Source organism: Callospermophilus lateralis, unplaced genomic scaffold (assembly GCF_048772815.1).
Source record: "Callospermophilus lateralis isolate mCalLat2 unplaced genomic scaffold, mCalLat2.hap1 Scaffold_730, whole genome shotgun sequence".
Lineage (NCBI taxonomy): Eukaryota > Metazoa > Chordata > Mammalia > Rodentia > Sciuridae > Callospermophilus > Callospermophilus lateralis.
Genome location: NW_027515347.1, coordinates 449127 through 521215, shown reverse-complemented (window position 1 = coordinate 521215; position 72089 = coordinate 449127). Strand labels below are relative to the sequence as shown.

The 72089-nt window shown below is 40.1% G+C and overlaps 2 pseudogenes; one reads left to right on the top strand and one right to left on the bottom strand.

Annotated features, from left to right (window-relative positions):
• Positions 1 to 32783: 32783 nt before the first annotated feature.
• On the bottom strand, positions 32784 to 33607 carry LOC143387542 (thioredoxin reductase-like selenoprotein T pseudogene; annotated as a pseudogene).
• A 7443-nt stretch (positions 33608 to 41050) lies between these two features.
• On the top strand, positions 41051 to 44100 carry LOC143387545 (single-minded homolog 1-like; annotated as a pseudogene).
• Positions 44101 to 72089: the final 27989 nt, after the last annotated feature.

Genomic DNA, 72089 nt, shown 5'->3' with positions numbered 1-72089 from the left:
ATTTTTGATTTACAGAATTTTAAAGCTGACATTAACAATCATTCCTCCCTTAGAGTATCTTGGATGTAAAAAGGTATTCCCTGGGGTATTCATACTAACCATATTTCTTTATGTTTTTATATTTCCTATCACATGGATAGGAAAAGAAATCCCAGGAAATTATTACTTCCCAGTTTTAGCTACAACCATAGAAGCCAACTTCTTCCAACATGACTACCTCCAACACCACCCTCACTGAGACATAAAAGTGCTAAATAAGAAAAGGTGGCTTTGATGAAAAATGCAAATACAGCAACACCCTGCAATGAACTGCCTCGAATGGCTGTCATTCTTATGCACACCCAAATGGGGGATCTATTTAAAGAGATGTCAGACTTGTCAAAGCACCTCAGTCACTATTTCATCACAGCTTAAGATTTATTCAAGAAAAAAAAAAGATCATGTATAAAATTCCTTCATCATTTGAATCATTTTTAGAATCAATCCGTATCCCTCTCAGAATAGATTTCATCTCATATGCATCATCAGAAGAAATACATACAAAGTCCAACCTTCCACCGAAACTGACCTGTGCAGATGCTTCAGAATAGAAAAGACAATAAGAATCAGCCCTGGATGGTTTACCTGGCCCTGTCCTGCACCATTTCCATCCAGTGAGTCACCACCACCTCTGCCAGGACTGTTCTTGGTTCTCAGGCACAAGTTCACCTTGTCTCCTCACCTGCACACACAGCCTTGTACAGAGGAAGTGCTTGAGAATGATCTGTGCAACGCATACAGATTTAAAATAATGGACTTAAGGAGTAAAACAGACAAACTAACAGGAGAAAATGAACATTTCAATAGAGCTTTCTCAAGCACCCCTCATGCTCATTGTCCCATCTTCTCTTCAAAGGATCAGTTGTGGCTCCAGTGAAGGTAATCAGAACAAAGTGAGGTTACAGAACATCCTTCCTGCCTGCAGTTCATTAGGGAGACAAATGCCTTCCTTTGGCAGGAAAGCTGACATGAAAAAGACCAAAGTACTAACAGAATCTTGGAAATTAGAGGTATTTTTCAGGCAAAGTGTTTTATGGCAAAACTCGGTCCCTGACGTCTAACAGCCACTGCTGGAGAATATTCTCCAGCCTCCACCCCAGACTGCTATTCACTTAACAACATGTTCCCTACTAAGTGTGTATTGTCTAAAGAACTCAATGCTCTCCATAGAATAATTCTGGAAGGCAAACAAAAATTTATGAGCAGTGGCTTCTGAGGAGGGGACTGGAGGAAGAAACTTCATGTTTAATATTTTGCACCATTTGAATTTTTTTGTAACCTCGTGCTCACACAGTAATTTTTCATTGAAAAGAGTTGGTTTCAGGCTGGGGATCCAACTCAGGGGCACAGCACATGCCTATCATGAGGCCCTAGGTTCAATAACCATCAGGACAAAAAAAAATGTCGGTTCAAATGTTGGATCAAAGAATATGTTCAAACATGAGGGGGGAAAAGAAAAGATGGATTCCCTGAAAATAGAGCAGTGATTAGTGGAGTGAAGGAAGGGGATTGAGAAGGAAGGAGGGAGGACTTGAGAAGGGAGGAACTTCGTAATGAAATTAATGAAATCATGCTATGAACACATATGAATAGACCACAGTGAATACCATCTTCATTAATGTCTATAAAGCATGAATTAAAATGATAATAAATAAAAGGAAGCCCAGTAGAGGAGAAGAAGGACAAAAGGAAGAAGGAGGAGGGGAGGGAAGAGAAAGTACTGGAGACTGAAATAGAGCCAATTGTATCCCATGAAGATATGACTCTGTCAAAATAAACCCACTATTATGTATAACCATAATGGACTAATTAAAACATTTTAAAAAAATAAAATGCTCAAAATCATAGCCTGCTTCCAACACACAAAGCCAAAAGATGAATGCAGTGTTTCCTTCACAAGCGGTTCCTGAGCTGTGTATGTGAAGGGAGAGGATTCCATGGGGAGTTGAGGGAAAAGTTCTCATTTCCTGCCAAGGACAACTTAGGGGGAAAGTGATTTTCCATCCATGAAGAGGGTCCATGGGGAGACCCTCCTCCAAGAAGGAACAGGTCCTCCAAAGTGTTTGCAGTCTGGGGAAATCGTCCAACTGCTGCCCAAAGCCCTCAAATCCTCCACAAAACTCTGATCCTGAGGAAGATGGTCACCAGGGATGAGTCTGTAATAGAGAATGATTAAAACAAAGGTAGACCTGCATTCTGCTTTAGGCAGAAAAAAAGTTGTGTTTTTTTGTGGGGGAGGGGGGTGGTTAGTGTGGAGGGGTGTTAAAGAGGTCTTGTCTTGCTTGGTTATGCTTTAAAAAATCTCAGGGTTATTTTCCCCTTTAATGCCTAATATGTTTGAAATTGTGTCTTCTCCCCACTCCTCTCTCAGCAAAAGGATGTTGGAGTATTCACTCTCAGTACCTCAGAATGTAACTGCAATCAGAAATAGTGTTTTTAACAGAAGCAATCAAGTACAAACAGGTCATCAGGGAGGCCCTGATCCCGTGGGATGGGTGTCCTTATAAAAAGGGGGAAGTCTGAACACAGAGACAGACATGTGTGGAGGGATCATGGCCTGAAACACCGGGAGGACACCAAGAGAACAAGGCCGCAGACACTGAAGCCAAAGTCAAGGGCGATGTGAATCAAATGAGACCAGGATCCTTCCTCCCCAAGTTGCTGACTCCTTGAAAGCAGATTTCTAACCTCCAGAACTGTGAGGCCAGAGGGAATTTCCGTGCCTATAAACCATCTAATTAGGAGTTGGTTTTGTTGTTGTTGTTTTGTTTTGTTTTAATGGAAGCCTGAGAAACTGAAGAATCCCTCTCCTTTTACCTTCTGGGCTTCACAGGTCTCAGAGACTCCTGCCAGGCCTTAGTGCCTCCGCTGGAGACCTCCCATTTTGCCTCACTCTCCACTCCCTCATGCTGCCCACACATCCAGGCCCAGCTCTGTTGGAAGGCCTGCGGCCTCTTCTTTCTGTGACCTTTCTCCTCCTCAAATATATTCCAGAGGCACCTGTCTGACTGGCCAGATGTCCACTCCCTGTTCTCCCCAGCACTTCCCCTGGGCACCTGCCCATGATGCTGACAGTGCCTGTGGGTCTTCCTGGGACAGTGGGGGTAACCAACCCAGGGCAGGGTTGCTTCATCTTTTATTCCCAAGGCATGACACTTAAATGCTCAATGAATTGTTCCTCAGTGGAACTGCCCTTTCTACTGTTAACAGAACACAGAATCATGTCATTTTCAAACACCTCCAAATAAAGAGCCATTGCCTGGAATCTAGCAGCCTGTGGTGGGTTTGAAAGGGAAGAGGTCAAGACATGGAGAAACTGGGCATCTGGTCTGCTTCTAGCACTTCTACAATCACTGCTCCTCCCCATTCAAAATATTCATGAAATAAGAGTCCAAAGGCGCAAAGAAGCCCCCCAGAGTGGTGTCAGATCACGGTTATAAACCTGCACTCTCTGGGGCATGTTGACTCCCTATTCTCTCACTTGTCTACATGTGCTTCTGCCTTAATTTCATGTGTTTGTAAGTTTCTCTGGGGCTGCAGCCTCCACTTCAATGTCCTCTGGGAAATACATAAACTATCCCTGATTTGAAACCACAAAGCCATGAAGATTACACACACAGGTAGATATGAAAGAAGGCTCTGGAAGAAGTAGGTGGTCTCCTTCTTCACTCCTTTATTATAAGACTTAAAGAACACATTTAAAGCACTAATTATTTTGGAGGAATAAAAAAAGGAAAGTTAGAAACAAAAGCCCAATTTTTACAATGAAAAACTATTTTCTCTAGATCATCCACAAATTATAAGGCTACATATATTAATATGCGATTTCACTAACAAATTACAGTCCATTTTCTACAGTGAAGGAATAAAGAAAAAGTTCACCAGATGAAAGAGGTTAGATCCTAATTAGGATCAGGCTGCAGAATTTCCCATATGTAACTTTCCACTGCAAATTGTTCTCAGGTTGACCTTGGCTGGCATTAAGGACGGGTTGGAAATCACATCTTTCCTTTGCAGCATGTTCCCATAAAGTACCAGTGCCTTCCTCAGATTATTACCGGGGTTGCCTGTTCCCCCACTCTCCTTCTCCCATATTGTCTCAAACTTTGAGGAATCTTCTTGAAGAGAAAGTAACATTTACCGAGACCCATGGGTGGCAGAACAAACACAGGACTTGGTGCTTGGCCTAGAGGGAAGCCATGTCCCCGCCATTTCCTACATGTGTGTCATAGACCTTTGAATCTTGTTTCCAAGTTATATGATGAAATCATAACACCTCCTTTCACAGGGTTAAACACAGGGTACACAGCACTCACATACAATTCTACATGCAAATAATACATGGTAAGGGCAAGACTTGAAATTTTGACCCCAAAATATCTAATTCAGCTGTAGCATCTACCCTGGTACACTGACCATTGAGATTGGCTAGTCAAACTCAAATATGGAAAACTCACAGGTCTCAGCATTGCAGCACTAAGCACAGTGGCCACCCATGTCTCCCACCCTTTGGGGTTCTGGGAGTTCAGAGCCAGGTAGGGCATATGGAGTCCTTCCTGCCCGGAACCCTATCTTCCCCCACTGTGTGGTCACAATCACCAGGCCCCACTAACTCTATCCCAATGGCTTCTAAAGAGATCATGTAAACAACTTGACCAGTGAATGCTGTTTGTTTCCAAGAAACCACCACTACCTACCCTCCTACTGAAGGCAGATTTAAAATTAGGTAGTCAGTGTAGTTAGGTAAATTGGGTCTAATATTGAGTGAAATCTAAAATGGAGGCCATGCTGACAATGATTCCGGGAAATGCAAGACAACTCATGGAATGTTAATGAAGTCCTGAAAAGGCCCTAGGCCAAAGTCCACCCCAAAGAAATGTTAATGGAACCCAGGAATCAGCCCCCAAAAGATTTGAAGATAGCCCATCCCAGAAAAGTGATAAGCCCATCCCAAAAAGTGATAATTAAGTCCTTCCTGCCCAGACTACTTGTTTGGCCCACCTGTGTCCTAACCATTTTCCCTTACATTCCATAACCAAAACTATAAAAAGGGGAAACAACCGCACCTCCACAGATTCCACCTCTTGGGTCCCTTTCTTCCTCCGGTAGAAGTCTTTTCTGCTGTCCTTTAATAAACTTCTAATTTCTACTCTGACCTTGCCTCGACATGCTTCTTTGGTGTTATTCTTCAACATTGGGGAAGCAAGGACTTCCCCAAGGGTCACCGGTCAACAGCGGTAACAATACCTCTCCAACCTCTGCACTCCAAGTGCCCTGTGAGGCACCAGTATACTGACCTGTGTGTGTGAGACAGAGGCGATAATTTCATAACTCAGCAAGGACCAGAGCTTTATGCAATCCTTTCACCCATGTTGATTGCTTCACCACAAAAATAGGAAACCTGTGGAAAAGTTCTATAAATGCACATCAAGCAATTCAGCTTTCTAAATCAGCCCTTCTGAAAACATTGGAGCTTTGAAAATTTTCCAGTGGTGCCAGAGATGTCAATGTGAGTTTTAGACACAGGACGAAGGTGGCATGTGAAAATAGGAAAATCGGAAAAGACTAACTCAGAGCTGAGGGCAATGATGCTTCCATATTACTAAAATTGATAGATACTGGGAAATTCTATGAGAAAATATCTTGAAAAGTGAATTAGAATCTAGGACTTCAGACATTTCCTGATTTCTTTTAGGGCTTGTTATCTCTATTTACTGTGATAACACCTTCCTGGCTACCTAAGAGCTATCTATCAACAAGAAAATAATTTCAAAATTCAAAATCAGTCAAAATCTCTAAAATTTAGAGACCATATATTTCAATAGGCTGAGGAAGACAGAGTAAAGATAAAATGGAAAATAAGTGCAAGGAAATAATTTTTCTTAGCCAATAATTATAGACATGGAAAATGAAATGAGATATTTTCATAAGAACAAAGAATTTAAAAGGAGACCTTCAGCATGCCAGTGTTTTTTCAAAGGAGAAGCAAAAGATTTTCTCTTTTCTTCTAGTATCTTAAAAGCAATTGCATAAATTTCAACAATAGTCCTTTGATTAAAAATGACTCTCATAAGGTACACTCATACATTTATGGTGGGACTGCAAATTGGAACAACCAATACAGAAAGCAGTATTAAGGTTCCTCAGAAAACTTGAAATTTGAACTACCATTTGACTCAGTTATCTCACTCCATGGGTTATACCTAAAGGACTTAAAATCAGCATACTCAGTGATGCAGCCACATCAATGTTTATAGCAGCTTAATTCACAATAGCTAAACAATGGAAGCAATCTAGGTGCCCATCCACAGAAGAATGAATAACTAAAATATGGTATATATACACAATGGAATATTTCTTAGCCATAAAGAAGAATAAAATTATGGCATTTGCCCATAAGTGGATGGAACTGGAGAATATCATGCTAAGTGAAATAAATCAAAGGCTGAACGTTTTCTCTGATATGCAGATGCTTATTCACAATAAGGGAAGCGGTGGTTAGGGAAGATTGGAAGTACTTTGGATTAAGCAAAGGGGAATGAAGGGAAGGTAGGGGGAATGGGAACAGGAAAGACAGTAAAATGAATCAGACATTACCCCTTCTATGTGCATATATAATTTCAAGATCAATGTTATTCTACATCATGTACCACCAGAAGAATGAGAAGTTATGCTCCAGAAATGTGTAATGTGTCGAAATACATTCTACTATCATGTATAACTTAATTAAAAAAGTATATAAAAAGGACTTTTATGAATTTGATTATATAGATGCTTAGTTTTAAAAGAAATAATTATAAGTCAATTTGACTTTTAGCCAAATTTTTAAATAACATTAAATTAATGTTATTTCCTGCAAAACAATAATTGTCATAGGCTATTCTTAGTTCATCAATGCAACTATTATGCACTTTTTAAAATTTTTTACTTTTTAAAAATTTTTTTAAATTTTTTACTTTTCCAGTACTGGGGATGAAAACCAGGCCTTGCACATGGTAGGCAAGTGCTCTTCCACTGAGCTAAATTCCCAGCTCACCCCTGCCACCTTTTTGTGTGTTTCTTTTTTTCAGACAGGGTCCTACTAAGTTACCTACACTGCCCTCTTCCTGCCTTAGCTTCCTGAGAACATGGAATTATTGGCATGCACCACTATGCCCAGCTTGCCCACTTGCTTCTAAAACTTCTTCACAGAATTCCTTTTCAAACCTAAAGAATGTTTTCCCTCTGTGATGACAAACATTCTTGGAGACACAGTTTAATTTTTGGAAATGGCAAAAAAAAAAAAAAAAACCTGACACAATCAATTTAGGTAAAAACAGATTTGGCCAAAAACAAGATGATACTGAGATTCTGTAGTCATCAATTTGGAAATTAGTGCACAAAGAGAAGTTTGAAAGTCTTTTTCACACAAATGAAGCTTTGCTGGATCACAAATGGATGGTGTTCACTAAACTGTGTAAAAAGTTGTTCTCGTCTCTTTTTCAGCCTGAAACAGCTTAAATCATAGCTTTATTTTGCTAACTGCTTTTCTCAAAGTTTTAATTAGACATTTATGACTTGATGATAATTTTCCCCCTTTCACCTGGGAGCAGTAATTTATTTCTTTTTTAATGTAGAAAATTAGTTCTCTTAGAGCTCACAGAACTAATTATCTAATAGAGGGGGCACTGCGGTTTTTGCTTGATAGACTTATTCTTCAGTTTACATCATTTTCTGGCATTCATAAGCTGTTAAGATTAGTGCTAAATTGTAGCTTTGCCATGCTTCTGATGCTAATAGCATGTGGAGCTTAGCTGGGCCTCCTCTCTTCCTTAATTTAGGAGCTCATTAGGAGACTTTTACTTACTTCAGAAGTGCACAACCATCAAGGTTATCAAGTGCTAATCTCTGTCGTGCCATCAGAAGGGCTGAGGAACAAAATCTTTCTACACTCATGGTGTTTATACATGCTTAGGGCTCAGTTCTTTGGGAAATTTCTTCATATTCTAGGAAAAGAACAAGATTGGTACGTATGGGAAGATAAAGGATAAAGTTGTTTCTAATGATGTCCTTTCTGGACTCATTGGAGGCATCTATGAATGAGATGAGACACAGGTCAAATTTCTCTTCATACTGGCAAAGAAACACACTGTCACTGCCAAAACCACAGAAGTAAAGTCTAAAAACCCTCTCAGACAGCAATGTTTTAGAGCTAAGTCTTTTCATTCATATTTGGACAACCACCTGTTGACTTCTCCTGGCACTTGTCAAGGGCAGATAGATGGCAAGAACCTGGAGCAGAATGAGCCCATTCAAAGGGCTTGGTGTTCCCCTTTGAAGAGGTTGCCATTGTTTTTAATCGAGCCTAGTCAAGGCTCATAAGATCAAGACATGAAAAACAAAAAGGAAAGAGTTTATTTGGGACATGGTCTCACTCTCCTTTTGAGATTATCACAGCATTGTCAGACCATCTTTTAATCCAGGCATCGATGAGAGCTGTTTTACAATGAATTTCCTAGTTTTGAAATATGGGGAGTGAAAGCCAGGGAAGAAGACAAAAGAGAAAATTTGTGTAGCACGTGGCAAACACAAAGGTAGCCACCACCCACTCACCCAGTAGCTCCTGCTGTGCCCACATATTTCCCAGGCAGGTTCTGCTTCTGCCAGAAAGAAAGAGGGTGGGTAGGATGGATGCATATAAAGCCAGAAGAAAAATAACAGAGTGCAAAGTATGCTTCAGTTAAGAAAATCTCATTTAAATCAAATCGCAAATTTGTTATGGTGAAGGTGACTAAGATAGGGTGGCACACTGATGAGATGCAGACAGTCCTGAGCACTGACCAAGTTACCCACTTCTCCAACCTACCTAGATTAAATTGTTCCACCTACTTCTTGATACTTAATATAAGATCCCATATCTCTCCAAACTTCACAACAAGCTGCGCTTCCCCCAGGGCTTAGGTAAAGTAAGAATATGGTGGCCTGGGGCCTGGGAGGAGCCTGGGAGTTGAGGGGGAACAAAGCCTAACCCGGATGTTTCCTCCCTGCCCTCATAGTCCTCACAGCCTTAAGTTGATGTATCTGTGAAGTACTTTGGAAATATGGAGATTAAGTTTTTGTTTGATTCTGCTGGAAGAGAACCAAAGGCTTTTAAGGTCCTTATTATTAAAAACAGCATCAACAACACCTAGACCTGAGACAGGACTAGAGCAGCCGAAACAGGATTAAAGTTTCACTGGAACAATGGGAGCCTATCAGATGTTCCCTTTCTTGGATTTATCTTTCAGTCACCTAAAAATGACATTTGGCATTTGAAATATTCAGTGAACAGTTGTGTCCTCTAGACAATGTAGCTGGGAGCAGAAGTAGGCCTGCTGCACAGCAAAGAGTACATTTTCACCTGCCCTTCTTCTCCACCCTCACTTCACTGCCTGCTGCTTCTAACCCAGGCCCTCACCAGAACTCTCTCCAGATAGATTTCATCCCTTTGAGCCATCTTGTGGGCCACCACCAGATGATCCTTTCCAAAAGGACATTTGTATATTATTCTAGCCCAATTCCAACCCAAACTGATGAGCATATGCACAAGGTTTAACTGAGAAGGGTTTAATGGAGGGCCTATGTGCAGAAATGGGACCGTGTTCCGGGTACCACCAAAGAGTAATTAACACTGGGTACCAGCAACAGTAGGGTCTTGCCCTGGGCATGATGAGGCAAGAAAAGAGAAGGGATTCCCTAAACTGGTGAGTGCTGAAGCCATAGATAGGGGCTGTTCATCAGAGTTGTACCAGAGAAGAATGTGACCATTGTCAAGTTCATGGAATGAAGTGGTCAAATCATGGCTGTAAACAGTAAAAACTCTCTCCTCCATTCTCCATTGGATGCCCCCTGATTAAATCAAACTAGAAGATAGAGGAAGTCCAGTTTTCCTCTTGGGACTCTGTTTATATTCAGCATCTGGGGCACAGAGCTGCAGAGTACACAGGATAGAAAATGGATATGTAGGAGGTCCTTGGGGAAGAGCACTTAGCTACCATGAGATTGTTCAGAAACCTTCGATCTAAAAGACACTTTCTGAATATTGAAAATAAAAATTCCCATAATATCACTGCAAGCTTCTGTTACATGTAGCTCATTTAATTCTGTGGGTAAGAAAGTAAGGTAGGCATTTTGCCCATTTAATAGATGGTGAAAATGTGGCTCAATAAGATTGGCCAAGGCCTCACAACTAATAATGACATTCAGGATCCAAACTCAATTCTGTTCATCCCCAAAGTCTGTGTGCTTTAACCATGGAAGATGCATTTGTGATAGGTTTTGGTGATTTGTGGGGTCTGTGAGAGAAAGAAGAAATGGGGATCTGACAATATCCTTCAGCACTTGATCTTATTGTCTTCCATTATGTTAGGACCATGAACAAATGAGAAACTCACTCAGTACATGCTGAATCTGAGTGTCCTAAAGCAAAGAACCAGTAAGCACATGTGTGTGGCATATTAATACAGGTCTGGGTTATGTGAAGGGCTCTATGCTATAAGGAAAGGTGAACAGCCAATGGGGTGATGGGTAGTCCCTTAAGCATCAAGGAAATTATCTAAGAGCTCAGTGAGAAAAGATAAGTGAAGATCCAAGCAAGGCCACCCAAGACCCCTGCTCAGAGAAGTTTCCCATTCCCAAGGGAATTCTGTACTACCTGGCTTGGCGCACAAGACTTCCATGTTCTTTCTCTCTGATTCCAGAGACACACCCTCCTCTCTGGTTAAACATACCTACTGCACTTCCCCAGCTCTTCACTTTTCTCACATGCCATGCTGTCTCTCCTATGCTCCACTCCTCCTTCACAAGCACTTGCCTGGGAGGGAGCTCCTTTCTTGACCCTCAACAGTTCCCACAGCTCCCTCACCCAGCACATGCTGTCTTGCAGACCCATGTCTTTGGTCTCTTTCTATATAGATTTTTAGGAGCTTGATATATGTGGAATGCAGATAGAACAAAAACAGTAGTTGTGACTCAGTCCAATCCCTAGCATGGCTTTAGAAAGAAAGAAAGAAAGAAAGAAAGAAAGAAAGAAAGAAAGAAAGAAAGAAAGAAAGAAAGAAAGAAAACATCAGTTGGCTAAGATGTTTGCTTACCTTGGCATCATCCAAACACAAATAAAGCCAACTTTCTTGTTTGATTCAAATTAGCTCACTAGGTTGAATACTCTACTAAATATTCTAAACACTACTCCAAGAGTAGTGGTGACAACATTATTGGAATACATAGGTAGACATCCACAGGATCTATATGAAAGGGGACAACACTTAGCAGGATATATATTACAGTGACTCAAGGCTCAATGGCTCAGTAGTCAGATTGTCTTTTCAAATTCTGGCCTAGCATTCATTTCCTTGTAAGTTGGGGAAGACCATATTTCTTTGTTTTCTTACTTGTGATAGTGGCACCTACTTCAGTTTTGTCAAACAGATCAAATAAGATGGTGCTTAGCTCAGGGCCTGGTAGGTATAAAAAGATTAATCAATGTGAGCTATTATAATTTAATTATATTTAGATCATAGAGCCTAGCTTATTAGATCTAGAAAGGACTGCACAGCAGATGAGGAAATGTATATTCAGGAGCGAGGCCATGATGAAGCTCAGAGGTAAAACAAGGCCTGGGTTCTTTCCTCCACTGACTAATATCAGTCGAGCATGTGAATGATGCTGATAACTCACAGGTCCATGTGTCACCTCCTGTACTATAAGAAAGAAGGCAGGGTGATAGGCATGTTCTTTTGTTTTTTAAAGAAATAGATCATTTGAACTAGGCACAATGTCAGGGAAAAGGGGAGGAAAGAAATAGTATTATAAAATCCTAAGAAGAAAAGATAAAACATTTAGATAAATTTTCATATAACCTAAGTTGTATGGATTTGTAATCACAAAAATCATTGCTAGTGACCCTGATTAATATCAATTCTTATGGGATAATGAAAACAGAAATGTGGAGAGTAAGGTCGATGTCAAAGTCATGGAGGAGTTTTGAGCATGACTTTTTTTTGTTTGTTTGTTCATTTGCAGTTAGTTTTTGTTTGCTTCTTTAGTCCACTATCTGGGCCACAGGGAAACTCATGTAATGAAAATGTCCACCTATAGGTGGCAAACTTGGACTGCTGGTATTCTGTCCTTGAGAACTCTTGCAAACAGGTGCCACTGGGGATGGAGATGAAAGTAAAGTTTGAAGAAAGAAAAGACGAAACCTAAATGGATCCAGAAAGACCATTTTCACAAAAACTTAACTTAGAAAAAAAAATCCACAGAATACTTAGATTAGCCTGAAAAAATACCTCCTAGAATTGCAGCAAATGCATTTATTAACATATTTATAGAGGTCCTACAACATAGCACCCCCTGGCTTGGAGTGAGAATGACACTCCTACTTTGACAGCCCTAGCAGCCTGAGACCTCAGCCCCCTCCACCAACACTGCCACTGCAAAGCCGTTCTAGCATCATCTCTCCTGGGACCATGGCTCTTATCCCTTATTTCACTGATGAGGAAACAGATGATTCGGAGCCTCAGGGGAGAGGTAGTCTGGAGTTTAGTTCTTTGCATTCCAAGTCTTACCTCTATCTGCCACAAAATACAGGAAGTGCCAAAGTGGTCCAGGATTCCAGGGTAGGCTCACAAATTCTTTGAGGGTGTATCATTCACAGAAATGTGCCTTCAGTTCCTCCAGAGCATTTCTGAATAGATTGTCTTTGACCATCTGAGACCCCAGCCAATCCACACTCATTTCCTAACCAGGAAAGGGATATACCTCAGAGTGAGGCCAGGACGTCCTTGGACCTCTAAGGAAGGTAGTGAATAATTTAGTTGATTAACAAGAAAAAAAAAAAAAAAACTTCCACTTAAGAAAAATTGGATAGAATAATCTCTTTCAATGTGTTTCATTGAAACAGCATTCAATAAAGGCTTAAACATATTAAGAAAATAAAAATAGATGTCTTCTGTCATCATTCCTTGCTCTATGAAAAGTTTCCTGTGTGTCACTCCAAACCTGGCCCTGGGTGTTTACATATATGTGAAGAAGAAACCGTGTATGTAATTTTTTCACCTGGTTCATATATTACTCCACTATTTGTTTTCTTTTCATTTAACAATGTTCCTTGGAGAGCATTGTGTAGATATATGTCACTTAGATCCATGGGACATGGTGGTTTATAGTTTGGTGGTTTATAGTTTATATAATATAAAAAACTTTCCCCGAATGCTGTATGTTGAGGTTGTTTCTGCTTCTCACTATTACAAACAGCTCTGTAGCAAGTCCTTTTACATATAAATGTGCACATGGGCAAGTATCTCTGAAAGACAGATTTCTTGAAACAATAGTTGAACCAAAGTATATTTTGATTTTAAATTTTAAATAATACTGATAAATCGCCCCCATACAAAGACTACCTGCCTTTTCATTGGCTCCGTTTCTCTGTCTCTTTTCCTCCCTCCCTCCCTTTCCTTCTCATTAACTTTGAATTTTTTATATTGTTTTACCTTTAATCTTGGAGTCTTTCTTCTTCCTCTTTCTTTCACACCAAATCCAGTTCACCAAATCCAGTTCATCAGAAAATACTGATGTATTTACTTTCAAATATGTGCAAAATCCAGCCATTTGTCACCACCTCTACTGCTATCCCCTTGCTAAAGTTTTGTCCTGGATCCCCATAATAGTACCACTGTTTCCCTTCTGGCCCCCTTCGAACACAGCCAGAGCTACTCTATCAAAACCGAGTCCAATATTTTCACCCCTCTGCCCAAGACCTTACCACATGTCCTTATTTGGCTCAAAGTAAAATCCACAGGAAGTGTGACCTCTTCTCTCACATTCCCCCACTTTCCATCTTCACTCTGATCCATGTATTCTGTGAACACTCCAAGCCCACCCTGACCTCAGGGTCTGTGCTCCTGTAGTTCCCTGCATCTTGAAAGTAATTTGACCAACTACTCCTCCTTCAGGTTGGATTAAATGGCCTCTTTTTACTGGAACACTCTTGTTTAATACTGCTAACTTTCTCCACCAACACCATGTACCCCTTACTCTTTCTTTCTACCTGCAGCACTGAGAACCCTCTGACATGCTATGTAGTTTACTTTTTTATTATGTTTTTACTATGTTCCTTTTGGGTTCAGTTGGCTCTTGAGTAGGCTTTCCTGCTTTTCTTACTGAAAAATTGCAAGGGTCCAGAGCAGTAGTACCTACTACATGGGAGATGCTCAATAAATGCCAGTTGAATTGTGATTCCATTTCTTTTCCTATTGCCATCATGGAAACATCCTCATGGGGCTGTGTTTTGATGCTGGTGTATGACCTTTGTGGGTGATGTTTTCCTAAGACTTTTAAAAAGTCAATTTTTTTTAAAGTCAATGAAAAATTCGTTACTATGCAATGTTTTAAACTTTTGCTGCATAAAAAAAAAACAGTGTAAAGGAAATGAAAAGATGAACTACATACAAAGAGAATATATTTGCAAATTCCAAATTTCAAAAAGGACTTGTATGTATATATATAAAAATCTCAAAACTCAACAGTAAAATCAAAAAGACAAATGATCCAATTAGAGCATGCAAAAAAACATGAGTTGACATTTTACCAAAAGGGACATACATGTGGCAAATAAGTAGTTAAGAAGATATTCAATATTACTAGTCATTAGGGAGGTGCAAAGTAATGCCATAATATCAGACCTATCAGAATGGCTAAAATAAAACAGCAGTGGTACCAAATTCTGGTGGAGATGTACAGAAGATGGGTCACTCACACATGTTGGTAGGGTTGAAAAATGGTGATAACAGTTGTTTGGATATTTCTTTTAAAATTCAAAACAAGGGACTTCACATATGATCCAGCAGTTGCTTTCTTGGACATCTGTCCCAAAGAAATGCTCATAGCGGCTTCATGAATTATAAAACTGGAAAACACCCAAATGGCTTCAGTGGGTAAGTGATTAAACAAACTGTGGAACATCCATATCTTTGACTATCCCTCATCAACAAAAAGGAACAACATGGGTGACTCTCTGGGGGTATGCCTAGTGAAAACTTCAGTCTCAAACAGTGACCTAGGATTCCATTTTTCTATATTCCATTTTTTAAATAATAACATTAAAGAAATGAAGAAAGATTTATGGTTACCAGAGATTAGAGATGGGGACAGAGGGAAAGGTACAGGTGTTGCTGTAAAGAGGTAGTATAAGGGAGCCTTGTGCTGATGGTACACCAAGCTGCACATGTCACAAAGACACATAAAACCACACACATATGTACACAAACACACACACACACACGCACACTCACACACACACACACACACACACACACGAGTGCAAATATAACCAGAGAAAACCAATAAGCCCTGTGCATTATACGAATATCAGTTTTCTGTTATTTATATGCAATATAGTTATACAAGATGTTAGCAATTGAGCAGTCTGGGTTAAAGGTGTACTGGACTTCTCTGTGTATTTGTTTGCAACTTTCTGTGAGTCTGTCATTATTTCAAAACTTAAGAAGTTTAAAAAGCTTCAAGAAATCCATGCCAAACGAGGAGAAATGGCACACTTCTTAAATCCCAGCAATTCAGGAGGTTGAGACAGGAGGTTTGCAAGTTTGAGATCAGCCTCAACAACTTAGCAAAACCCTATGTTATATGTTTGGCTGTGAGGGTCTCCCAAAACTCATATGTAAACAATGCAAAAAGGTTTAAAGGAGAAATTATTGGGTTATAGGACTCTTAATTAAACCAATCAGTGAATTAATATGATTAGCTGAGATTAACTGAGTGGTAACTGAAGATGGGTAGGGTGTGGCTGCAGGAGGTGGATCATTGGGGACATGACTTTAGGGTATATATTTGGTATCTGGAAAGTGGAATATTTCTCTCTCTCTCTCTCTCTCTCTCTCTCTCTCTCTCTCTCTCTCTCCTTTCTGATTGTTACATGAGCTGCTTCCCTGCACCATACTCTTCTGCCAGGATGATCAGCCTCACCTCAAAATCCTGAGGAATGGAGCCAGATGTCTGTGGACTGAGACCTCTGAAACCATGAGCCCTCAAATAAACTCTTCCTCCTCTACATGTGTTCTGGTTGGCTCTTTCAGTCATAGCATTGAAAAAGCTGACTAAAATAGAAACAAAAACAAAAAGAAAAAAGAAAAGAAATCTATGCTAACTATTAAGCACCTTTCAGAAAGAGATGTTTCTGCTTCCTTCATTTCTATTGGGATGCTATTCCCTCCCAACCTTGGTTACTCTAATTTCAATGTATCGAATTTATTTTTACTTGGTCTTTTTTTACTTTTCAGAGAATCCTTAAGTGAGTGAAGATTATTCCATTATGGTTCTAAAAAAGGTTCACAGCTCTCTGTTCTTCAGCCTTCCCTTTTGGCAACTTAGGAAGATGTCATATGTTCCTTTATTCACAGGAATGTGGTAGATTACAAACTCACAGAAGCTTTAATTAACTCCTTCCATGCAGAAGTCACAGGAAAACTGGGAACTGCGGTAAGCACTCTCTCCTAATGTGAGCACCTACCACATTCAGCTTGCTTCATAGACACTGAAGAACTCATCTCACTGGTCAGGTTTCAGCTCATTCTAAAAAGTTGGGAAGGTTCTGTATAAACCACAGCATTGCTGACCATTGAAGAATGGATAGCTTATAACATTATTAAATATTATGAGTCTATACTAAGTTCAAACATCTCTTTATATTTTCAGTTAGTCAAAGCAGAGTGATTTTTTAAAGTCATTTTTTAAATGCACAAACTGATTGTTTAATATTTCAAAATAAACATATCCAGCTATTTTAAAGCACTTTCCTCTAAACATGATCAATTGAGTTTTAAACCATTTTGTACATGTTGCTGTGAAGTGCTTCCCACTTCCACTTGTTCATCTCTTTCTCCCTCAAAGAAACATTCCTTTTTAATTCTTCCACTTTCTCCAGAATATGCCCTCACTAAGCAAATTTGCTATATACCTTCTGTTCTTTCAATCCCACGGTGAGGTAAAAATGTTATTTGCTGGTTATCCATCAGCCACCACATAGTTATTTCCAATGCACTATGGTAAATTCTCCTTGGCATTTTTCACACAAACTTCAAAAAATTCTCAAAGGTAGCATCAGCAGGCCTGGTGCTAGATCGTATAGTGTTTTTGTACAAACAGGAAAATGTCACACTCTGTGCATGGGATACGGGACTGATCGAGGGCTGAATTCCAGTCTTTTTCTTTATTCTTGAGGCCCATGCTCCCTAAGTGGACCCAGAAACTATGGAAGGAGCTCAGGAATGCAAAGTCAGCTTAGCCTTACTTTTGTACCATACTCCATCATTGACTTGCAGTGTTTCCAAGAGCAATCACTTGACTCACTAGTGACGATTTGCTTCTGGGTTACAGTGAAGAATTATAAAATAGTTAGATGTGAGGTTTTACAAATCTGTCCTGGTACAAATTTCTTTTGACTTTTGACAGTGATGCCAATATGTCTTGGTAGGCCAGCAGATCATTCTTCTTTAGGAAAAAATCAAAAGGTTTTAGATGAGTTTGTCCTTATTTAGTTTTCATTTTCCAGTTAAGTGGTCTGTGACTAGAAGCCAAACACTCACAACCTGCCATCAAGGGCCTGATCCTTGCATGGTCTGGAGAGGAATGAGAACCTCTGACTCTCCCTGTCAATTTGCAGTGGAACACACCTCCCAGATTTCTACACTATGTGCTTCCAGCTCTGGACATTTCTTATTCAGTGTCCATCTCTATCAGCTAGTCAGAAAATAGGAACCAGAAATACTTGACAAATCACTAGCTACATCTTGCTTACAGGGGGTGACATATCACTGCTGCTGCTGCTTATTCATGAAACTGGAGGTTAAGACTTTGTTTCTGAGATGTAAACTAGGGGAAACCCCACATAAAGCACCAGCGTTGGACAGAATATCAGACAGACAATTTTCCACTGAAATGCTGGTTATTAGAAGTCATGTGGAGTCAGGAGTTGCCATGGAATCCATTGGTTTCTAAGGCAGCTCCTCCTCTGGAATAGTTTCTCATGATCAGGTCTTTCTGATGGGAGGACAGGAGTCGGGAGAAAGAGAAAGAGAGGGATGTTATCTGATATCGAACTGGGTTATAATTCCAAAGCAGCCAGGCTCTTAAATAAATTGGGTATTTAAAAAATTAAGAAGAGTTAATATAAAATTATAAGTGATTTGGAGAACAACACATTGTCATCAACGTTTCTTTTTTGTGACATTTAAATATTCAGAGAGAATACATGATGGCTTATCGTCTGACATTTATCATTGAAAAAAAGTTATTGGGTCTCCAGGAGTGAAAATAAATATCAGAACAGATCTAAACGGCCATTGGCTGCACATTTGAAGTATTCTTGTTTTCCTCTGTTTTCTCCTATGCATCATTTTTATTTAGATCCTTGACCAAAACATTATGGCTTTCTCTCCTGTGAAACTGATGCTAAGCTGAATCGATCCCCTTGTTTCCTCCAAGTTATTTGTTCAAATCATAAAAAGTATTTGGCCAGCATATGTCACTACTTGAGCTGTTGTTGTGGTAATATCCCTGTATGTTTGTAGGTAAAAAATACAGAAAAAGGTTGATCAAATATCAATTTGGGGTGACTGAATTTCAAAGCAATCAGAATACAGAAATTAACCACAATTTTAAAATATAATTTATATACAATTTATTATATTATATTTATTATAACTAGTCAGGAAGTCTGTTGGATGAAGACACGCTGGAACTATATTTGCATATTTTTATTCTGTATTTTGCGTTAGAGAGTGCTAAATATTTTATATGAAAAAAAAAGTGTTGGTAGATGACTTCTGAACTTTGAACCTGTGATCCTAATCCACTTGTCAGGTGGATTAGTGAGCTCTGCTCTCAGGGCTTCAAGAAACCCTCATCTCTTTTTTAAAAACCAGGTTCTACCTCTTCTTCCTATTCAAGGGGTTTTAACCAATTAAGAGCCAGAGAAAGCCCCATCTTCAAATGTTTTTGCATTGACAGTTCACAAGTGAGAAATTCAAATGGCTTTTAGGCTGAACTTCCCTAATAAAAGAAAAACAAATTAAAATAAACTGATGTCTTTCACCCATCAAAAAAGGGGGTGGGGAGTGATAAGATGCTTCTGTACTAGAGCAAAGAGTTGTCCTTTCACATTGCTGGTGGGAGTGTCAATTGGCACAATTCTCATGAAGGACAATTTAGCAATGTATATCAGAAGTATAAATCCATGTAAACTTTGACCTAGCAACTCCACTTTTGAGAACGCTTCTGTGGGTACATTCATATACAGGTTAATGGCATGTATACAGTGTTATTCATTGCAGCATTGCTTGTGATAACAATAACAGAAAACAAACCTGATGTCTTCAGTTGTAAATTGTACCACTATATCCTTAAAATGGAATGCTACATGAATGTTTAGGAAAGAAAGGATAAAGAAGATCCCTGTATATTGTCATGAGAAGTAAAAAATAAAAACAAAAAATAGGTGTAGAAGAGGGTATAAAATATTAATCATAGTGTTTGCTTTAAAGAAATTCTAGAAAGATATTAGGAACTTAAGTCATTGTAGAGCAGCTGAGAAGAGTAGTCCAAATATGCATTTGCTTGGTTAACATCAATTGGACTTCATGAAATAAGTTGGATTTTCAGGTAAAGAAAATGAGTTACACAGGCCAGCTGTTAAGATAAGATGATGCTGGTAACCTAGTTGTCTGGATTTTTCTACCCAGTTTTTGGAAGGACAGACTTTTTAGTAGATGTACTAAGGGGCCAACCAGTTTCATACCAGATATGGAACTTGACTCAGAGATAAATATCCTCATCCCAAACCCCTCTCTAGATTTTCTAGAGAGGCTTAAAAAAAGTCACAGCTGGAAAGAGGAATGAGCAGCTTCCGTACCCTTTCAGGAGCAGTGCTGAATTACCCATTTTGCACATTAGCCACATTTCCTGATCCCATATGATTTTATGGGTTATGAGAATGTTTTAATTCTAATTTCTTTTATAATCAAAATAAAAATAAACATAATAATAAGTATATAATAAGAAATCCAGCCTGAACTGCATCCATCTTTATATCAATAGTTGTAAAATATAATTTAAAACATCTTCTTATAGAGGAAGAAGCGCATAAAAACATGACAGAAATTCCTAATTGTCAACAAAGTTATAATGTTGAGATGTGATCTGAAGAGGAGGGAGCAGGCCCAGACCTCACCAGCCCAATATCAGGGCCTCTTTCTCTATGGACTATTCCTCTGCACCAATACCACACATACCTTGGACCCTTAATCCATACATATTCTTTTAAAATTTGGAAAACAAATTGGGACCAACAGAAGAACCAATGCCTAGTTTTGTCCTGAATTCTCTGGACTTCTTCCTTGCAAGAGCCAAAAACCCTGAACCTTGGAACATTCTAATGGTGGCAAGCACTTTATTTTTTTGAGCCCAAACTCCCCATAGAAGTGTGGTCTTGCTGGAGCCATGGCCTCCTCTCCCTGATCTCAGGAAGGAGCCACCTTCAGAGATCCCATCACTTTTCTAGAGGAGATTTTCACTCCTGGGCCTCAACCCGTCAGCCATATCATCCCATGTCATATGCCCTAGATAATACAAAATCTTTTCCCTCCTTATCAAAGAAAGACTGAGATCATGTACAAGAATGGGATTCTCATTAGAATAAGTTATACTCCGTGTATATATGTCAAGATACACTCTACTGTTATGTATATCTAAAAAGAACAAATAAAAAAATAAAATAAGGTAAATAGACTGAGAAAAAGCAGACTAAAGCAATCGTTCTCTAGGTGTGCAACAGCAGTACCTGAAAAGTTGGTCACTGTGTCCCACTCTAGTTCTCCTGATCTTGAACTCTGTAATGGCACCCAAAAATCTGTATTTTAACCAACACTACAGGATATTTCTGTGCATGCTCAAGTTTCAAATACACCACGCTAAGCACCCAGCATTTCAAGGGCAGAATACGTGTATCCTTGGCCGAGAGATAAAGATGGACCTAGGGATGTGCTACCTAGACTTAAGGCACTTGATCTCGGGCCCAGGGTCCTGGGGCAACACCACAAGAGCAATTGCAGGCAGCAGCTACTTTTGGCTCTGGGCCAGGAGATTCAAAGACCTCAGTCCTGCAGCGTGGTAGTCTGGCTAAACTGCTGTGGATCCCTGCCCACTTGCTGAGCTGCAGGAGATGCACCCATGCCACTGGATCAGTGGACCCTTACTCCTGCTCCCAGCCACGATTGTGGCTGCTTGGTGATCAGATTTGCCTTGCCTCTCATTTTACAGGATGCCAATTTGGGATTTCAATAGAAAAAATTCTGATTGTTAAATCAGATAGGCCCCTCACAGCCCATATTTAAAAGCTGCCTTCCTTTCCCATCTCTGTCCTAGGTAACCCTGAGGATCAGGCAGGTCTGGAAGTAGAGAATCTGTTTATGGTTTAAAAGGATTCACCTCACCAGAATCCCTTACTCACTCTGCCTCAAGAGTGCAGGGCTAGGCATTTGTGACGTAATTTGGGGGTGCACTGCCACCTGCATCCTGAGAAGGGGACTCAGAGGTAGAAATTCTCTAGAAACCTAGTCCAAAAGGTCTCAAAGGTGGTGAAGAGTTTGTGTTACAGACCTGAAGTTACATAGGCACCTGCCCTCTGAATCCAGCCCATTCTCAAGGATCTCAGCCTTTCCCAGGCCAATGATATTACCCAGTCCCTCTTGGCTGTTAGCAGTTTCCCCCCATAGGCAGTTTCACCAAGATGGTAGTTTCCTCTGAAATATAGAAACAATTTAAGAATAAAAGTATATTTCAACCTTAAGTTGTTAGTCCATGTTCATCACCAGATTTGAATATCTCTGTTGTGTTCCTAGGTCCACCATTGCTGACTTATGTGCATGCATCACTCTTAGTTGATTTCTGGAAGGGGGAAAAACTGTGCAAATGGCCCTCTCTGGGTACAGAAGGCATCCCACCTGACTCTCTCTTCAGAATAAACAGATTTAGACTATCCTTTACAGCTACTGCAACTTTTAATAACTTTTTTAAAGCACTCGTTTTTTTCAGTAACCAATTAAAGGTTATGTTTTAGAATATGGTTTGAAAATCTGGATAGATAATATTATCCAGAATATTTAGAGAAACTGTGCAGAATCCTTTCTTGTATTCACCACTCTTATCTTTCAAGTTGCTTTATTTTCTGTGTGTGGTGTGTGTGTGTGTGTGTGTGTGTGTGTGTGTGTGTGTGTGTGGTTTCTCTTTCTTTGGCAGAAAATATACTTTTCAAAACTTCCTGATCAAAGAAGTAATATTTACTGTACTTTTAAGGCATTAAGAATAGCCCCTCCCCCTTTATTTTGTTTCCTCTTCTCCTTTCTTTTCTGGTAGGCTTATCCCTTCGTTCTGCTTCAACATCACAAATTCACAGATTTGTCAACATCTAAATATGGTAATAAAATGGGTCAAGGACAAGATTAACATTAACTTGTTGAGTCCCATCCCCAGTACCACAAAAGCAAACCAAACCAAAGCAAACCAAAAAACCCACCTTGTATACATGGAAGAAAAATGTGAGTATTTATTTCTTAAGACCTTAACGTTTTCTAGATAAAATTTTCTTTTTTCATGTTAAATAGTGAACATTTGGACATAACATACCAAGATGTTTAAATGGACGCCTTTGGATTTTTCATCTTGATTATAAATATATCTCTCATTCTGACCTTGATCATTGAGTAAAATCCATGTCTGTGTTTTTTGTGCATCTGTGCACACGTGATATGAGAAGATGTAACTGTGTGTGTCTTTCTGGCAGTTTTAAAAAGAAAAGCGTCTGAAATCACTCTTATTTTGATGAAAATGTTCAGATAGAACAGAGAAGAATTACAGGAAGACAGGACGGAGGTTTATACTGGAGCAGGATCGGAACCGCAGTGTGCCCAGGTCTGTGCTACAGCGCTAAAATCCAGTTTGGCAGTTTGTTTTGGGATTCCTCTTGGCATTGACCTGTTGTTTTATATTACAAGGTACAGCATCTCTAGTCTTTAGTTGGCCTGACGTAGAAAAGGTTAGGAGGCCCTTGGGGGCCCCCTCTTTCTCTTTCTGAGCACGTGCAGTGAGCGAGACTTTGCAGGCCCGGGCATGATTCTGAATCCGTCATAGCAAGCTCCCAGCGTTCACCCCACCAGAGCCCTAGGCTTATGCATGTCCAGGTGTCTGGGCCACAGCTGCTAGCAGGTTCCATGAAGGCAGCATTCCATGGAGTCCCAAAGGTGGAAGGGGCTCAGGAAATAATGTCATGCCTTTCCTCTGTTTGCCCTTCTTGTTTGGGGGAGATGTCTGTATAGATCAGGATCAATTTCCTCACTTAATCGGGTCTCCTCCAGGGGCAGTGTAGACCGCCTCTGGACCACAGGGCTAAGTTTTAATACAAAGGAGGCAAAGTCTAGATTCTGTAGGATCCCTGTTGGGTGTGGGTGGCTTGCTGTGCCCATCTCTTTGCTTTCCTCTTATATTGGAAAAGAGGTTGGTAGGATTAGCCTTATGGTCTCCAGAAACTTATTTAAAATTTCCCATGCTGGAGGCAACTGCAAACTCACAGAACACGTGGGAGGCACCTGAAGTTCTGGTTCAGGTTCAAGTCCCAGGCTGGCAAGGCGTGCATGCCTGCCGCCTGGTGGGTGGGGTCACCAAGAGGGTGCAAAGTTGGGTCCTTGTGTCAGGTGGGGGAGTGAAAGAGTCCTTGCTCCAATCTGAGTTCAGAGATTAGAAAACAGGTGTTAGGTCGCTGTGCTAATTCACTCTCTGGGTAAACGTGGCTCAGACATTTGTATGTAAAGGATTTAGTGAGGGGACTGTCACCTCAGGGCCCTAGTTCACTTTGTTTATTATACGACATTTACTGGGTTTATCAACAAAAGAGATACCTTGGGGCCTTGGAGTAAGCCGCTAGGCACCCTACAACATCAGCCTTTGGTGGAAAGACTTCAAAACTGATTTTGACCCTTTTGCTTCTGAGGAAAAAATACTACATTTCTTCCGTTTAAAAGCGCCCTGCATGAAAAGGTGGGAACTGCAGACTCTCCACACGCCCCCGCCCAGAGTCCCTACAGAGTACAGGTTTCAGATCCAGAAAAGCACTTCCATGCCTGCACGCTATTTGCAAAAGAGATAGGGTTTAGAGCAGCCACAGACTTCACTGAAATCCTGTCTATCAATAGAAAACTGCTTCTTAACCCTAAAGTGGCGTTGCTTACCTGGTGGCTCCATCTTATCCTGATACCTGTCCACTCTGGTAGAAAGAGGAGAGCTAGGAAAGGTTCTTTCACACCCTCCGAATCCCTCCCACCAGGTTCCCCTCACTACCGCTACTATAGTAGCTAACTTGACCTTATCTGATCTTTCTGGAATTTTGTGTAAAAGCGACCACATCCCATCTCAATCTTCCTAACCATCTCTTGCTACAGTACACCATTGGCTGGTCCGTACTGCCCAGAGTAGGTCTCTAAGGGGCTACACCTACTCGGGAAATGACTCCTGCTTCTAGATTAGAGCCCATTAGCTGGTTCCACTTTTGAAACACCCACAAAATCTGTTTAGTTCTTTCCCCCTTTTCTGTCTATTCAAAACTTTGATCTCCTCTTGTCAGGTGTTGTGGAGATGTGTAAATAACCCCAGAAAGCTGCCATCAACTTAGAGCTTATGCCATTGGGCAGCAAGGAGATAGCAGATGTCTGTATTTTTAAACAAACACTCTTAAAGGTGTTCTGAATATCAGAAGAATGGCACACACCCCTCTTTAGAGTATTTATTTTTTCATCAGCAAATAGCACCAAAAACGGAAGAATAAATGCACCATTATTGGTGTTCTGACTTTTATGACAGAACTGCCTCTAAACACATTTCTAGGAGCAGAAACTGATCACCAACAGCACCAAAACCAAGCCAGGAATCACATCAGAGGGGAGTGATTTGTGAGCGGCGATATTGTCTTGGGTAACTTCTTTCTTGTTGCTATCTGTTGTCTTTTCTCAGATGACAGAAAGAAAGGGCGATCCAAATGAGAGGATCTCTAAACCATAACTTGTCAGCAACAATACTTGGTAGCATTCGTTTTAAAAGCTCCTAGTGGGGAACTGTAGACATTTTAAGTTCAATTTTGCAGAATGTATCCTTTCTGTAAAGAATATTCACGTTGGGCTTTTATTTCTTGAAACAAAACCCAACTAATGAGTCTGCTGATATGTAAGATAATGGATTATTGTGAGACATCTATCAATCACTTCTAACTCTATTTTTACCTGAAATATAACCTCTTTTCTCCTAGTGTCCATTCACTGCTTGCCATAGGAAAAAACTCCACCAACAGAGATTTCCACAGTGAGCAAATCCAGCACAAATCCGATGCATTTCGGAAAAGACGCTATTCTTTGGGAGTAAAGACAAGCCTTGTATTTATTTCCTCCGGTGATAAATTCGGTATCATCTGGTTTCAGAGAAATGTGAGAGAAAATAAAGCCAAACATGGGCCCACGGTCGGGTCAGCGTTTGGGCAGACTGCTCAGTCCGGGTGACTAGGGTCTTGCCTGCCGGCCACCCCAGCCTCCCCGCCCGCCCTCTGCGGCCTGGGGGTTGCAGCACACAACCTCCAAGCCCTCCCAGCACCATGACGCGAGTGCGTCAAGCCAAGTGCTCAGACACCCGACCCCAGGGAGCAGGGATAGCACAGGGCGTGCGCAACACCCAGCAGCCCCCAGAGGCCCGGAACAACCATGGCAGATTGGCAACTCCGACGCCTATGCCCTGGTCTCAGTAGGTTCTCGGTGGTTTCGCTGGTGGTAGGACTCGGAGCCCAGACGGGGGCGCATGGGGGCAGTGCGGGGCGTCCTCTCGTCACTCATCTAGATTGGCCAATGAATGCAGTGCCGCGGGCGCATCTGGCCAATAGGAGGCGGAAAGACTCATGAGTGGCATTGAGAGAGGGTGGAAGAAAGGGAGCCCAGGAGTGAAGTGGAAGCTAAGCCTGGTGAGCTGTAAAGAAGTTACTGGCGGGCGCTTTCGGCTTCCAGTTAGGAATAATACTGGCTCTGTAGCAACTACCCAGGAGAAAGATTCTTAAACCACCTCTTTCGTCCCAAGCCAGCATCCTCCTGCTTCTCTCGCGTACCTCTCCCCCAATTCATGATCAAGGGTCAGGAGCCAGGGAATGCTCTGCACCTCTCTGCTAGTAGGAAGCGGAGAGGCCGGGCAGAGTTGTTCAGTTGGACCTTGGCATGAGCACAATTAAGAGGTGGGCGTCTTGGCACCCTTTGCAGCCCTCAAGGACTGAAGGTAGGTAAAGCAGAAGACACCCTAGGCCCACCCAGTGGCGTCACAGCTCTGCGGCTGGGGAGGCTAGGCTGAGACGCCTCCCTCCGCCCCCCCCCCACCCCGCCCAGGCGCCTGCGAAGGGGCTGTCTTGAGTGTGCCACCTGTTAACCTGGCGCTCCGTACCCCCATGGTTACCGCCCCTGCTGGGCAGAGAGTCCTGGGTCTCTTCTCTTCTGGAGCCCCGAGGGGCTTGATGAGTAAGTGACACTTTTTGAGGAACCCTCAGACTTGAGACCCACGTTAGAGAGGTGACCGAGCTCCAGATCTGCCAAGTTTGGGCCTGGAAGGCGCTTGTCCACAGAGCTGTGGAGAAATTCTGATTTGCCGAAACCTGCTTCCTGGGACGCGTGCCTGGCCTGGGCGCCAGTGTAGAGACCCAAGGCTGAAGATCTTCTGAGGGGCTTCAAAAATATGTCTTTTGTTTTGGGGCAGGTTCCCAGTGGGCTGGAGAACGTGGCTGACAGGGGTGAGGGAAGGCGAGCGTCATTTGCAGGGTGCTTAGTTTCGCTGCTCCTTTCTTTGTATCGTAAAAAAGAAACAAAAATGACTGATGCTGGCTGCGAAAGCCTAGGCGCAATGGTTTTTCGGAATCAGGGCAAAGGTGTGATGGTGGAGCCACAGATTTCTTACGCTCTGATGCTGTTGTCTTGGCAGTGGTCTGAAAGAGTCACCTGGGATTCGTGTTCTGCATAACGGGACTCAGAGTCGCCTCGGATGCGATAGGACTGAAGAGCAAACGTCGGGGATTATTATGACGATTTTCCAAGGAACGGGGTTCGCAGCGCTGAATAGAAGAAAAGGCTAGTTCCTCGGTTGTCCTGACAGCATTTGAGACCTAGAAACCTCAGGATTGCCCAAATTGCCTGGATCAGCAACTTTCCTATCGTACACTTTTTCAAAGAAAATATTTTCTTTTCTCTGTGCTCTCCTTTTACTCCCAGCACTACATTCCCTGGTGCAGACTTCAGCCTCTTCATTTAAATTATGTCTTATGTTTTTGCCAATATGATATCTAATTGAAAATTAATTTTTGGTTTTGGATGAATCTGTGAAGCTCACGTTGTAAGAAGAAAGGGGGAACTAGACACAATGAAAGAGAAGTCCAAAAATGCTGCCTGGACTAGGAGGGAGAAGGAAAACAGTGAGTTTTATGAACTGGCTAAATTACTGCCTTTGCCCTCAGCTATCACCTTGCAGCTGGACAAAGTCCCATAATCAGACTCAAGACCAGCTATCTCAAAATGAGAGAGGTGTTCCCAGAAGGTAAGTGGCTTTACTAGAAGGAATTTCAAAGCAAAGAGGGTAGGAACTTGCCAGACAATGAGCCTACCCCAGTGAGGGAGGTGCACCCAAATTTACTACATTTGTATTCTATGCAAAGGGAATTTTAGCCTAACTACTTGATTCAGGTCCTGGATGAACTCAAGGTTGCTTTTCCTTTTCCTAGCTCCCCCTACTGCCCCATTAATACTTTCTGTTCAGTCCATCAGATGTGTTTGGTTGGGAAGCAGCCCAACAGTGCTTTTGTCAACACGTCAGATACTGGGCTCAATTGAAAGTACTACTAGTCCAAACATGACTTTCTTTTTTATTCCATTTGTTTGAATTGTATCCAGTAGAAAGCAGGAACACTGCTAGATTCTGCATATTTGTTAGATATGGATATATCTACTTACATGTAACTAAATCAGATAATAATTTCTCTATATGACTATGGTTCTGCAAGTGAGGAGGTATATTCATACAAATACAAGAGACTGGATTTATCCTGTCTCTTGGATGCCTATAGTAAATTTATTCTGCATTTTCCAGATATTCTCAGATTAGGAAACTGATTCTGGGACTTGGTGATTTGCAACTCTGACCTTTATATTATCTATAAGATACTAATCTAGTTCCAAAATACATCAGATTGGACTAAGATGGCTACCCAACTTGGAAAATATCTTCTGGCAGGTTGGTCAATGGATCCTGGAAAAATTGTTTGATAAGGCTGGGAAATTAGAATAGTTGAGTCATTGACATGATTTGAAACTTATATTTAGTTTATCAACATTCACTGTGTGAGGCAGAGCAGCCCTCATATAACACTGTGCTGTAAAAAACTGTTTATACTCACTAGGGAAAGGACGCTTCTCTCTTTCATTTGCCCATTTACTCAATCACATTAAATCAGGTTTACAAAATATTTTAAATATGTTTTCACTAGAAGAGGAAGATTTGAAAATGAAAGGAGAGATTACTACTCAAGCAAACAAAAATCTAGCAGAAAAAAAACCCTGTTAATTTACAAACAAAACTTCTTATTTGACCTCTGAAAGTTTATGTTGAATCATTATTTTGAATGCTTGGCATTTGTGGTTTTAAAAAAATACTGGTGGGCAAGGAAATAGTCATTATTGGGCTTGGAGTTTCACTTTGCTTGATCTTGATGCAAAAGCTTGCAAAAATATGCATCAAATTAGTCAGGGACACTACAGGAAAACTTCCAAATTATAGTTCAATTCTACCCTCAAACTACATGGTCCGTTCCTCTTAAAGTGGTTCCTTGAACAGTTCTCCTCATTTGACCCTGGAAACCACAGGAGGAGGGGAATCAAAGCTTTAAGTAACTGTAAAGTTTAAAAAAATATATTTAGAAAGAGAGAGGAACTTTATGCTAAAAACCACATTTCCCATTCACACTGTGCTGAGAATCTCTGATGGGAAACTGATGGTTATACCACACTGTCTTCTGCTTAAAATAGAGTTCTTGTTGTCTTGTATACTGTCAGCGCCTACTTTATAAAAATAAAGCTGTTGCCAACTCAGCTACCGTTGCGCAGTTCCTAACAGGATTACTAGCAGTGATCTGCCAGCCCCTGGGTCTCTGTGGGTTCCCTTTCTGCGTGATTTCTAGCTGGTCTCGGCAATTACCAATGCCAGTGTCGCCCGCTGTTTGATCAGAAGCAGCCTATGGTGCTGCCTGTGAGGCTGGAGTGATCACAGGAGGAGAAGAACAGTGCATGGGCGTTGGGAGGCGGGCGGCATCACCAGGCACTGAGACCTGGGCAGGGGCCAGCTCTGCCAGAAAGAGCTCGGGACTGTTTTGGGTGACTGTTTTTGTTTTGTAAGAGAGCAACTTTCTTGTTTAATTAAGTCCTACCTCCACAAATTATAAATCACGTTATAAGTAAATAGGAGGGACCAAAAGTAAATTTCCATAGGGAACTTCTCATTATTTATTTTATTTTATATTTTTTAAGAGAACAGAGGTGAAGTCTCTTGCCGGAATACCCTTGGTGGCAAGGCCAGTCCCCTCTGACTATTTTAAAGGGCAATTGTGCTTTCTGCAGGCAACCCCCCTCACCTCCTCTAGAGTCCCGCCCGCCCCTCCCACCTATCCCTTCTGTGGGTGAGTGTGAGTTGATGGGGAGGAGGGGACGGATGATGTGTGAACTCTGGGCAACTCATTGATTTCTCCAGCTACTGTGGAGCTCTTAACTCACCCACAGCCTCCACCCAATGAGTTAAGACAGGGTCATAGGAACAGCTGGCTCCTAGGGATGAGGTTGTAATTCTGAGAGCTTCAAAAACTCAAATTCGGCCCTTCAAAACAGTAAAAAAGAAAAACAACAATAAATAACAACAACAACAACAACATATCAGCTTTCCAAAAAAGAAAATAGTGAAAAGCCTTAGAATTTGGCAAAACCTGCAGGGGATGCCCAATTTGGGTCCTTCCTTGTCTCAGAGAAGCTGGAAGGACTAAACTGAGGTCCAAGGCAGTGAAGGAAACCCGAGTCCTTTTCATCTGTGTATGGTTGTAGCTTTTTTTTTTTGTACTGGTGACTGTACACAGTGGTAGCTTTACCACTAACCTACACCCCAGGCCCCATCCTGGAACTTGTAATCCTCCTTCCTCAGCCTCTCAGTCCCCAGGATCACTGACTTGCATCTCAATATCCAGATGGTTACATTCTTCTTTAGTGAGATTAAATGGAATTTGAAGATTAAATTCATCCTTCTTATATCAGTCTTGAAGCCATTCTAGCACATAGTAGACCCTCAATAAATTTTGTTTTAGGGATAGCTATTTTATCATGGTAAATATTCCATTACACATAGATTTTTGTAAGACACTCTTAAATAATTATAAATCTGGTGACATAGCTATAGGCATAATTATATTGTAAAATTTTTTTTTTGTTGTTCGTATCAAATTCATCTATATTACCCTACAATAAAAAAGCTATAAATTAAATGAACAAATAAAATTCCCCCATACTTATTTTTAAAGGAGAAAAATAATTAAAATATAGGTCATTTCCTTTCCAATCTTCCCTGCTATGTGTAGTTTTTCACTCAAGAGTCTATTAGCTTTAATTTGGTGGCATGTTTCATCTTTTAAACTTATTGTACCTGAGTAGAGAATAATAAACTAATGAGGGAGAAATGATAGAGAAAAGAGGATGGGATATGGATATTCCAAATAATTAAGAATAAGCATGATATTCCCATGTTGAATTTGAGATTTAATAGTAAAAAAAGTAAAGTAAAAAAGAAATTCTGATAACATTATTGTGAAATCATTAAAATCACATATCTTCTGACTGATAATAGTCTTTTCTAAATAGTCTAGAAAAGGAAAGATTGAGGCATGTAGAAATATATAAATCTTAGGTGCTATCAAAGCTGGAGAGACAGGATAAAAAAGAGATGTCTTGACCTTGACCTTTGTGTGCTAAATAGGACAAATTCAACTAAAAAGAAATACATATTAATTACCCGTCTATAATGCAATTTTACTGGGCATAGTGGTATGTGGAATGAACTTTGAAGAAATCAGATATGTTTTCAAGTCTATAGCTGTTCAGTCTTGGTAATATCACCCTGCCATTTTGTTGTCAAAACCTCTTTAGAAAATAAAAATAATCACAATTAAAATTACTGAAGTGTTCAGGAAAGAGAGGATGATTAAGCAAACCTCCACACACCCTTTCTATAATATTCATCTCTAGATAGAAATCCCTCTTTGTTTTCTTCAGTTCTCTGCTTCAAAAAATATAATATAAATCGGTGATTTAAGACTGTTTTTCATGCTGCTCAAGGAAATGATTGAGCATTAAGTTTCCATGTTTATTTTCTTACAGAAGTTTTTCTCATTTAAAAGCCTTTAATCACAGTTCATGCTCTAAACTGATTTTCTCCGTTTGATTCTAGTTTTTATGTTGACTTAAAATGTGGAGTGAAGAACTAAATTTTGTGCAGAGCATTTGCAAGGCAGATTTATTTGCTAGAAATTGTAGGTCTAGCCACTGGGGTGGGGGGAACACCTTTTTTCTTAAGGAGACAGATCACTACCAAAAAATAATAACATGAAAAAAATATAAAAAACAGGTATAAAAAGCTATCGTGATGATTTCAAATAAGGTATGATCACGTACTTGAAGATAAAACAATACTAAACTTATAGAGTAAAAAAACCTGATTTCTACAAGAGTTGTTTTTCAGTTCTAGGGAATTCCAGCAGCTTGAAACTTTTCCTGACAAATGGTGACACAGTATACAAAGCCACAGATTCTTGCTGCATTTCTCTATAGGTCCAGGAATTTCTCAAAAAAAAAAAAGAGGTTCAGACTCTTATAATATTAATGATTTTAGTGGATTATTCATTGCCAGTCTTTGATCCATAAAAATTTAAATTTTATGCGAGGAAGAGAAACCCCAATTATTTAGGAATGGTTCTGCAATGGACTTGTCTGTGCTTTGCGGCTCTGCCTCACAGGAGTGGGCCTCTAGGGAAGTGGCATCATCACATCCCACTGCTCTCAAAGGCCCAAAGACTTGGGCACCTCCGCTTGACATTTTTTTTTCATTTAACTGACATCTGCTAGTTTTTTATTAAGTATAAAGGCCAGTTAATCAATTCATTAGATTGGTCAAGGCAAGACACCTGAACTACACAACAGAATTTAAAAAGCAGTTGGTTTTGTAGTAGTTCTCTGGTAATCTCACACGCATGCACACATACAAACAAATTGATAGAGTACTCTGGATATTAGATTCCCCCATAATCTTGTATAATGCACAATCTGCAGTTTTTTGCTAATGATATAAATTGGACACGACCAAATTAGAAATTACTGATAAACTCTTTGGGGAACTTTAGCTGTATTCCTCCAAAGATTGACTTTAAACTAAATATATATATGATTTAACAGACACTTTGAAAAAAATTGAATTGTAACTCAATTTTCTACTTTTTAAATATGACTAAGAAAAAAGTTTTAAGTAGTAATGTCTACATTTTAAAAAAATGACAAACTATTAACTGGGTGAATCTGGGTTGGGGGAAAGCTATACAGTATTATTGCACTCCACGAATGTGCAGAATTCCAGAACGTGCCAGGACAGAAAAACTATTTTGTATTGAGGTTTTTCAAGAGGTACAATGAGCCTGCCAAAAAAGCATCTGGTCTGTACTAACAGCTGGCTGTCTTCAGTACAGGCCTTCATAGTGTCAGTCACGCGGCTCTTGCAAAGATCCCTTAATGTAAAAGAGTTTTCAGTTCTGATAGGTGGGGCTATGATCGATAATGCGGAATTGAATCATGTGCACGCTGAGTTTCATTTCATTGTCAAGAATTTAAACAAGTTTTTGCATGAATGGGAGATGACCAGATTCCAGCTTAGACCATACAGGCACATCATTTAAAGTTATCTCAAATGCACCTGTTGACATACACTGGTTCTCAATCATGTTGCTTAAGAAGAAAACCATCATACATGCATAGACCTTATTCTCCTGGCCCCACTGCCAGATGCTAGGAGCTTGCATGCCAAAGAAAGCAAAATGGTCCTTGCCAAAAATGATCAAGCCTATTAATAGGAGTTTGAAGATTGACAGGAAACAGGCTATGTGTCTATAAATTGGTTGAGGGAGGTAATTCTCTCCTTCTATTCCGATATCTGGGTACCGCTGACTAATAACCCGCATGTACTCCTCAAACATCCGCCTGTAACCTCAGGAAACACAAATCTGAAACTTGAGCAGCGGCCTCGTAGCCTATGCATCTTTAACCTCTTGCTGGGCACGCCAACAAGGTTGGCCGAGGCCTTGTTCGACCAACGCTGCCACCAGGAGAAGCAGCAGAAGCCTCATCTTACTCGAGACTGCCGCTGTTGCTGCCTTCAGACGGAGACTGGGACCGCCTTCGCTTGACATTTTTTAGCCACCATGCGGGACACTCCCCAGATATTTACACCCAGTTTTAGTCTGAATCTTGGCGAACCCTCCCCTCCCTTCTTGTTTTGCAGTTTTTCTTTATTAGTAGGCGGCTCAGACGTGTGGCTGGCAGGCTCAGTCCCCAAAGGAAAGCCTAAACTGGGAGGCAGAATGCAGCATGACAAGGGCACAGAAAGGGTCCGCTCTGTGAACATCCGGCTTCGTCCCACGTTTACAGTAACATTAGTGGCTTCTCAGGCCCCTGAGCGGCAGGCAGAGGAAGGCAGGGCACATGCATTGCAGACAGTGGGGAGTCGCACATTACGGGGTCCCCGGGAACTGGTGCAGGACAAGGCCTGGCAGGGCAGGGTCATTGACGCCCTATGGAGCTCTGCCACACTGGCCGGGTGGCTTAGAAGGGCCCCTGCGCCAGAGGAGGGAGAGGGTGCACGCCCGTTTTCCAGTCGACCTTCTGTCCAAGGACTGATCCTGGAGTTCTGTCTCGATTGGAAGTGTCCATTCTCCCTTTCTGTTCCCCAGAGAGTACAGCCTCAGAGGCGGGGGTGGGGGTGGGGGTGGGAAACCCCAACACCTAGGTGGCTTGGTATCTCCAGCGGAGGAATGCAGGTTTTTGCATTCAGTAATGATGCACAGGCTCTGCAGGATGCATAGGCTTTGGGATTTCCTTCCTGGTCCAACCTTCTCCCCCTCACCCTCCGCTGCGGTTGACCCAGGTAGTTTGGACAAATGACTTGGGACTAAAAATTAGGAGTTGTGCCTTCCAGGGTCTTTCCAGCCCCAGTCTCTAGGTTATGGTCCAATGGAGGGACAGCATCTCTAGTTTATGCATGTATCCCCTCATTGCTAAAAGGCATATCTTGATATATGGAGTAGACAGTGGTCCTGGGAACAACTACAAGGAGGATGCATTTCTGAGGCAGTATTGTATGTACAGAATAAAAGAAACAATAAGCTCTTTCCTTCCACCTCTTCCTGTTAGAGTGAACACGGCAATGATGCAGGGTCTGTAATCTGTATTTTTTCAAGGCTGTGAAGTTCATTCAGAAGGAATACCTTGATCCATTTATTTTTGCTGCTTGCAATAACACTGCTGGATGATGCTTTGGGCTCAGCTAGACTGAGGCTCATCATTCATTCTCCAAGAACTGGCCTAAATGGTGCCTGTGGGATTAGGTCAATTTTAGTGGATCTACTTCGCCTCATTTGGTTACTAATTGGTTTCTTGTTTTATAAATAGAAATCTCATTTTCAGGAAATTACAAAACCCATGCAGTCAGTGCATTGAGGTAATCCTTGGGTCAGGGGGTATTTAAATGGAAATGGCTCAACCACCACCAAGGGTAAAGCAACAGTGAACCTTACCGGGGTTTTCACATGAAATGTGAGTTAGCCCTTTAGAGCCATAATAGATACATCCCTTCTAATGCTACTTATGTAAATATGATAAACTAGACCTGAAGGAAAGAGGGGGGCCTGGGAGAAGCAAAATTGATCTGCTAAGGTTAATGTGGCATATCTTGGAAATCTTCCAAAATAGATCATGTTTTTCTTACTTTTCGGCCACTGTATCTGGGGAAAATTCTTTTGTCTAAAACCCGATTTAGTTATTGCCTCCCTCACAGAGCTCCTTTTCTCCTTTGCAAAACCCTGTTCCCTAGGCCTCACCGAATTACAAGAGAATCTTTAGATCTTTTTCCCACTATAATCCCGCCGCCAAGCCAGCTGGTTTCCACCTCATTTTAAACAGACAATCAAAGGATTTGTGAATTTTCTGCGGTAGGTCAAGTGCAGAAACAAAATCTCAGATTACCCCCTCGCCAACTGAAATTGGGTGCCAGATCTTGTCACTGAAGGCAAGAGGGAGGGGGTCCAGGGAAAGGGGGTCTCTGGCCCACTTGGAGACTTTTGGAAAGGAGGACCCTTGATGCGGGCTTGGGGGAGTGTCCTCTGCACCCCAAAGGGCGAGTTCCTCCTGGTATTATGTCAGGGAAGACCGACAGGTAGAGGAGGGTAGCCAGTTCCTTATAAAACCTAACCCAGACGCAACCGGGTGATGGAGATTTCAACAGGAAACCAAGGGAGAAGGAAATGCTTCCTTAAAGCAAAAGGTTCCTTAAAAAGGTGAAGATGGGAGGAGAGGGGAGGGGGGATAGTAGGGGATAGGAAAGGTAGCAGAATACAACAGTCACTAACATGGCATTATGTAAAAACGTGGATGTGTAACCGATGTGATTCTGCAATCTGTATTTGGGGTAAAAATGGAAGTTCATAACCCACTTGAATCAAATGTATAAAAGATAATATGTCAAGAGCTTTGTAATGTTTTGAACAACCAATAAAAAAAAGGTGGTGGGGGTGGGTGGAGAGTGGATAAGGAGGGGGAGGGAGGCCACTGTGAACCCGCACCCGGATGCTCTGTTTATTGACCTTTGGGAAGTCTTATTTTCCCTGTAGGAGCATAATAATAAGGCCCTAACCCGACACCAGATGCAGTTGAGGCTGGCGCCCTAGACCAGTGTCCCCCACCCCCAACCCCAACAGCCCAGCCCAGAAATCTTCAGATCATTTGGGTAGGGTGGGCGCTCCTGGAGACCAACAAAATCTTACATTGAAGATGTTTGTTGGCCCCACACACAGGTTGCCAACACTTCTGGGGGCTTCCAGCCGGTCTCCCCACACAAGGAAGATGCAGTCCACCCCTAAAGTGCACGAGTGCCTGCCCTCCGCTTGTGCAAGGGGTTTCAGGACTTCTCAGGTGCAAGGGTGCTCACCTGCGTCCCAGGCACTCTCTGAAGGGAACTTTTCCTTTACCCTGTTAGCCTCCGCAGTCAACTCGTTCTGACTCTTCTGGGTAGCAATGTCTGAACAGTGATTTAAAAGAAAAGAAAATGTGGTGATAGATATCAAGGAGTATAGATTGGTTGAATCATGAGGAGCGAAGGGGAAGGAGACAATAGGAAGGGGGGTTTACAGGTGACTGGGACAGGGACCTCCTGGAATGGTCCAGAAGAAAAGAAACCAGGGCGGTGGAGACACTCTGGGGAGGGAAGTCGGGGCAGGCTAAAAAGTCAGGAGGGGTCAATCAGCAGAGGGAAAGAGAGGAGTCTCATAGCAGGCGGGGACATCAGTGTTTACAGAGCAGTGGGGAAATTGGTAAATTTATTTAGATGTGCAAACACCCAGAACGACCATATTTGAGCTTAAGGGGCGTTCAGTGTCACTCGTTGCCAGGATTGTGATCGCTTGCTTAGGAAGCAGCTCCTGGCCAACACCTTGAAAAAAAACCTAACTCCTTGTGTTATTGTGAAAGATTCTTCCCAGCGCCACATTTACAGTGTTTTTGTCATTGTTCGTTTTAAGTAAGTGCCCCTAATGAAGAAGTTCATCTAAAGAAAAAAAAAAAGATGTCATGTTAAACCTTGTACAATGATGTAAAAATGGAAGGACTTCACTCTCTAGATGATGTAATTCCACAAGCAGTCCCATTAGAGATATCATCTATAACACATTGAACATAGATCTGCCCAAGTTTCTTCTGCCTTCTTATTTCTTTCTGTACACAGGTAATATAGTAGACTATTGATTTTTAAAAATCAACAATGAGAGTCTTCAAGGTTTGCTGTTTTAGGCATCACCATAAAAACTGGCAAAGCCTCAAAAGATCTTAACGTGGTAACATGGAGGAGATGAATGGACTGTCTTTGTTAATAGGAGATGGTACCTGACAAGTAGAGAACGGAATTACTTTCTATGTCAAGAATGCAACGAAAATATTGCTAAGAAATTGTTAGCACCTCAAAGTAACTGACTTCAGAAAAGTCCCCTTTTGGAGGCAGAGGGGACAGGACTAGGGTGTGTCAAGTTGGGGCTCCCAGGGAAAAGGAAGATGAAGGATTTGGAAGGGATGCTGGTGAGCGTCAGACTGAAAGTCAACCCCAAGCTCAAAGATTTTTTCAAAGGGGATTAAAGTCAGATCCAGGGGAGGAGAATGTCGAGAAAGTCCCGCAGTCAATCAGAGAGGATGCCAGGGACCAGATGAACCTGGCCAGTTGTTTTGGGCCACTTTGGGGGTAGAGGTTCGCTATGTGGGGGAACATCCTCCACCTCTTGGTAAGGAATATGATGAAAACTTTGGGCGAGAAATGAGTGTCTCTCCTCTCCTTGAACAAACTAGTGAACCTACGTGAAAGTGATCGCTAGTGTGTGATGTCGAGTGCTTCTCCAGTGCAGAGGTCCCTTGAGGTCCAACCAGGAGAGCACTCCAGGAGAGCCTGTCCTCGCTGAGAAGCCCGGTTCCCTCAGAGCCAGAGGTTGGCTTCTGCTCAGAACCCAGGGAGGGGCCAACATTTATACTCAACATTTATACATCACCTCTTCCCAACTGTGCAGGTTGGGTGGGGGTGACTGGGAAATAATATCAGGGGCTTTTTCCTCTTGCGCTAAAGTGTAACAAATCACAAAAAAATTCCAACTAGTCCCCAACTGACACTCGAGCTGGGGTTCTGATACTAAAGTTTGTTTCTAGGTCTTCCCAGGGCTCAGTGAGGTGGTAGAACTAAAGCCCTTAACTGGGTGAGGATGGGCAGATGGCAACTTGCAAGGCTGAGAGGGAGGCAAAGTGGCAACCAAGGCTTTGAGTTTGGAAAACAGTCGGGCAAGGCTCCATCAGGGTGCTGAGACCAAGGCAGGGAATATCTTTTGTCATCTCTCCGTCACTGGCACTGAAAGCCCAGGGCCAAGCCGCCAAGACAGAGCCACAGAACCATCTGGAATAAAGGATTTCTGAAAAAGATAACAGGAATCTGGTAGAAGTGCACATCTGTGCTTTAACCCACATGTTGTGGTTCCAGCTGGGTCTGCAACTAACTTCATCTCTTCCTCGTAGTTCCCAGGCTCCCCCTCGCCCCAGGCCAGCCCAGGCTCTGGGTTCCACACATACACACCCCCAGGTAATGAGTTGAACCACTGTGAGGTGCATATTACATTTTTGTTGGCAGTGCACACTGTTTTAAATTGCCTGCTGCCGGCTTAAGTCGCAGAACAAATATTTTAAATAATAAAACTCCCCATGGTATTTTTAGGTTAGACACTTGTCCCCTACCCCACACCCTCTTTATTATCATTCAAGTCAACTGAGAGTGGTAGCTTAGAACCTAATCCCAAACAATCCCTCACCTATTGTAGCTCTTGCCCAATCTCTCCTCTTGTTTTTTTTTTTTAACCTCAAACTTCTGGTAGGATTGACTTCTATTGCTTATTTCAGTGGCTCACTCCCTTCCCCATTTGCTCCAACATCCCTGCAGTCTGTCAACTCTTCTACCCATTAGGCTCTACAAAGGCCCCACCACATTTTGAAATTAAGAATCCAATGCCCATTTTTTAATCCTCCCTCAACTTGTACATCCAACACAATAGGAGGCTCAGGGCTGGGGCTATAGCTCAGAGGCAGAGTGCTTGACTAGCATGTGTGAGGCAGTGGGTTCTATCTTCAGCACCACCTAAATTAGACAAAATAAAGGCATTCTGTAAATCTACAACTACAAAAAATTAAAAAAAATAGGAGGATCAATTGTATGTCATCAGAAAGTCCTTTCCTCATAGACTTTACATGCTAAGAGGAGCCTTAGAAACCCATCAGGTGTACTGCATAGTGTACCAGGTGACAGGTACTGTGGAGAAAAATGAGAGGCAGGCTCTGTTTTAGGGTCACAGTTTAAAATGGAGATGATTGAAGCAAAGACCTTTAAGGAAGTGACACTGAAGATGTAACATTCTCCTTTTTTTCTACAATGTAGGTAGTAGCTTGATTTCCCAGATTTCTCTCCCTCTCTGAATTCTCCTCTTTGATGTTTCCACCACTGTCTGTTTCACAAGTGACGTAGTTTTCAGAAGGTTCTAGCTGTTTCTTCTCTCAATACTCCACAGCCTCCTGGGTGATTTTAATCAACACCACTGCTCCAACTCTTCCCTCCACATGGCCCTGCCTATCTTATCCAGATCTAGAACCCCTCCTGAATTCTAGACCTTTATTTCCTACTAACAACTAGACACATTTAAGTGAAAATGTTAATGTCCCTGAAGCATCTCTAAGACAAAAATGCATATTGCTCTGGCCCAAACTTCTTTTTTTAAAAAAAATTTATTTATTTTTTTAGTTGGGCACAATACCTTCATTTATTTATTTTTATATGGTGCTGAGGATCTAACCCAGGGCCTCGCACCTGCGAGGCAAGTGCTCAACCACAGGGCCACAATCTCAGCCCTCTGGCCCAAACTTCTGCTTGTACAAAATTCAATGTTGCTCCAAATTTCAGTCTTGGTTAATGTCATCACCCTCTACTAATGTCCTTTCTGAAACCTGAAAGTCAACCTGAGCTCTCTTTCTGCCATCAATTAGCATGAAGTTCACAGCAAGCATCATCTTTAAATTAGATTCTCATCTTTCTTCATCTCTTTTTTGATCACTCAGTTTCAGACTTGACCCATCTCTGCTGCAGCAATCTGCTCTGATCTATTCACCCCCCATTCCTTCCTTCCTTCTGTAGGTCATTTCCAAGATTAAAATAATACATCTAAGTATGTTATTTTCCTTCTTAGGAAACCTCTGTTGGAATCCTAATGCCTATAAGAACAACTTCAGATTCCACAAATTGACATTCCAAATTTCAAAAATTTACTGTGGGTGTACTTTTTCAGCTCCACCTGTAGTACACCAAACACATCACTTCAGAATACATCTGATTCATCCTCCCACAAAGTCCCTGCCTTTGCCACATTATCCCTTCAGCCTAGGATGCTCTTCTTCCCTTCTCTAGCCCAACCTTCCTTTCCAAAGTTCTGCTCAAACATCAGCTCCTGTAAAGCATCTTTGACTCTCCTTCTCTCATCTCCTAAATGCCCCTTTTCTATACACTTTCTAGTGCCATTGGCCAACTTTATTGTCTCTATAGATTTCAGACTGTAGGTTCATCCATGTTGACCAGTGCAGGAGGGATCGGATCTTTCCCAAATCCTGCTATTATTCTTTTCATGATCTAACAATGTCCCTACAGAGCCCTTCAAGCATGACACAGAAAACCTCTGGTTCTTTCAGTAGAACCTAATCTACTTCTGTGATCTATCTCCAGAATTTTTGTGCATGTCTATTACAAACATGTTTTCTTTGTCCCCTTTGGTAAATCCTGAGCCTATGGGGCATGAGCATTGTCCACAACTTCCTCTGGATCTCTTCTCATGTGCTACATGCTTCAGATGCTTACAAAATTGGAATGAGTGAAAAAAAAGAGGGGCTCTTGTGACTGGTTCTGTGTCCTGTTTCCCAACAGCCTCTCTCTTCTATCTCTCTGCATTTCTGTCTGAATGTTTCTAACTTTCGCCTTCCCCGACCCCTGCATTTCAACAGATGGCCCAGAGGCCTCTCTATGCACTCTATTTCTGCCTCCCCAAAACCTGTATGGCTTCATCTTTGTGGTGGCCCCAGATGGGAAGGTCATGTACATATCAGGGACAGTCTCAGTTCACCTGGGACTTTCTCAGGTAGTGAGTGGTCTACACTTCCAGCCTGCAGTATTTACAGCCAGAGTTGGAAGCAGGAGGGGTGGGGCTTCCCCAATCCTTTTATGTCTGCATTTCTGGGCTAGAGACTTCTCAGCTGATGGAGGGATTCATTAAACAGGTCTGGATCTTCTCATTCCTAGACTTCCCTTATCCATTAGCTTCCACCCAAAGCCCAAGCAATTGCTACTTTTTTGAGGCTTTACAATAAGCCAGATACTGTGGGAAGAGATTATATGCTTATCTTTACCAGAGATGCTACTATTACTACCACAACAACAACAACTACTAGTTATTGTTATTATCTCACAGATAAGGAAGCTGAGGTGTACACAGGGGCAGAAATAAAATCAGAACTCAGGGCCAATTGCTGGCTCCTGTTTTCATGGCCCAACAGACCCCCCCACCACCACCATCAAGTTTTCAGCTTCTTCATGGGACATTCTACTACTGCACAGACGATGATACTCTTTACAGGTAGAGCTGAGCGGAAACAGCATTTATTAATATGTCCACCCTGCCGACCACATCGAGATGACTGCAGTGCTCACTGCCCACCAACTCTACCACTCTCATGTTGTACAGGGTAAGGCAGACACATGTCTGCAATGCTTAAGCCCATGGCGCTCAGCTTGTGGTTTTCCCCAAGTTTGTCGTGGCTGGAACCAACCAGTCATATGTCTCATGTCCTGATCTCCCCTCTGCTTCTCTCTCTTTCAGAGCATGAGATCGAGCGCTCCTTCTTCCTGAGGATGAAGTGTGTCTTAGCCAAGCAGAATGCTAGCCTCACCTGCGGGGTTACAAGGTAAGTGGATGAGGTGAAAGATTGACACCCAGCAGCAGTTGCGTGTCTTTGGATGGGGTGGGACACAAGGATTTGCAGTGTCTGAGGGTCATTTCCACATCAGGGACCGCTCCTGCGTGAGCCATAGTTAGTAGTACATTTGTTTCAAAGAGCAGTGGGTCCAGATGATCTATTAGTCCCCGAACTGTATGAACTGCTCGAAATGAAGCTGAAAGACTAGGTCTGACTGGCCTAGTACTCCACAGCCACAGGCCTCTCAGAGATGGGTCTGAAGAATACTGAGAACCTCTGAAGTGGTGAGGAACCCTTGATGGGTTCCTAGGAGTTCAAGCCTAGGGCCAGTTTGGACCTCTAAAGAGGTTAAGAATCAGAGCTTCAGCTCAAAGCTATGGTTCTCAGGTTGAATGCGATGAACGTCCTAAGGCACATTAGGGTTGGTGGAGGTCCAGGCGTCTTCACTTTTACAAGCTCCCATGTGAGTTCAGTCTGACCTGCAGTCACTCTCTTGAGACACTTTAGAGTCCTAAAACTTTGGGCCCCTTCCCAGAAGGGCGTGGCCCAGACAATGTTTCTGGCTGAGTAGTTTAAACAGGTTTCAACCCCCTCCTCATCTTTCTGAAGCTCTTCCTGAGTCTCCTGCCCTCCCACTCTGCCACAGGTCAGTCACTGCCGTGGCTACCTGAAGATCTGCCAATACAGCTTGGGCATGTCCCCCTTGTACAGCTGTTACCAGAATGTGGGCCTGGTGGCCGTGGGTGACTCGCTGCCTCCTAGCGCTGTCACGGAGATCAAGCTGCACAGTAACCTGTTCATGTTTCCAGCCAGCCTGGACATGAAGCTCATCTTTCTGGACTCTAGGTGGGTGGGCACGACCACAAAGGGCTGTTTCTAGTGTAATGAAACCCTTCTTAGCCACAGATAGATTCCCTTTGATCTGAATGAGCCTATTCTGCAGATGAGGCAACTAACCAGGTTCTTCGAACTGAGAGCAGGCACCCAAGTCTGAGACTGTGTTTGGTCGGGAGTTGAAGGCACGGGGCACTCATCTAACCCAAAATCCTCTCCACAGGGTGGTAGAGCTGATGGGGTATGAACCTCAGGACCTGATTGAGAAGACTTTGTACCACCACATTCACGGCTGTGACACTTTCCACCTGCGCTGCACTCACCATCTGTGTAAGGAACACTCTGCTCTGCACCCAAACAACCTTGGACGCTCCCCAGGGTGGTGGGGAGTTGAAACCTAACAACACGCAAACCAACTGAAAGAAACCCTCATCCTGGTAATGGCCCTGGTGGTGTGTGAGGCCCCAGAGAGGGCCAGCTGGCACACTGGGCCTCATCTTGTTTCTCTAAATTACACCCGTCCTAACTCTGGTGAAAGGGGCGCTTCTAGTCAAAAAATCTTCTATTGTTCTGCTTCCCCACCTGCAAACATCACTGAAGTAGTGAACAAAAATCGAGGCTGTTAACTTTCCTAAGCTGACTCTTACAGAAATTTCCTGGTATTTAGGGTTGAACCCAGGACCTTGCGTTCATTATGCAAGCAAGTGCTCTATCACTGAGATAAATTCCCAGTTCACATCTCGGCTTTTCATATAGTTTGTTTGAGCTTAATCTACACAGGCTCTTCCTTCCATAGTTAGGCGAATTCAGGGAAACTCTCAACTTTATCCGTTCCCCCCATTGCTAAAGGTGCAGACATGTGCCCAGAGACGTGTCATGCACTAGCATGCCTATAAAGAGTACCCGGCATCTTGGTACCATGTAACAGGGCCATCTTTTGGGAATTGGCCTTTTGTTTCTCCCTCCTGCCAGGTGCAGTTATTAAGGCCCACAGGGGGTCCGCACTCTCACCACCTGGCATTTGGGATAAGTCTGGGTCAAGCTGGTTCACCACCATTTGCCTCTGTCTCTTCATCAGTGCTGGTGAAGGGGCAGGTGACCACCAAGTACTACAGGTTCCTGGGTATGGGTGCACAACAGCCTGTCGCCCAGGCCACACTGCATTGTCAGCGTTAACTATGTCCTCCTGGGGGTGCAAGCCTGAGACCCCTTCGACCACTCCGCGGGACTCTGGTCTCTGAGAGAAAGCATGTGGTGGGCACAGCCTGGTTAGGAGAGACTGGGATCATCTGGGTATTCTGGTTTGAACCCTAAGTACCGGCTTTGCTGGAAGGAGGCAGGTCGAGCACTTTCATCTTCCTGAAGAGGCTTTCTTGTTCTTTTCTAGAAGAAGATTTAGAGGTTCTTCCATCGCACTCCATATTTGCTTTCTTTTCTTTCTCTTAACCTTTTAAGCAAACTCTGCATTAAATGAAACTTAATGCAGCAGAAAGAAAAAAGAGAGAAAGAGGACAGGATCCAACATTTGGAGCCATTTACAGTTAAAAAACAGGACATCTGTTTCACTTTTTCAGATCTAGGGTTTGAAATTCTTAATTTTAACCAGAGTCTCCAAACAAAGTTAAGAGTTCTGAGAGAGTGTTTCTTTCCCTGAACCACAAAGGGGGCTTAGGTGACCAAAAGGATATGACTTTAACTTCCAGGAAGCCAAGAGAGCCAATCATAAGCTGCAGGTCTTGGTGGGGCACCCCTCCTGGTCCTGACCACTTCACTGGGTGAGGAGCTAAGCTCTGGGTGCCACCTGTGGGTGCAACCCATTGGGCAGCTGCAACAGCCTCTTTTCAAACTATTCTTATTAGAAACCATAATCCTTTCTGGTTGCTGGTGTGGCCCTTCAGTCTGATCACATGGTGGGGTGTGCACCTCTTGAGGAAAGCATGTTATGTTCTTTATAATGTTTGTGAAAGTGGAATTGCTTAGGGTTGAAGCCTTTATAAAGAACCCTTTTGTGTTCGAAGTTGCTGAATATTGTTTTTGTTGTTTGGTTTGGTTTTGGTTCTTGTGATTTTTAGGGGACCTCAGAAGTTCTCTACTTGAGAGTGCTGACACCAGATAGTAAAATTGCTGTTTTGTCTTTGTGGTTGGTTAAGGGGTGCTTTTTGGAATCCAGTGAGTGAGAATTGGATTCATTCCACATTGTTTTAGATTGCCAAATTAAAAATGTAGTAGTTGGAAATATTATGCTTGCATTAAAACTATTTGCTCGGTGCCCGGTTTAATAAGAAAAGTCAATTCAATCGACTTAGAAAATGAATTTGGTGTATATGAGGTTTGAGTATTCAAGAATAATAGCTTGTTATTAAGAAGACTCTTTTAATTTCTCTCATTTTAGTAAATAGTGTTAAATATTATTAGATTTTTGCAATAGCAAGAAAACTGTACTTCAATATAGAGTGGAAAATGTACCACTATTTCGAGTATCAAGAAACAAAACCATTTATTTTATGAATGTAATTTTTCATATTATTAAAATAAACAAGAGAAAATGGCAATGCATAACTCATAACATAAGCCACTCTGAGCAACAGAAGTATTAGAGGGTGAAAAATTATGTCTGCTTATCATGGGAAGGAAATGGACATTCTTTAAGAAGGTGCTTTGTATGTCTGAGACATCACAAGCATTATACAAACACTCAGTCCTCTGGTGGGTGCCTGTGGTTAGTAATCATTCTTTATCAAACAGCAGGGTATATAGTCACACAGACCCCTATAAATGATCTGAATGCAAGTTAGACCTCCCAATGGGTAAACTTAATTTATGTTTGGAGTCATTTTGAAATACTCTGTTTTTTTTTCCAGTGGGTAAGTGTTCTTTTTTCTTCTGTTGACTGTGTCATTCTTTACACATTTTCTCAGAGCTGCAGAATTAGACAACCAACTTTATTTCAGATTAAAAAATATATAATGAGGACAAATAAATGATTTATGGAAGGAAAAATAGTATGGCACACATTGATTTTTTGAACATTCTGTATCTTTGAAAGAAAATAGAAATAAACAACAGAAGCATGTATACACAAGCCTACAAGATGATAGGGTGAAATTGATTACTCTTTGTGAGTCTCAGCCCCAATTCCTTGTATAAAAATTCTTAGAACAATTTTTTATGGCTGCAAATGCAGAAACTGCTTTGGATGAAATGCCATCAAGTGGCTCTGTATGTTGACAGGATTTTCATAATGAACAGGTTGCAATATTTTGGATGTGTATATCACACATCTGGCTGTAAGTTACTAATTTACATTGTCTTAGCAAATTAAATAGATGCCTATTGATTCTCTATGCTACTAGCAAACTACCACATACATTTGTTTTTAGGAATACTGCTCTATGAAGTTAGAGAATGAAAAGTAAATTCTTTCCAAATACACCACCTCAAACAATGTGCTTAAAACTGCCAAATTCTAAATACTGTGACATACAAAATGTTTCCATATTTCAGCATTTTAATACACATATTTTGAAGGAATTTTTCATGACATGAAAGTGGAGGGGATTTTAAATAATCATCATTCAAATGAAGAAGATGTGGTGTTATGGTACAAACTACATTCATAAGAAACCCTCTTTTTAAATAACTTCCTGAGGATAAATTTATTGTTGAAGTCAATATGTGGAAAAAATTAGTCATTATTATTTAACAAAAGCAGTAATGATTAGAAATATTTAGTATCCATGTTTTTTAATAAGCAACTGCATTAGTGCATATAGGAAAATGATGATTTTAGAGGCAAGTGGTGATTGCCCTAGTGCTTTTTAATTCCTCCTCCTCTCCCCTTTTCCCTCCTCCTCCGCCTCCTCCTCCTCTCTCCTCTCCCCTCCTTCTCCCCCTCTTCTTCTGCTTCTTCTTCGTCTTCATCTTCATCTTCTTCTTCATTTTCATGTTCTTCATCTTCATCTTCTTCACCATAATGTATATTAAGAATCTGGAGAGAAGAGAGAAGTCACTATGATGAATTTTCTAAAATTCTATTCGTTTCTGTGAAGCTTCTGTAGTTCTTCATTAATGCCTCTCCCCCACCCCCTGCAATCTAAGCAAAAGACTGACCATTTCATGTTTTCAAAAAGACACACATATTCTGGTAGCTTTATCTTCCACATAGAAAATCTTCTTATAAATTAGGAGTGCCTACAAATTTTGAAGTGTTAAATATGATAGGGCCTTCTCTCATTTTTAAGAGTACAGGTGATAGAGACTGATTAGCAGTTGATGTTGGGGAAAGTCCAGAGAGTGTGGAGAGTAAAAGGAAGGTATAACATGTAAAGATCTGAATGATTTTCTTGAATCCATATTTTCTTGATTTTAATTTGAGTAATAATTGTTCATAAACAGTTCAGATGGAAAATACTAGTACTTAACACGAAGATAATTGAAAATAAACTATAAAAAATAATTTCTAGGGAAATAAGACTATTAGTTTTCTTTATGCTTTTGAAGTTTATATATGTATATAATTTTGATATATTATCTATCTATCTATCTATCTATCTATCTATCTAGTTTATTGTTGGTACTGGGGATTGAACTCAGTGTACTTTGCCTCTGAGCTATACCCCTAGTTCTTCTTATTTTGAAGTGGAGTCTCACTTTGAGATTGGCTTCAAACTTGAAATCTTCCTGCCTCAGCCTCCCAAGTGAATGGGGTTACAGGTGTGTACAGGAGTTTCATGCCTGCCTGGCTGGGACTTCATACATTTTAAAAATAAGAAATATTCTTACATTATTTTTTCAGGATAAACCAAAACTTCTATTTTAAAATAACTTAAAACTTACACATCTTTAAATATAAAAGTTGAAAGTCTAGTACAATGAATATCCATGTACGTATCATCTAGTTTAAACAAATGTTACTGTTGGCTGTATTTGTTTTGTCTCTACCTATATGTAAATCTATTTTATGTTTATTTTTCCCTGCTAAATAATTCTAAAGTAAGCCACAGACATCACGGTACTTTCTGCTTACATAGCATTCTCCTATCTAGTCACTCTATCATTATGATGACATATTTATAGTATTCAAAATTACTGTGTGTAGAAGCTTGCAAAAAATACAGATGAGAGCTAGTTTACTTATGACATTAAAAACATTCTGCCACTAATATTCATCAAGTACTCATTGGTGTATGACCTCAATTAGTTTGATTGATATATAATATTCTGTGAGGAGACTTCTGCAGAAGGTAGTCCTAAATATTAACATATTTTAAACTAGAATTTTAATGAGAATTATAAGTAAGTACAATTTTGATATTGTACTTGGAACGTAAGAGAGTAGATTTAGTGAGTAATTTGTAATTGTGGAATCAGACAGATTTAATATTTTCAACCACTTTTTGTTGGTAAGGAGAGCTTTTCTGCTTATTTAATCAGTTTAGATGAAACACTGCTTTAGTGGAAAATCTCACATAATGTTTTACATTTAAAGTGATTTACAGAGCATGTAGGAGGAAAATGGTTTTCCATATTAAAATTTCTATTACTGTGCTACTAAAAGCAGAACAGATAGAAAAAATACTTATTAGTGTTATATACCATGCTTGCTATTTTCTAAATACCTCCTTTGAATTTGTAGAACAGGGATGGGGATGTGGCTCAAGTGGTAGCATGCTTGCCTGGCATGCGTGCACCCTGGGTTTGATCCTTGCACCACATACAAACAAAGATGTTGTGTATGCCGAAAACTAAAAAACTAAATATTGAAAAAAAATTCTCTCTCTCTAATAGTTAGGGCAAATGCCAGAGAAACATCCTTCCTTCATATCAAAGGGAGTAAGGGCCCACAGGATAATGGCCCCATATTTTTTATTCTTGTTTGAATACTATTACATGTTCTCACATTTAACCATTATGAAAACCATGTGTTTTTCACAATTAGAATTTTTAAATGTTAACATATTCTGTGGTTATAAAACTTTATAAACATCTTTAAAGAAGCAAACATAAAATATGTTCATACTGGTTTGTTCTTCCAAATACATAAATGGTGGTGAATTCATTGGGGTGCTCAAATTCAAATTTGTTACAATGTATTTAAAGGCCAATGATATTGACATTTGTAGTAAATTTTAGGATATGCTTCTTAAGACTTGGCTAATAATTATATATAATTATCAAAATAGATTTTATTTTGCTGTTAGCAAAACCACACTTTTATATTATAAGTGATGTCAGATGAAGCACATTTTTACTTACAAAGTTACAGCAAATAAAAACTAATTTACTTTCATTACTCAGATCTATGAAGAGCTCATTGCATAAGTTTAATAATCTTTTTGGCAATTGAAAATAACATTAATTTCTAGAACTGCAAAAATATTGTACCCTAATGTATAAATTAGATTTGATTCATAATTGTGTTTGATTGTTATTATGATAATGTTGAATAGCAAAGTTCTAGCTGTCCTTTTCAGATGGTCTTTTATGTACCTTAATGATTTCAGAAACAAATTGGAGAATATTATTAATATTAATAGTAATTATAATATATTAATAGTATTAATAGTAATTTTTTAAATACCAAAACTTTTTATTAAAATGAAGAGCTGGGAGATTTAATCCCTTTTGACATCCACAGTACCATTACTCAATTTAATCTTATCCTTCATATAGTCTTTATTATAATTTATTAACAAAATAATGTGTATTTGGTTTTGAATTCATCTTTTATAAGCTTAAAAACCTTGAATATTTTAAAAAGCAATTGCTGACTGCTTATTTCTTTCAAAGTACTATGACCTAATTTGTTTCTTGAACACTCTGCATGATGTTTGGTTTAGAGAGATCACACTTCTTATTTTCTAGGTGAGGAAACTGAGGCTCAGAGATGATGAGTAAGTGATGAAACCAGAACATTCTTAAAATTTTTATAATGAATATAGAATTGTACTGTTGTATTTATGGTTGCAGTGTGTTGCTATAGTACATGTTATGAAATGATTTAATCGGGGTAATTAGCATATCCTTTAGCTCATTCATGATTTCTTTGTGCTAAGACCACTTGAAATCTTGTATTTTTTGTTTTAATTTTTTTTTAGTTGTACATGGACACAATATTTTCATTTTATTTATTTTTTTTATGTGGTTCTGAGGCTCTAACCCAGTGCTTCACACAAGCTAGGCAAGCACTCTACCACTAAACCACAACCCCAGCCCCGAAATCCTCTGTTTTGAAATATGTTTCATTATTCTACCCTATTGTGTAATAGAACATTCAACTCATTTCTTTTACCTAATTATAACTTTATACCCATTGAATCATCTACCTTCAAACCTCTCATCCTCCTACAGCCAGAATTAAAGGCTTTTGTGTCAACTGTGGCATCCTGTCCTTCTCTGTGTATGAGAATGAGAGGTTGTGTGGTTTCGGGAGGAAAAAGTCAGGGAGAGAGGAATGGATTTAAATGAATAAAGCCTGTAGTGTTCAGCTTATCCAGCTTCAAGATAAACTTTGGCCTGAATTCAAGATTTAAAAAGCTACCTCTGTGTTGTTGCTTAGTGTATACATTTCACTAGCTAAGAGGTAGCAGTGGTGTCTTCAACATTATATTCAATTAAGAATATATAATTAAAAAAAAGAATATATAATTTTCAGTTGAGTGGCGTGGTATAAGCTGATAATTTCAGTGACTCAGGAGGCAAGGCAGGAGGATTACATGTTCAAGGTCAGCCTTAAAAATTTGTTAGACTTTCAGCAACTTGTCAAGACCCTGTCTTAAAATTATAAATAAAAAAGAACTAGAAAGGTATCTCAGTGGTAAAGCTCCCTTCAGTTAAATCCCCAGAAGCCAAAGACACACACACACACACACACACAAACACACACACACACACACACACACACACACACACGCGTATGTGGATTAGTAAGAGAAGTCATTCTTTTTTGTCAGATTTGACATGATTTACCTGTTGTGGCAGTGGGGTATTTCCTAGATGGGGTGTTGGGGTGTGTGTGTGTGTGTGTGTGTGTGTGTGTGTGTTTTGACTCTCTTCTGCCTTTTGGGGAAAATGGGGAAGATTTGATGATAGCTGACATTCTCCTTATTCCAGTCTGGGAGAGAGTCAGAGGATATGGGAGAGGGAAGGACTCTGGATTAGAGACAGATTCTCAGCATTTAAGGGGGACAGACAGCAGAAGCTTGGAGATCATAACAATGACTAGGAGCTCTGCAGCCTGGGCTTGGCCACCTGTACCCTTTTCATATTCAAGAGCTGGAATGGAGAAGTCTCCAGCATTCTGTAGGCTGCTGCGCCATCCTCTGGCCCCTTGGCATGGCCGCTTCCTGGCTGCTTCCTTTTCCCCAGGCCATTCTGACCTCCAGTATTTCCTTTGATGTTGCCTTGACCTAATGACTCAAAGAACCATCCTGTTAGTTCCTAGGTGTGTGCTTGGTATGTGCTCAATGACCTGCCTGCCCAGCCTCTTCTGGTTTTCTTTGAGTCTAGCTGTTGGGAGGAAAGTGTTGTCTTCTTTGAGTCACATCATGGGAAGACATGGATCATTGCCTTATTTGAAGGCAGGGACTCATGCATGGTATTGTGAATAAGTGAAGAAATTCAAGGAAGGCTTTACTTGAAGCCCCGAAAAGCATGTCTTTCTTTCCTACTTAGTCTACTCAGTCTACTTAGTCATTGCCGCCCCCCTCGGGGCCCCCGAGGCGAGCCTCCCATCCATCGCGGGGAAAGGTCCCCGCCCCTCCTGCGGGCCACGCCGACTGGAGCCCACTAGCGTTGGCGCCAGAGGCAGCGGTGGAAGGGAGGAAGGGAGGAAAAAAGAAAAAGTTTCCTACTGGCAGCTCCGGTTCAACCCAAACTTCTGGCGGAGGCGGTGGCTGCGCTTGGCTCCAGCCCAGATTGGTGGCGCCTCCTCCTTCTCCTCTTCCTAGTGGGCCGGCCTGCGTAGTCGGCGCAGCCTCCGGGCCTGGTCCCCGCCTCCGGAGCCGCCGAGTGGACTCCGTGGCGCAGCAGAAGGTCCGCAGCATCCTCTCTGCCAGTGCGTGCAGGCTCCTCTGGACGCTTGTTTATGGCTCCAGCCTCTGCCGTTCGGGCTGCGCCCTCCCCATCCTACCTCATCCTCCATACCTCGCCCCCCCCCCCTGCGCGCCCCGGGCCGCTCATTGGTTGCCCCCCCACCCCTCTAGGTTCGGCCGGCCCCCTTCCCCTCCTCCTCCTCCTCCTACCCGGGCAGCCGGGCCCTTCCTCCCTCGCACGCCTCCTCCTCCTCTTTCCCCACCTTCTCCTCTTCCTCCCGGAGCCTGCCCTGCGCCCGCTCTACTGCTCTGACCCTGGCACCGCGGATGCGCTGCGTCTCGGCTTGCACACCCAGAGAACTGGGAGAATCGCCGCGTTCCGAGCGCCCGCCAGCACAGTGGCCACCGCAGCTAGCCAAGGAGCACCCGGCGCCAGAAGGCTACACCAGTGCCAGGCAGTTTAGAGTTCGGAGACCCCAGAATCTCCCGGCCAGGGCGATTGCTTTAATCTCCGCTGGGCACCTGCTGAAGCGAACCCCAGGAAAGGGAAACAAATGCATGGAAGCTCCGCAAACTGGACAAGAATCCATCTTCCGCTTGAGCTGGGAATAGACTCTGTAAAGATTATGTAATGGAGTCTCAGGAAGCTTCAGACGTCTTCAGGACGCTGCTGGTGAATTAATTAAGTGCTTTAAATGGTTTAGGTAAATATTCCGCCAGGGTTGGGAGAACTGTTGGGGATGACTGTAGTTTAAGTTGAATTTTAACTGTCCACTTCATGTTTTGTCGCTCTGCTGTCTGTGCCAAGGTGATGTATTATGGGCGGGGGTGACTGGAAAGTAATGACAGCTGAATCCTTGTCCCTGGAGTAGGACCGAATACTGGATTATTACAAGTCTTGACCTGGGGCAGGACCCATAGTCCCATGCATCATCAATGTCATCTGACATCTGACATTGCCTTTTTTGTTTCCCAACCTTACAGACAAAAGTGATGGGTTCTTTTTCTTTTCTTTTTTAAAAAAATGTACTGTGTGTGTATTAATAAAGAAGATGTGTGGTAGAATGGTCTTGGTGATGAACCAGGTGAAGAAGCTACTGAAATTATGCAAAGTTCATGGTGTGGAAATTGTTTCTCTTCTGCTGCTGGTGGAAAAGGTTCTTGCAGTGATGTGTCTATAATTTATGGGATGAGAACCAATGATGGTTCTGGAAGTTACCCACCATTCACAGGAGGATGTGTACTAGGGTAAATAAAATTAATGGACTGATAGAAAGTGACTTGGATCAGTATGGTGATGGGGGGTCTGATCTTGTGGCAAGTATGAAGTGGGCGTGGATGGTGACCCTCTAATTCAAGATGGTCTGGCAGCAGAAACCTGGCGGACAAGTGGATTCTGAAAATCCTAATGATCCAAAAGTTAATAGAAGTAGTGTAAAGAGAAAGGAAACCAAGATACCTTTGAAATCTTCTGTTTGTGGAACAAATTTATACTTATGATTAATATTTTGGTTTAACCACATTAATCCTCAACCAAAACCCAAAGTGGCCAGTGGAATATTCCCCCATTTCTGCCATCAGAAAACTATAAGCATGTCTTCAATCACATTCCTTTATTCTGAAGAGAGAAAAGGACTCAATAATCTATAGTCTATAGTCTCTTATCACTGATTATTAGGGAGTCATAGGGAATTTGTTCAACATTGAAAAGGGGGAGGAAGTACCCCATCTTCCAGGAGAGTTTAAAGGGCTGTGGAGGAGAATTAATTTCCAGGGATATTGTAGAGACAATTCCTGCAATGGTGTAGGGTTCCAGTTAGATGATCTTCAAAGACCCTCATACCATAGGGTCCCATAATAGGTATTAAATGGTAAAATCATTTAAAGCATGCCAGATTTTCTACTAGCAAAACCAAAAAATAAAGCACACAACTCCGTTAAATATTAAGTTGTTTCTTGTAACCCAACAAGGCACCCACACTTCTCTATGGGATTTGCCAACAAACTGTCATCATTGTAGTGTGTTAAAAGGCTGCTTTCACTCTTGGAGAGGAGGTTATCTGTATTTCTGTCTAAATGCAAGTATAAAGACTGTTAAGGTCTGGTGAGCATTGGAGGAAGAGACCACCAAGAGACTGTCTCATGCAACAGCAGAGGGTTTATTGGGGGTCCAGCATGCTGGGGCTCAGAGCTCACTTGAGAGGAGCTGAGAGCCCTGAAAACAACTTAAGCAGAGCTTATATACATTTAGTGGTTTTTCTGGGAGTTGTTTTGACATTTACATAAATTCCAGGTTTCAGGAAAACAGAACTTAAACTCAACCAAGAAAACAAAACTTCACAGAGCTTTAAACTCAACCAAGAAAACAAAACTTAACAGAGCTTAAACTCAACCAAGAAAACAAAAACTTATCCTTTACATTTTTAACCTTTCAGACATTATTAAAATGTAGCAAAAAAACATGTAGAACTCAACAGGAGAAGCCAAGGTCAGATGATGGAAAAAAAGGCAAATCTGAGAGAGCCACTATCATTTAAAAAAGGGTGGTAATGATTATTGCCAAAGTTTTGCTTTTTTATTGTTTGTGATTTTCCTCTTTTAAAATCAATGTAGTAAGGATTGAGAGAGCTACAGATTGAGCACACGCAAGGGACAACATGGAGGTCGATATCTATCCTTAATGGGCCTTCAGAGACAGAACCACCTGTAAGGTAGATAGACACAATATGAGAAAGGCTGATTTCTCAAAGGAATTCTAGTCAACCTTAGCATGGACTAAAGAGAGTCTTAAGACTAAGATGGATGTATCAGCGGAAAAGAATCAAGTTACACATGATTCTTTTTTTGCCATAGAATTCATTGTTATAGAAGCAATGGAGAAAAGATTTCTTGAAGTTTCCTAATGGCAAATGAGAAATCTGCAAGGGCCTCACAGCTTATTTGAAACAATATGTGAATGAGGAGCTCAGTTAAGCTCTTTTCTTCTCTGGGATTCTGCAGAGACCAGAAGCTGAGGCTCAAACACAAAATGTTTCCCTTATCTTCAGAAGCCCCATTAGGGGTACAGAAAGAAGTTGGGTTAGCCCAATATAACAACAATAGGATGTCATATGAGAAAGTGGACTGGTAAGGATTACATGGACCCTGAATGGCATGTACATCTAACAATTATATGCATAGACAGTGGCTTAATGGCTCTTTCTTTAGGAAGCCTCCTGGAGTTCATTCTCTTCTCTGTTTGACAATATTTTTAAGTACCTCTGCTTATAGCATTTATGATTTTATTTTATCAGTAGTTCTTTAAGTAACCCTGAACCCAGTTAGACTGTCAGCTCATTGGAGGGGGTGGAATTTAGGAATGCATGATGCATGAATGAATTAGTTGAAAGGAAAGAGAGGGAAGAATTAAATAGAAAAAGATGTTTGGATATTTTTGTATGGCCCTTCTCTTTGTTGTAGTAAATACCCCTAAAATTAAGCACTTAAAAGGGATGCTTGGGGCAGCAGGGAGTCTTCCAAACTGGGAAAAAACAGTCTCAAAGGAAAAGGAATTAGAATGTATTTCTGATGGAGGTCTGGAAGAAGAGAGTGTCTGCCCCCTGTTGGCCACTTGGCATGTTGGACAGAGAAGATTAATATACTTGAAACCGCTTGGAAATCAAAGTGGCTAATAGAAATGAGAAAGCACTAGACAGAATGCTGGTATTAGAGCCTTCCTCCCAGATACAATGTCTATTCTAATGTTCTGACTGGACTCACACTCTTTGGGATTGCATACTATTTATATTTTCCTGAAATGAAAAATGTAAAAGCTGTTTTTTGAGTTGGATACAAGTATTATTATAGTGGAGATGCACAAGAGAAAAAGTTTCATCATTTTATAAAAATGTTTCATACATTTTAGAAGAAATCAGGACAATAGGTCTGGCTCCTTCTCTCTCTCTTCCTGCCACATCTCTCTGGTACCCATAGCTGTGATCACTTACATACACTCTCACCTAAACTAGGCCTTGGCCATTTCATGACATAGTGAAACCCTAAATCTATGGGCTCAGCTATCTAATTTGGTATCTGGATCTGGTACTTGGGCTGTACTATCACCACTTAATACTTCATATTTACTAAAGGGATCTTCTCTTATCTACTCTACCAGTGAATGGTAACTGTTCCAGAGATACTAGAAGAGTAACAAGGCCTGGACATAGCACATAGATTCTCTGCAAGGTTTAGCCTAGGGGATGCACACACGCGTGCGCGCGCACGCGCGCGCGCGCGCACACACACACACACACACACACACACACACACTGCCCCCCTTACCCCAAGCAAGTTATTAATGCATTCTGCATTCATTTTCTCCTCTATGAAGTGGACATAAGAATAGCAAAATTACAGGGTGTTGTATAAATCAAAAATTGTTCCCTTTTTTGTTACTTGTTAGAGTTCTTCTGATTGTCCTCTCATTTTTTTTTATGCTTGGGTGGGAATCTCTGATATGTGATATCTTAGCATCCATTCCTCTGAAACATCTGCCTGCCCAGAAACTTGCTGTTTTTCCTTCTTAGGATCTTCTCTTGGTCCTGCTTTGGCAGTCTGTCTAATATAGGGGTTTTGGCCTTTGTGATATTTTCTTGATCTCATTAGAAAGAACAATAATTTATGATGATAAAATAAGTAATACATAACATTTAGAAAAAGCATCTTAATTGCTAGTCAATTCCTTAAGCACTTTATATGGGTTATTTTAATTAATGTACAGAATACCCCTTTAAGTTCAAAGCCTTATATTATCTCCAGTGTCTTATGTTGTCTTCATTTTACAGTTGAAGAATCAGAGGCAAAGAAGGTTGTACATATAGATATAAGGTTTGGAACTCAGTCCTGTTCAGCACCGCATAAAAATAAGTAAATAAAGATATTGTGTCCATTTACAACTAAAAAAAAATTTTTTTTTAAAAAGCCATGGTGCATTTCCATCAAATTTTCACATATTTGTTCAATTATTTTCTTTGATAAATTCATAAAGTGAAATTATTGGTGGGTCAAAAGGTACGTACATTTTGGCGTGCATTGTCAGACTCCCTCCACAAACACACATTCCCTCAAATACTTATGGAAAGTACTCATCTTCCCAGCTTGATGGCCCTTCATGTTAAAAACCTTTTTCGGTTGCTAAAAAAGCATCTTACATTGTAGAGCTTTTTAACTTTTTTGTCAACTTTTAAAAAATAATTTTCCCATTGATTATTCCATTAGATCCTTAAAACTGATCAGCATTAGGAGGTTTTAGTTATGGATTATCGAATGTTTCAACCTTACAAAGTATCAAATCATGTAACCTGGCATATTGTATGCTCTATGGTTTTTTTAAGGGAAAGTGTTATGTATTTAATTAAAATTTTCTCCTAAGAAGGAATGCTTTTATAAAACTGAACTTATAAATTTTTTTGGATTAATTATTGAGATCCTCTCCTAAAGGGAGGCTAATTGAGGTCATATGGACTGAAAGCCTTTTTTTGGTGGGGGGGGATAGCTAGAAAAAGCAAGAGTAAGAAAATTGAGAAGAGAGAGCCCAGCCAGGCATTGCAATGAGGTGGAGGAAGTTCCACTTAAGAACAATTCTACCTACCTCTCTGTCTTCTCTGTTCAACTCCTTTTCTCCTTCATGTCTTCAATAACTGGAAGATTCATAGCTCTAAATTGCAATCATTCTTCCTTCCAATCTATATGGCATCTACGTCAATAAATACAATCAAATTTATTTCAACCATGACAACATTGCTCAAATGTTCTTATAATGTTTGTTTGGGAATGGAATTAGGTAGTCCCTTGAAGAAACAAGCCTTATTGTCTGTCATATATAACCCAACATATTATAACTCAGGCAGATTATCTTCTTCATTCACCAGACATGGCTCTATTCTCTTGTCATCTTTACCAAGTTCATCCTCAAAGGAAGCTTTGCATCTGTTGGAAATATTAAAAAGAACCAAAACATGTTCAAAAGAAAATAGCAAAAGAAGAGTTAGGAAAAAAAAGTAGGCATTGAGAGTATTCATGGGAAAATCATACAGCTTTTCCAACTGCTGACAAGGAGACCTGATCTGAATGTAAATTCTTGTATGATAATATTCTTTAGAATGCTAAGGCTTTGCATTCATTCCTACATATCCTGCAATTACGTTGTCATTGAGATGAGGATTCATTTCCTATTTTCTGGTAGGAAATGGTAGGTCTCACCATTATGTCTGTACCTTCTCTTCAATCTGGACACACATCTTACCAGCATTTACCAGCTTCCTTGCAGTTTTTTTCTGGAGTCATGAAATGTGCAGGGAAACAATGGGGGCTCTTCTATATACCTGATATCAAAAGCCTCTCCACCATTATGTATTCTCTGGTATTCCCTTTCTGCTGACTGACAGGCCTTCCAAAGAGAACTCTAAAGCACTAGAAGATTCTAAATCAACTAGATATATGAATTCTGGATCCCTGAATGACTGCATAAATTGGACTTCCCACATACATACACACATTCAAATACACCTCATTGAATCTCACTGGACTCTAATTTGAGTGAGAAATTAAGCAGTGTAAAATTTTATGAGATTTGGGGCTTCTTTATTACAGTACTGAGTCTATCCTAACATAATATTTTAGCTTACACAAAAATGGACTTTACTGTTTATTCAGAGCCAATATTTTGTTTATGTTCTTAACAAAATGCAATTTTGGTATGTGTTTAAAACCAGCTTACACTTGTTGATTGTGTAATGAATATATAATTCTTAGGCTACAAATCTTGGCATTCAAAATATTTTCAATGTTATCAAATTACAATGAGATCCAGAAGTTTATTAGTACAGATTAGGGGAAATTAGGATAAGTAATATCAAAACTTTCCACTTACTCAAGTGGGAAAAATAATCATCTTTATTATGCTGTCCTGTAAGTTTTATTTCCTGAGCCTCCACACTCTTACACATCTCTGACAGTGGCTACTGGGAGTAACCAAGATCCTGTGTACTTAAAGAAAAATGAGATTTTTCAAATTCTTATTTTTCTTGTTTTTACAAGTCTTTAAGAGTCTTTTTCTTCCTTTCTAAGTCTCCTTTGTATTACTACTATATGATTTCCCCTTTGACACCTTCTCTACTCTTTCCATTGCATCAAGATCTGCAGATTTATTGTGGACTATAAATAAGGACCTCTTTCTACTTATAATGTGAACTTTAGGAATATTGTAACATTTTGATATGGGAAGCTAAGGTCATCAGACCCATATTCCTTATCATTAACAGCTTAATATTTCTTCATCACCTTACAGGCTATATTTGTTTTGCTTCAAGAGCTTTTTCAAGCTCAAACTAAAGCTCACTCAACAAATCAAGCTTATTACTCAAAGTTACCAATGTGTTATAACTGTTTAAATGACTCTAGCCCTTATATTGGCAAGAGGAAAAATGGAAGATTGAGCTCTTAAAGCATGAAAACAGGCAGGAAGAAAAATATAGGAAATAGATTCCAGGAGTGTTTCCATCAGCAGCTGATTGCTGCCAAAGATCAGGTCATGTTTGCCACTGAGGTTTTGCCAAGGAGATGAGCTAACCAGCAACACCAATCACAGGTATTTGAAGAAGAAGAAGACTATTCAGTTTTTATTTGACAAATAATTGACTGAATCAGTAATGTCCTCAAGGATGATGAGGCATCATGCTATAAAACGCTCTCATGAAAAGAACATGATCTTAGGAATCAGATTGACCTGGGATCAAATTCTGAATGTGTTTGTCATTGAGCAAGTTATGTAGACTGACTTTTATTTTTTCATTAACTGCTTCAGAAATTAGCATCTACAAGATTCTGATACTATAAAATGTTCAATAAGTCTTTTATGTTGGTATTTTTGTGGTGGAATTAAACAAAAACTACAATAGATATTTGCTACTTCAAAATACCAATGGATACTTGCTACTTTAAAAGCTTGTAGGACAGGGCGCAGTCTGTGGTTCTATGATTTAGGAATACTGCTGTCCCATGTGATGTTCAAACCCAAGAACCTCACCTGATAGTCACTATGCTCCCTGGAAACCTGTGTTTTCCATTATAATGCAATTTTTCCTGTTCATCCCCTCATTTAGAGTATATGATTTTCTATTAGAGAAGATAGGGACTTTAGAGTCAACAAGTTGAATCCTATTTTCCTAATCACTGCTCTGATTACAAAAATTAATGTTAATTTCCTTGTGCTTGAAGGGCCCACTGCCTAGTACCAGCAACCTGTAAAGCATGGTTTTGACATATTATAATACAAGTTTATCAAATTAAGTCTACATAAGGAAACTGAAGAAAGTTTCACAAAACTTTTTCATAAGAGAAGATAGTTTGAATCTTGAAGGAAAAATAGAGACCAAGTTTACGATGTAGGGCAAGGGTGGGGAAAGAATTCAAGCAAAGAAATGATGAAGTGCCTGGAATAGGGCTTTTTACACGACAGGTATTCAATAAATGTTGTTGAAGGAAGAAAGAGAACATGTGTTTTTTGCAATGGAAAAAAAATATTTTGAGGTCTGGGGTTGTGGCTCAGAGGTAGAGTGCTCGCCTAGTATGTGTGAGGCACTGAGTTTGATCCTCAGCACCACATAAAGTAAAACAAAGACATTGTGTCCACCTATAATTAAACAATAAATATTTTTTTTTAAATACTTTGAGGCAATGGTATGATCAGTGTGAATGTTAGGAGGTAAAGCTGGTAAGGTTGGGTTGGATGGTGAAGGCCTAAAATCTGAAAGAGTGTAGACTTTTTTATGTGGGAATCTCTGGAGCTTTTAGAGACAAAGAACCTCATCAGATTCCTATTTTATAAAGATAGCACATTTCATTGATTCTAAGGCACAGTTTTAAAATATTTTAAAGACTGTGGAAGTAGAATGCACTTTACAATTTTTGAGATGTCATAATTTAATTGATAGTCATTCATTTTTTTTCTCAGTGGTATATAAAATAATGTTGTTTACAAATGATGGCATCTTATAGTTAGTAAAAAACTGAAATTATGGCAGAAGAGGAACAAAAGGACAGTAAAGGGAAGCAAGGAGACCAGTTGAGAGATGTGGTGAAAATCAAATATGCTACAGCAGAGTTTGAAATTCCAAAGTAGATTAGAAGTTTCCATTTTAATGGGTTAAATCTACTTTTTGGTTTTCCACATTCTTATTCAGTGTTTTTTTATTCTACAGTTAGAAAAAAGCTGCTAGCTTTCCACAAAACCTGTATTTCCTCAGATGAATAGGCTAAGTATAAATAATATTAATTAATATCTACTAGATTTTGAAATTTTGTGAGCCAAGTACAAGCCCTTAGTTCTCATAAAAGAGAATACCAAGGACTAATGCATGCAAGGTATCTTCTCTTTGTCCTCAGATTTCTTAGAGAAATAAAGAAAACTTATAGTACTGAATGAGGCTTCAAATATCCCCAGGTCCAACATCTTCATTTTATAGATGAGGAAAATGAAGTCCTGGGGTGCTGATTTCTTTAAATTTGCCAACACTTAGAAGCCTCCTTCATGTGCTCCTGTAACAATAGGCTGCCTATTTTTCTACCTCTGAATTATTTCTGTCTCCAGTGCTAGCCTTGAGCAGACAGTGCTAAAGTATCTTCTACTACAAGTCTCACAATTTTCATAATTTTGTTCCTAATTCCTGTCTTTCTGACTCATTCTATAGTTGGAACTTTTTCCCCTTTACCTAGATACCTGACTGTCTGTCCTGTCTTCTTCTCTTTAGATATGGCATCTGGGATTAGGGTCTGCTATTTGGCAATTTGGTTTCCAAGTTTTGGATGTGGCACAATCTTTTTCTATACACTAGAGTCGACCATACTACTCTGAAGCATTTCACCTGGCATCAGAGTTTCTATAATCTAGAACTCCCACACATTATTGTTCTTTCCCTCTGTCTGATTTCAAATTGTATGTGGCTTGCTAGATGGAGCTCTAATGAATATTTGCTCCAAGCTCCCAACTCTGCTATCTTTATTCAATATGAGAAACTCCTTTCTCATCTTTAAGAAGCAATATGTACCAATAGGGTGTTCAGGGCTGCATCACTTCTTATTGGTTGGTCCAACTTTCCTGTTCATTGAGGGGTCACTTTTAATTGTCCTCTTTGGTCATGCATCTGTACTGCTTGATCAGCACCCATGGAGTTTAGTTCTTAAACATAGTGTCTCCTGACTGCTTTCTAGAAATCATTAATTGAACACATGAGCCTGAGTATATGTTAAATGTTTTTGATATTTCTTTTAATCCTCAGAGTAATCTCATCATAAGTTATGATCAGACATAGTTTTTTACAGAAGAGAACCTGGCTAAGAGAAATTATGTAATTATTCCAAAGGTCCATAGGCTATGTGCCTGAGTCAAGATTCAGGTCAAGGTTCTGGTGACTTCATGTTGACACTATGTTGCTTTCCATCCAGGATCAGCTTGTTGGTCGTGGAGTCTGGTCTGCTTATCATATTCCACATCAAAATGTCTCTGGTAGGTTTCACTGTGTTTCCACGTCCCTAGTTGCTGATCAGGGTGGTGGCCATTTACCTGTTTAGAACTAGGAGTATGCCCAAGTCTTACTGGCTAACTGGGCTTACAGGTCTTTCTTAACTCCCCAACATCCAGCTCATCCTTATCTTACTTCTATGCTAAATCCTGCTTAGATGAGGCAGAAACTTTACATGTCAGTGTCCAGATCTGTGTGAAGATTTTACATCTTTATTCTGATATTGTTACATTCTGAAGCCACCAAAGGATTGAAGGGAGAATTCCTTGTTTCTCATTCTGAACTTAATTTTTTTTAGTTGCTAAAATAAAGTTTGAGACTCTAAGCATATCATCAGAGCAGTTTATCTGCCAATTGTGCAGTGAAACACACATTAAAAAATGCTTTCAGGAAGTAAAACTTGGGGCTAGGATTGTGGCTCAGTGGTAGATCACTCACCTAGCACGCATGAGGCTCTGGGTTCAATTGTCAGCATCATATAAAAAAAGATAAATCAGTAAAAGTATTGTGTCCATCTACAACTAATATATATTATATATATATATATATATATATATATATATATATATATATATATATATATATATATATAATATATATATATATGTGTGTGTGTGTGTGTGTGTGTGTCTGTGCATGTAAAAAAAAGTAAAATTGGTGGTTTAGATTTGAGCAGGCCGTGAATCCAAATATTATTACAGTTAATAAAATTAATGGTGACTATCATTTGTTGATTATGTATATTGTTCCCAGACTTTATGTACATTCTCTTGTTTAATCCCCAAACAATTCTACATAACAGGGACCATTATCTTGGTTTTATAGATGAGGAAAACTAGGCACAAATCAGTTAAGCAACTTTTCTTAGATCAGGTTATAAGTTATCAATCGAAGAGTCAGGATTTGGAGATAGTGTATCTGATTTCAGAGCATAAGCTTTCCATCAAACCTAAAGAATTATGTTTTATTTAGACAAATAGAAAATTATAGATAGTGTTGTTTTTCAAAGTAATAACGCTGTTACCTTGAGACAATATATATACCTATTTCCTAAGAATGTTTACATTTTCCCAAAATTTTTTTGGAACTGGCCTTTGATCCAATTATAAATCTACTAGAAAATTAGACTTGTTAGGTTCTTAGCCTGGTTTTGATTTTAAAACACCATTAGCTTAGTATAAAAATAGTTCCTTGAATCAATAAAATTGATGAATATTGTCCCTCATGGAAATATACAAAATCAGTTAATTCCCAAAAGAAGAAATAGAAATGACAAATAAACATATAAAAATAGTTTAAGGAAATATAGTCAAAGACATGCAAATTATAACGAGAAAACAATTTTTATCTATTAAATTGACAAAAATGTAAATGATTGGCAATATCCAGGACTGGCAAGGCTGGAGGCAATAAGGACTTTCGTGAATTATTGATAGTACTATAACACAGTTCTTTTTTTTCTGGAAAGCAGTTTGGCAACATATATGAAGTTTTAGCTGGATATATTCCTGATCCAGATATCATAATTTTGTGGGGCGGATGGTTCTGGGGAATGAACTTAGGGGCACTTGACCACTGAGCCACATCCCTAGCCCTATTTTTTGTTTGTTTGTTTTTTGTATTTTAATTAGATACAGAATCTCACTGAGTGGCTTAGTGCCTCACCTTTACTGAGGCTGGCTTTGGACTCATGATCCTCCTTCTTGGGCCTCCTGAGCCACTGGGATTATAGGCGTGTGCCCCCACACCCAGCTCAGATACCACAAATTTTTATTGTATCTGGAAAGATATTCATGATACATTGTTGATTTTTTTTAAAAAAAGGAATATAATGATAATAATCATGGTAGAATCTCATTTTATTTATATTTATACTTAACTATATATCCTATCACTATACACAAGAATATCATATATAAATAAAATTCTGGAAAAAATGTTCACACACATATGATCTACATTGGCACAGGCTGCAATAATTTTGAACTGTTTTGAAGACATGAAACATATTCACAAATGAAGTGGACTTGCCATGTCTGAAGACAAGCTTTCATTATGTGAAACATGGATCAGCCTCAAAAGAGAATTTACAAAATTGTTTTATAAAATAATGGAAAGAAAATCTGAAAATGGTGAAGGCATTCACGTGCTCAATATTTGAAGGTGTAATTCTGGACTCTTAGTTAACAAAATCGTCATACTGGTCTTATTGTTGTACCTCATTTGTTCTGTTTATTTACATCAGTTTTTATTAAAAATTTTGAGAACTGATCCCTAAAGAAATTCACTCACTCGGTGTATGAACAGGCAGTAATTTCTCTAGCTTTGACATGCATTAGTAAATGAAAGCATATTTTTACTTGCTTGACCAAGCTAAGGAATCTGCAAGTCTGCTAAAATTGCATTATGTGGATGGTGCCCTGAATAATACCATGTGCCTTGTTGCAAAAGTTGAAGATGTGCTTGTGGAATTTATTTTATTCCGATTTATGAGGACTACTGCACACAAATAGATTATTGTAGTATCTGTGATTAATGGGACACCACGCGGCTGCATGGACTTCATAAATCATTTGATGCAATGTCTGAGTGAATTTTACTTGCAAAATCAGTTTCAATCAGCTTGGCTTGAAAACTAGGTAAAGGAGGAGAAGCTGTCCATTTGTGGGAGGTATCAAGGTGGAGCAGCAGTGAGCACTACATCCAGTTTATATCTCCAGTTATCAGTGCTTTGGAAGAGTGAATACACAGCACGTTAATTAAATCTGCAGATAGAAGTGTAAATGTCACAAATGCTGAGAAGGCCAGGGAAATGATCCAAATTGTTCTGAAGTGATAAGTGGGGGTTGGAATAAAGGCCAAAAAAGTGTGACAGATTTGTCCATGTGCACACATATACACGCATGAATCTTCGAGTGCTTTGAAATGTTGGTTAATTTTAAAACTCAGTTAAGATCCCAAATATCATATAAAATCTATTTGGGAATAATGAATATTTTAAAAAGTGACTGCATGGTTTTATTCCAAGATCAATAATATTCAGCATTTGTTTTTAAAATAATTATTTTATGGTTTTTTCAATACATAGATAATACATATTCATCATGGAAGAATCAGAAGCCATAGATTAGCAACAATAAAAAATATTCTTTAGATTTTCAATGGGATATATATTCATATAAACAAAAATGAGAAAATTAACTCATGTTGCATATTTAATTTGGTATCCAGCTTTGTGTTGTTGTGATGATTATTTTATTTTTTCTTTGTTTTTTCAGTATTGGAAATTGAACACAAGGTATTTCATATGCTGGGCAAGCATTCACCAATGAATGACACCCTGCCAGCCCTTATTTTTAATACTTTTTTTAGTTTTTTGACAGGCCTTTATTTTATTTATTTGTTTATATGTGATGCTGAGAACTAAACAGTGTACCACACATGCTAAGTGAGCGCTCCATCACTAAGCTACAACCCCAGCCCCACCAACCCTTTTATTTATCTCTCTCTCTCTCTCTCTCTCTCTCTCTATATATATATATATATATATATATATATATATATATATATATATATATATGGGTTGATGGGTCTTTATTGTTATTTATTTATATGCAGTGCTGAGACTCAAACCCAGTACCTCATACATGCTAGGCAGGAATAGAGTGCTTGCCTACAATTGAGCTACAACCCCAGCCCCACTAACCCTTTTTTTTCCATACTTTTATGGGTGCTTTAGAATTACACATAATGGTGAGATTCATTGTTACATACTCATACATGCAGACAATATAACAACATAATTTGGCGAATATAATTCTCCAGTATTTCTCAATATATTTCAGTCACTATCATTCTCCATCCTCCTTTCCCCTAGTCTGCTCCAATACTAATCTCCCTCAATTCTTCTATTTCATGAGATCCCCTCATTTTCTTTTCCTCTTTCCACATATGATAGAAAACACAGGAACATTTGCTATCTGAGTTTGGCTTGTGTCACTTAACATAATGTTTTCAAGTTCCATCCATTTTTCTCCAAATGACATAATTTAATTCATAAAGGCTGAATAAAACTCCATTGTTTATACATATCACATTTCCATTCTACCTTTTCAGATAGCCATTGAATAACCAGTCTGGTGTCAGGTACAGTTTCTCAATGAACAGGGCAGACAAGGCTTCTGCTTTTATAGAGCTTATACTGAAATGATTGGAGCATAAATCAGCAAAGAAAAAAAATCTTATTGGTACTAAATACTTTACATGAAATTAAAATGAAGAGTGTGAGGGTCATCCCAGATAGACTGAATGGCTATGTTAGAAGGGGTCAGGAGAGAGCAATTTTTGAATAGGTAATCTTTAAGCTGAAATAAGAATGAGCAGAAGTGAGCCATTGAGTATGAGGTCAGAGTATTTCTGGTAGGGGAAACAGCTAATGCCAAGTCCTAGGCTGAGGACAAGCCTAGGAGACAGGAGGACATTGGCGTGGTGGTACAAGAAGAGGGATAGTGAAGAATACAGGGGAGCCAGACATAGTGAGGAAGGGGCAAAGTCAATGGGTTAGAAGTCTTAATGAATTGCTGATGCAAAGGAAAACTCAGAGCAGTGAACTGTCAGAATAGAGAGACATGAGTAGAGAAGAGTATGATTGAAACTGAGATTATAGAGGAGCTATAGTTATTGGTAATGATGAGGTTAAGCGTAGGAACCAGTGAATGAAGAAATTGTGATGGGAAAATAGATCATTGGATGACCAAAGTTCATTAAGAAAAAATATTTTGTATGGCTTTCTTTACTTTCTTTAGATATATTTCATAGTTAACCTACATAAACACATTTTTAAAAATTAATACAATTCTCTAGCTAAAATACAAAAATAATTAAAAGAAAACATTTATAAAATTTTATGTACTTCAATATTTAAGTGTTTAGATACAATTACATTAGACATAGAAGTAGACATACAGTAGACATATGCTTGCACCTATGCATAGTATCTCCTGTGAATTTAACAGCTACAACTACAGGTTAATGCAGGTGTGATATGAGGGTGACTTAAGTAGCATTGCTTCAAGTGATACACACACATTGCTAAAATGGCAAAGACCTACCTCCAAGAACGCATTGTATATTTCTGAATTTTAAAAAAGAACAGTCTTCTATTTATTGGATACTTGCATTCCTGAAAAATGCCATATTAAAACTTCACAAATCCTGTAATCCCAGTGGCTGGGGAGGCTGAGGCAGGAATATTGCGAGTTCAAAGCCAGTCTTAGCAAAAGAGAGGTGCTAAGCAACTCAGTGAGACACTGTATCTAATAAAATACAAAATAGGACTGGGGATGTGGCCTAATGGTTGAGTACCTCCGAGTTCATTCCCTGGTACTAAACAACAACAACAACAACAGAAATGTCAAAAATACTTTATGTTTCTATGTTAAACATAACTAGGTTCAAAGATAAAATGGCTATAAACAACTCTTTTTAGAAGCACAAAAAATCCAGCACATTAAATAATGGTGCAGGACATAAGATGAGTCTTTGTTTCAGGGACTGGTCAGTATAGTGTAGGAAGCATATGATCTGTGTGTTCTGCCAACTGAGGAGCATCATCTTCCTACAATCATTGTGCCCACAGAAAATGACCCATAGATTTTGAAAAGCTGATATGTGTGTCCACCCACAGAGTCTATTTAACTGGTTTAAAGCAAGGCTCAGTTCAATTACTGGCCTAGGAGTGGCCCAGCTGAGTGCTAGGAGAGAAGGGTCTATATTAAAGTATAGACCCCTTGCATCAAGGCCATCAAGAATGGTGGTACAGACCTGGGGATGTGGCTCAAGCAGTAATGCGCTTGCCTGGAATGTGCAGGGCACTAAGTTCGATCCTCAGCACCACATAAAAATAAAATAAAGATGTAGTGTCCACCAAAAACTGAAAAATAAATATTAAAAAATTCTTTCTCTGTCTCCTCTCTTTTTTAAAAAAAGAATGAAGGTACAGTTTGTACACTGCATAGTCACAGAGGGCAAAACTAGTCAAATGACTATTTTTGTCTCTCAATTAAAAACCATAAGCTTGCTGGGTGGCTCAAGTGAAATTACAGGTGAAAATATTATATTCATATTTTAGGTAACAATTTTTTAATTGTCTCTCTCTTCATAGACCTATAAGATTTATTGCATATATTAAAAATTAATCCTTATAAGGTATTTTAAAATAAAAAATATATAATCATGAACTCACAACCTGCAAACCATTATTTTGTCTTTTTTTAAGAAACACCATTCTGTCACAAGTTGGAATACAACAAACTCTTAGGTACTCAAAAGAAACAATAAACTTCCTGAGTTAGAAAGATACTGGAGATTGCAGATATCCTTAGAAAAATAATAAGCATGCTTCCATATTAGGATAATCATAGATGTGAAAATACTGTTACAGAGAAGTTGGAATTGATTATTTTATATTGCAGAGTAGTTTTTTTGTTCACAAAATGGCTCTCTGATTTATAAAGGGGTTTACTTCATGCACTTTTATAAAGTGTCCTTAGTACAGTGAAAAAGTGACGTGACCTACAACCATATTCCTTGGGGCATAGTTCTTAAAATCTGAATATTCATTTGATGGTACTTATTGAGTTTCTACAATGTGTCCCTCACTGTGCTGGGCTCTAGGAATCTCAATTAAGATCAGACACTACCTCTGGCCAAGAACAGCTTCCAGTGTGAGAAGACAATATGTAAAGTGTGAATTCAAACACAATATCACAAGTAATGAATTTAGAGTTGTGATTGAGGTGTCCAGAGGTCAGTGCATATAATTGAGCCTGGAGGAGGTGGCAAGGGTATTACCAAGGAGATGGCAGTTCAATTGAATCTTGAGTAGTAGACATTTTCCCAGGGAAAAAGTAAGGATAGGAACAATCCAGCCAGCGAAATATCAAGCACAAAGGGACTGAGGTCTGACAAGCGAATGGCTAGATGATCCTGGAAAGTGAATTGGCAGAGGTTGATGCTGGGGTGAGGGGTTCAATAACCATGAAATTAGCTACAGCCTGTGGAGGGCTTTGGATGTTATGCTAAGGAGTTTGGATTCAATCCTGCAGAAAACTAGAAATCTGCAGGAAATTTTAGGCAGAGGGTGATATCAGTTTTGTTCTTTAGGGAAGCAACTGGGAGCCATGTTGAAGTGGGAGAGCAAGGGGAAAGACAGATGACAGAAAGCAGTTTGGAGACCTGTGTTAGTGGCACTATGCCCTGGTGCCTTTCATGTGTAGATTTCACCCTCTGCAGTTGGGTCAGGAGCTGTGGGCAGGAAGTAGGTTGAAAATGAAGCTTAAAGTTGGCTTTTATAGGCAGCAGGTAAGAGACTGAACCTAGAAGAGAGGGTAAATGCAAGAATGAGGTGCCAATATGGACTTCAGTGTAGAGCAGTCAGTACAGGTTGGAATCCGGAATCTAACCTAGGAGAAACAAAGTGGAAGGGATAAGAAACCATGGAACAGAAATCTAATACACAGGATGTGGCAGGGGTGGGGTGGGGAAGGCTTTAGGCACAAGGTCAGGGTATTAAGAGTGGCACCAGATAATAGACATGCCAGGGTTTCTCAAACTTTACTTAGTATCAGAATCACCTGGAGGCTTTGAAAAATACATCCCCCAACATGTTTATTCAGTCAAGGTCTGGAACAGTGTCTAACAATTGGCATTTCTGCAAGTTTCTGAGACACTGATATTGCAGGTTCATGGACTAAATTTAAAGGTTCTGAGGGTGCTTCCAGGCCTACAATAACCTGAATTGTCTACAAGATTTAAAAACATTTGAAACTTCAGGTGTAGGCAGTCAGTTACTAGAGAGAGGTCTGAATCTGTGGAAAAGGCCAGTTCTGACAGATCAAACACACAGTCTGAGAGGCAGCCCAGGAGGGTGGGCAGTTGTCCAGGAAGACGAAAGGAGACTTGATTCAAATTGTTTTGTTTTGTTCCTTTTTTCTGCAGGTAGCACCTACAAAATGGAACTAATTGTTGTGCGAGAAGTGAGAGAAAGGGGCAGGCCTGTGCAAGCACTGTGCTCAGAAACTGTCTCTGAAACTGGATCTGTCAGGCTAGACCTGGAGTTTCTGCCCACCCTTTCCTTCACTGCTCAGGCCACCATCCAGGAACATCCAGGGATCCCTGGGACCAATGATCTCAGCCTCATTGTGAAGTTCACCAGTTTTTCCTGGGACCTTCTTCAAATGGTTACTGAAGGGTTTTGTTGCACTATTAAAAAGGAAAAAAAAAACATAGGTGCAGATAATCAAATTCTTGAGTTGATTAAATTGTTGTGCATCTTTTAATTTGACAGACTGCAGAGGCTTCTGGAAACTAGGCCACATTTTCTGGAGAGCTGCCAGTAATCATACAGTATGAATGCATATACAAGTGAGATGTTAATGCTCAACAATTTTTCTTATTTCTTTTTTTTTTTTTACTTAAGCTGTGAAGGTAACAGTAACACTGAAGTCATAACCAGTACAACCCAGGCAACAGATGACAATTTGCTTAAATTGCAAGATGGATTTGAAATTGGAATTGATTAAAATACTGATGCCTATAGTAGATGAAAAGAGTTGATTCATTTTTTGAGATCCTTCAAATATGAAAATTGTTAATCAATGAGTCTGCTGGTTTATCACTAGGTATTAGCACGTTACAAACACCAACTTCCTCCAACATTATTATCTACGTGACATAAATCCCTTTGATTGTATAAGAAAATAAACACTCCATTTCCACATCATGAATAAACATAAAAGGTAATCAACATGCTGTTCAAGTTGCCCTGTAATCAAGGTAACAGGGCAACTTGAACAGCATTAGTTACATTCTAGTTACTTGCTATGAATTTATTAACTGACTGACTGACTGGATGAATGAGCATTGAAGCAGAAGATGGAGGTAACCGTCAGCCTGGCTCTAGACCAGTACAATAAAAAATGGTTAAATATTCACTGTTGGATACAGAGTTCCAAATTGAGGGGATGTTAGAAGGACAGGAGAGATGGAGGAGGAAGAGGGATTGGAAAGTATAGAGACTGGATAATTGGTCAGGAGGGACCTGGGAGACTGGAAGAGGACCACTAGAGAGAATTGGATGACTGAACTCCTGATGAAAAACACTCCATTAAAGTAACTCTTCAAACAAGGAATGGATTAAAGTCAGCATTGACATAAAAAAGCTCTTGGTTTTAATTATTTGGCAAGTAACTGCTGCAAATCTCAAAGAAGTTGTGTGGCGAGGCTGGATCTGGAGTCTACTCAAGTCATCTCAAAGGCTCTTAGACAAACAATAGGTGATGGAAAACCCAAAATGTTGGGGATATCAATTAATTCAACAGGGTTCAAGGTACAGATATTTTGCTTGACACAATGGTGAGTGATATGTATTTCATATCCTCAATCTTTATGCAACCTGTATGGTGAGAACATATAGGTTTAGAAATAATTTTATAATAGGGTGAACTTTGATAAGTGCCCAGAAATATGAGAATGATTCAGAATATCCATCCATTCATTTTTTTTAAATGTGTGCAATTCAGTAGTATTGGTATATTAAAAAA